The 71,929-nt window shown below is 49.5% G+C and overlaps 5 long non-coding RNA genes across 5 annotated transcripts in view; all 5 read right to left on the reverse strand.

Moving 5' to 3' along the window:
• Positions 1–545: 545 nt before the first annotated feature.
• LOC139828170 (uncharacterized) lies at positions 546–5,834 on the reverse strand. The gene is made up of 3 exons (XR_011739532.1): positions 5,602–5,834; positions 5,185–5,342; positions 546–1,063 (listed from the first exon to the last, which is right to left on the reverse strand). It is a non-coding gene; the product is annotated as an uncharacterized lncRNA (long non-coding RNA).
• Positions 5,835–25,839: 20,005 nt separating this feature from the next.
• Positions 25,840–27,553, reverse strand: LOC139828171 (uncharacterized). Its single transcript, XR_011739533.1, has 3 exons — positions 27,064–27,553; positions 26,850–26,978; positions 25,840–26,504 (listed from the first exon to the last, which is right to left on the reverse strand). It is a non-coding gene; the product is annotated as an uncharacterized lncRNA (long non-coding RNA).
• Positions 27,554–35,026: 7,473 nt separating this feature from the next.
• LOC139828172 (uncharacterized) lies at positions 35,027–40,250 on the reverse strand. Its single transcript, XR_011739534.1, has 3 exons — positions 40,018–40,250; positions 39,601–39,758; positions 35,027–35,479 (listed from the first exon to the last, which is right to left on the reverse strand). It is a non-coding gene; the product is annotated as an uncharacterized lncRNA (long non-coding RNA).
• A 19,998-nt stretch (positions 40,251–60,248) lies between these two features.
• On the reverse strand, positions 60,249–61,969 carry LOC139828173 (uncharacterized). Its single transcript, XR_011739535.1, has 3 exons — positions 61,480–61,969; positions 61,266–61,394; positions 60,249–60,920 (listed from the first exon to the last, which is right to left on the reverse strand). It is a non-coding gene; the product is annotated as an uncharacterized lncRNA (long non-coding RNA).
• Positions 61,970–69,377: 7,408 nt separating this feature from the next.
• LOC139828174 (uncharacterized) overlaps positions 69,378–71,929 on the reverse strand; it is a 5,289-nt gene continuing 2,737 nt past the window's right edge. Inside the window, exon 3 of the long non-coding RNA XR_011739536.1 lies at positions 69,378–69,895. This is a non-coding gene — a long non-coding RNA (uncharacterized lncRNA). The remainder of the gene's footprint in view (positions 69,896–71,929) is intronic.

Genomic DNA, 71,929 nt, shown 5'->3' on the forward strand with positions numbered 1-71,929 from the left:
ATCAGGATGCCACCCTGCATTCACCAAGGGACAATCCTGATCTAATGTTCTCTGTGTATTCTACACCAATATCTGTTCGTCAACAAACCTTTTACTGGTTTCAATTTCTTTCCCTGATTGTCCTTTTTCAAATACAATGCGTATGTAACATTTTGTATTGTGTAATATGCATTATATAATAGACAATATATGATTTAAAACATATATCTTACTATATATTACATGTAGTGCATTGCTATACTACACATCTCAAGGTATACCCACCCAGACCTGTGCAGCATATTAATATTCTTTACAGTGGCCACCATTAATTACAATATTCAATCAGATTCCCCCTGGTAGCTTTCCCCAGGGAGTCAAACGATCCTTTTCCAATGTCACAAAATACAGCCGGGGGGGACTTCTTTCGAATCCCTCCTGTCCCTTGTCCACTACCTATTTCACAATCACAATAACAAACAATTGGTTAACCGTAAGTATTGGACTATAAAATCACCCAAGACACAAGTAACAACAAATCACTAAAGACACAAACAATTATACAATTGCTAAGGCACAAACAGCAAAATCACTAAAGGTACCTTTATCAAATTACTGTTCCCTTGTTTTTCTCTTTTATTTATTGTTTTCTCATTTTCCTCTTTAGTTTTTTATTTCTTTTTAATTTACCCAATTTACCAAAATGCGCAGACCCAACGCGCTGGTGTTGCCCACGTCTCGCGCAGGCAGCCTGCAAACAAACCAGACTATGAAAGTGCCTTATCTCATTGATGGGGTTTTACCCACGTCTCGAGCTGGCCCGAGGATCCGTGATCCCTTCCGGGAATTCCCCGGTGCCGGCACAAGGTCCCAGAGATCCTGGGGTCCACGGGAGGTCAGGCAGATTATCCCATCCTCGTCGCCAGAAAACGATACCGAAAAGTCGGCAAACAGACTCTCTAACACTGTTTTGAAAGTGTTAAAAAGCAGGCACTTTTATTACGGCGCGCTGGGCACTCGGGGGATCGCTCCTCTAATCCAGCGTGCGTTCCGCTTTCCTCTGGTTTTACATATCCTGGAACTCCTGAAACAGCAAAACACGCCAACCACTGTTTACAGACGTCCCGTGCTCTTTCACCAGTGCGTGCAGCCGCAACGAGAAATCTGGAATGAGCGTCTACAGAAACACATACGTATTTACCCACTTCAGAACAACGCGTTACATCAGCTGGCCGTAATGTCAGTAATCCCTCCTGGATTAACACCCTCTTTGGATGGCACCGGTGCTGACTGTTGGCAATCAGGGCAGGACATAAGAACGCTCCTGGCCTGATCCGTTGTAATTTGAAATTGTCGTTTTAACGACTTTGCATTCTGGTGAAAGAGTTTATGTGATAATTTACCTTGCTCCAAGGCTTTAGGCACAGTAAGCGGCACAGCTCGTGCATCGGCCCTCCTATTGCCTTCCACAAGAGGTCCTGGAAGGGCAGCGCGAGAGCGGATGTGCGCTGCATAAAAACCATGACGTCTATGATTTATTAGGAACCATAGCATTCTCAATTCAGCCATCAAAAGAGGATTATCCTCTTCCTTCAGAAAAGAAGCTTCCAGGCGGTTAAGTATGCCAGCTGCATAATATGAGTCAGTTACAACATTCAAAGGCTCATTACAGAACACTCAAAAGCGATCCTAACAGCTGTCAGCTCAAGAACTTGTTTGACCCTTGGTCTCCTTTTTCTACCTTGTGTTTGGAACACTGGGTATCTGAGTTTAGCCACATAATTACAACTTTACGTGAGCGACCAAAGGCATCAGTAAATACAGTCTTGTCACTTACTGGTCGTTGCTGACAGCAGCATTTGCCCTACAACGGTAAATTACCAATTTCAGCCCACAGTTTATGTTGGGGGTAATAAACTGATATGTTCCCTGCATATGTTGCCAATGCAATCTGGAAATTCACATCTTCAGTTAATTACCATTGCAAATTCTCCTTTGTTGTAGGAATAAATATACATTCAAAGTCTGTCCCATACATAGCACATAAACATTCTCTGCCTTTAATTATTGGGTTTGCATACATTTCTTTTATTATCCAAACTGTTTTCATTGGTGTGTGAGCTAGAAAAACCCATTCCAACTCTTAAAGAATCACTTAATGACTTGTCCCATTGAAACGGTACTGCAAACGGTTGGACGGTATTGGCTATGAGTGCCAGCCAAACTGGCAGCTGCAAATTGCGTCCCCATCCCTATTTTTGTTCAACAGCATCGAATACTTTCTATATGGCCTGCTGAGCTTTGTCATCCAATACCTGAGTAGACAATAAATTCAGGTCTCCTTTCAAAAGTGTAAAAAGTAGACACAGTTCCTCTGTGGCAATGCCCAAAATAGGTCGGAGCCAATTTATGGCTCCTAGCAATTTTGTAAGTCATTTAAGGTCATGATATTATGGAATTTAAGAGGTACTGGCTAAGGAATGATTTCTTGTTCTGTTATTTGCCACCCCAAATATTTCCATGGAGCAGTTTTCTGAATTTTTTCTTGTGCAATTTGTAATCTAGCCTTTTGTATAGCGTTACATAGGACTTGCATTACTTGTTGTAGTTCCTGCTCTTATAACATGACAAGCAAGATATCATCCATATAACGACAGATACAAGCTGAGGGGTACAGCTTCCTCACAGGTTGTACAGCTGCTGCAACTACTGTCTTGCAAATGGTTGGACTATTTCTCATCCCTTGTGGTGATACCACCCAATGCTATCTCTTCATAGGCTCCTCTTGATTAAGTGAAGGAACACAAAATGCAAATCTGGGGGCATCCTCAGGATGTAGCAAGGTGGCACAGGTGTCCATGCCATAATTTTGATTTCACCTTGATAATCAGAGTCAATTACTCCAGGTAAAACAAACAAACCCAATTTGGTAGTAGATGATCAACCTATTAACAAAGCATGCACACTAGGCACTAAAGGCCCCCACACTCCTCTGGGAATAAGCAATACCACAGCAGTAATTAATTATCATCACTGACGGGCTGGCAGCCAAGTCCAGCCCTGCACTTCCAGCTGTTCCAGGGAAGAGATCTCGGGTCATGAGTTTAGACTTGAATTTATTTGATGGGGGTGGGGGAAGTCCTGTCCCCCACCTCCTGGGAAGGGTTAATTGGCTCCCCCTTTACATTAATCCTTGAATGATGTTCACTCACACAGTGCTTGCCCTTTCCCCATTTTGGACGATCTCTAGGAGGTACAGCCTTCGAAGTCTGGCGTGCATACTTTGTGTAATCTTTCTTTACACGACCCAGTGTCCCACAACAAAAACAATTCGATTTCAGTTCTGTTCCCAATACTTGTAACTGTGCTGCTAAAGCAGCAGCTAGAGAGCTGGTATAATGTTCAGTTGACTTATGTTTTGACACACTCTCATATCTGCTATAGTACACCTTTCCCTATTCCCCAAATCCTGCAACACACGCTGACAATCAGCATTAGCATTCTCAAAAGCCAATTATTTTAGTAACAACTCATGCGCTGTGTCATTATCAATTTGTCTCTCCAAAGCAGTTTGCAAGCGGTCTAAAAACAGCGCATAAGGTTCCTGTGATCCTTGCAAGATTTTTGAAAAGGACGTATTGGCATCTCTCCCAACCTCCAGTAACTTCCGAACCACTTTCATTGCTAGTTTTGCTATTACACCACATATATATCTCTCTGGGTTACGCAACTTGATTATCTGGCAAAGCGTGGGCACATTCCCCAGCTAAAGGACTGCAATCAATCCATCTCATCCGATATGCATTATCAACGGTCTCTATAGTACAGTTCTCCCAAAAATCAGATAACTACTAGTCAATATACTGTATGGTTAAGATCATTTTCAACAAAGAACGCCAGTCATGTGGAGTAAGTTCGTAAGAGGAGCTTAATGCTTCAAAAATGTATAACAAATGATAAAGTAACCCCATTTTCTTTAGCTAATGTTGGTAATTCCTTTACAACATCATATGGTAGCTGCTGAAAGCCTGGAGATTGCTGTTCACAACAGATCACTGGGCATGCCGTAACCACTTTCGAGTCTCCTGTTTTCAAAGCCTCTTCTCTACATTTATCCCACATGGTTTAATTAGTGCGCACTTTCAGTTGCAAAGTAACATCCGGGGGGAATAAATCAGGCTCTTACTCTGGGTCCGTCGGGCCAGGATCAAGGGGCTTGTCAGGCGACTCCCACAAACCATCATTTGCCAAAAGTGTTCACTGTAGTGTACATGCAGGGGCTTTGTTATCAGCCAATCCTTTATCCACTACTACATCTGTGGTCAGTGCATTTTTGCCTAATCTATCTACAGGATCCCCCTCCTTCCCTGGCAAGGGAGGAGCAGAAGGTTCACAATTAGTTGCAACCCGCGCAACTACTTCCTTCTGAGTCGCTATTAAAGCAGACATAATTTTTGCCCAAGTAGATAAATATTCACAAGCAGCTTTATCTCCAGTTGCTGCCTGTTCATATAATTCTCGTTCAACTTTCTGCCATGCCTCCAACTAAAATGTTCCAGTTGTAGGAAAGTCCAGCACATGATCAGCAAGCCTTTCTTATAAAGTCATTAATCGGACTACTGGTACATTGTGATTTTGCTTTCTTAATAAAAGTTGAAGGACATCTAGGGTTTGTTTGGTTCAAGGGATAACTTCCCTCCTATGGTTCCAAATTGCTCATCTTTTCTTGCTGATGGGTGCACGCTGTGGTTTCTGTTTCCTGGCTCTGTTTCCCTGTCCTTGTTCAATTGGGCTTTGCCACCAGAACGGCTGCTGCCTTTACAGCCGCACTCAAAGTCCCTGTTCGGGTGCCATTTGTAGTGAATGTGGCACCGACTCTCTTTTAAGGTGAGACAAGAGACATTTGTTACAAACTCAGGTTTGCATTTATACTCGCTATGATGCTTGCTCAAGCATTTGCTGATTTGGTAAGTTCGTCATAACATAAGTGATATATTGGTACTGCCATAAAAGCATCGTTGTCTATACCACAAGCTACCCCCGTCATCCCCCTTGATGTATCATTCCTGTACCAATCCCTCTGTCCTCGATGTATCACGTAGCATACAGTACATGCTTCTTGTGTTATTCCACTAATGATTGTTCTCACGCTGTCAACTCTCACAGTTTCTCATAGGCCCAATGTCAGAATACTGCCACAATCACCTTTCTCCTTCCTTGAGCTCTCCTGACCTGCGGTTCCACCACTGTTGTCTTCTTTCTTGATCCCTCTTGACTCACAGGTGCCCTCCAATCCTCTTTCTCGATCACTCTTCCTCACAGGTTCGCCTCCTTCCTTACTTTTCCTTTGCACGCTGCTCCACCTGAAGAGAAACACACAGAGGACTGAGCTACATCAGCCCCAGGGCACTACAGTCAGACGGGGGCTGAATCTGGGGGCTGACACCTCCCCACACCCCACAGCGTGCCCGCCTTGCCTTGGCCCCGGCCCCTCACACAGCCCTTCCCCTCAGCTCTGCCCCTCCGCTGCAGCACAGCTTCCGCACATGCCCTGCTCAGGCTGGACCCCAGTTTCATGGGTTAGAGATATCATAGCTCAGTACAAATCCCCACGGTCCTCACCTGCTGTTTGGTGCTTGTGGAGGGTCACACTCCCTGTGCCCCAGGACACTGGCCCTGCCCGGCCCTGCGGGAGTGTCTGGAGCTGCCGCTGGCTGGTTCTCCAGCTTTAGGGTCACCCGCAGAAGCCCGCTCTCCTCAGCTCTGCACACCCATCCAGTTGCGCCGCCCAGGCAAAGTCAGCTTCACCCTCTGCTCTACACCTCACCTGCAAACAACCAACTTTCAACTGACAACTGTCCAAAACCCACCGACAAACTCTCCAAATCTCAGCCTTTCGCTTGCAACTGCTGCCTCTAGTGCATCTCACAGACAAGCCTTCAAAATCCCCTCATCCTGCAATAATACTCCAGCACTGATCACCTGCGGGAACAACTACCACAATACCAGGCAAACACCAACCAGTTCTGGCACGGAAATATCACTTTCTCCTCAAGATTCCACCCTACACCAACTGCTGACAAACACACGCTGTCCTCACCAAAGCCAAACGCTGCAACAACCAGCGACAACTCAAATTTGCGTGGGCGGTGCAAAATTGCAGGGGTGAGCTAACGCAGAGCTGGGCTTGAAAGCTGCAGAGTGTGCACCCTGTGCTATAACGTGGCGAGCTACTGCCATTCTGCCTTCTCCCTGGGAGAAGCGCGTGAGCAGAGGCTGCTTCAAGGCACGATGGGAACGGTTTGGTTCTCCGGGTCTCTCAGGGCGAGAGCGATAAATGTGATCTGTGTCGTGGCGCAGGAACTTCCCGTACACTTGCTCCTCCATTCGGTCTCGGGTGCTGCAAGAGAGGGAGCGAGAGATTCAGGGCAAGATTGACAACCTCGGCGTCCCCGTCCCAGCCACGGGTCACCCAAACCTGCAGACATCCCGGGAGGCCCCCTAAGATTTACACTCCCCTATGCCCCACCCTTGAAGCCTGGACATCGCCAGAACCATAGAGCAAGTATTTCTTGAGGAGGCACCCAAAGGGTCCGTGTTCTCTTTCAGGCAGATGCTAGCGCAAGATTGCAAATCATCTCACAGCTACCAGGAAGGTAAAAAATAACGTCTTGAAATGGGAAAGGAACAGGTATTGTTTCTCTTCATCACCTCCCTCATTGCCACGTTATCAAGGTCTCCCGCAATGTTCCACAGGAAACTTGAAGCTTGGAATTCCTGGTATTCTGAACCTGGGCAAGAAAGGAAGAAAAGCATGAGACTGATCATAAAGAGGGTGGCTGCTCGTAACATGGAAAGAGCAGTAACAAGGTAAAAAGATATCACTTTTCCTTAGAGAGCTCTCAAAGCTGCCTGTTAAGGACAAGAAAAACAAACTTGTGACGGACCATTACTTAAAATCCAAGGCCCAGGAAGCGATCTAATGTACATTGAAACGCGGGCCACGAGACAGTGGAAGTGCCACGAGCTGAGACTGAAGGGACAGAGGATGAATTTCCAAAGAAGTTTAGGTTTCGATGTCAAAACGGAAAATTCTACGTCATTAAAATATAATGCAAAAGTCAGTGTAAAATCAAGTAAGGCAACGACTCCAAATGAACTCCCAGGCGCTTCAGTCACTCAGCAGATCAAAAATGCGGATCATTTCTCACCTGCCCACCTCCCAAACCCCAGCCTATGTCCCCTGCTTCCAGCTTACCTGAGCCCAGATTAAAGGAGGATTTCAGAGGCCATGCCAAGTTCTGCTGCTCCTCGTTCGGGTTGCCAGTCTTCCTCCTCGCTCTGGAATTGCAGGTCAACCGCCTTCCTGTTCTTCTTTGATTGACGCTGAGCTGCCGCGTTACCCGCTGCCGTCTGAGCGGATCTCGGGGAGCCTCTGGAACCGCCAGAGCGCTCCCCCCACCAACATTCTCTTGCCTTGTTTTCGGGGTTCCTCTTCACCAGCTGAGGCGCCCTCCCACCCCCCGCCGCCCTCTTACCTTTTTCTAGAGGTCTCTTGAGCCACCAGCAAGCTCCCCCGCACCTTCCCTCAGCGATCTTGGCCCGCCAGAGGCCTGCCCCTCGTCAGCCTCCTCCCCTTTTCCTGGGTGCTGCTTGAACCACTGGTGGGCTCCCCTCCACCATCCTCTCGTCCTTTGTAGGGGAGTCTCGTGACTCACCAGAGCGCTCTCCGCCGTTGCCTTGCTGGGGTTATTGACACCGCTTGACTTGCCAGAGTGCTCCCCCTCGCAGTTCTCTTGTTGGATTTCTTGGGACCTTTTGAACCATTGGAACAACGGGAATGCTCCCCCCCACTGTGACCTTGCCTTTCTTCAGTGCCATCTTGACGTGCTGGAGCACTTCCCCGCGCCGTCCTCTTGCCTTTTACTGGGGAGTCTCTTGAATATCCACAGCACTCCCCCCTGCCATCCTTTACCAGATTTTTTGACACTTCTTGACATCTCGGAGTGCTCTCACTCACCCTTGTCTTGCCTATTTTCAGGGCGCTCCTGTCCCGCTGGATGCTCCTCCCTGCTGTCCTATTGCCAGATTGAGAATTCTCGACCTGTCCCAGCGCTACCCCACCGTCCTTCTGCCTTCTAACTGGGAAGTCACTTGAAGAACTGGAGCACTCCCCCCTGCTGTCCTCTTGCCTTTCTTCACTGAGATTTTGGCCTGCCAGAGCACTCCTCCCTGTTGTCCTCTCACTGGATTTCTTGGGACCTCTTGACCCACTGGGTTTCTCCTCCTGCTGTCCTTTTGCCTTTCTTTAGTACAATCTCAGCCTGCTGGAGCGCTCCCCCTCGCCGTCCTCCTGCTGGATTTCTTGGAACCTCTTGACCCCTTAGGGCGTTCCCCCTGCCACCCTCTTGTGGTTTTTGGGGGAGTCTTGTGATCAACCAGGCCGTTTCCCCCCACCATCCTCTTCCCCTTTTCCTGGGTGCTTCTTGATCCACCAGAGTGCTCTCAAAGCTGCCTGTTACCATCCTCTAACCATTCTCTTGCCTTTTTTGGTGGAGTCTTGTGACTCACCGGAGCGTTCTCCACCATTGTCTTGCTGGATTTGTTGACATCGCTTGACCTGCCGGAGCGCTCCCCCTCACAGTTCTCTTCCTGGATATCTTGGGACATTTTGAACCACTGGGGGGCTCCCACCCGCCATCCTCTTACCGCATTTATTGAGACGTCCTGATCTGCCAGAGCGTTCCCCCTCGCCGTCCTCTTGCTGGATTTCTTGGGATGCCTTAAACAACTGTGGGGCTCCCACCCACCATCCTCTAACCGCATTTATCGAGATTTCCTGATCTGCTGGAGCGCTCCCCCTTGCCGTCCTCTTGCTGGATTTCTTGGGATCTCTTGGACCACTGGGGGGGCTCCCACCCCCCATCCTCTTACCGCATTTATTGAGACTTCCTGATCTGCTGGATTGCTCTCCCCCTGGCCTTCCTCTTGCACTTTTTTGGGGGAGTCTTCTTCACACATCCGAGCGCTCTCCCTCACCCTTGTCTTGCCTCTAGTCAGGGCGCTCTTCTCCCGCTGGAACGCTCCTCCCCGCCATCCTATTGCCAGACTGAGAATTCTTGACCTGCCGCAGTCCTGCCCCGCCATGCTCCTGCCTTCTGCCTGGGAAGTCACTTGAAGAACTGGAGCGCTCTCCCCCGCTGTCCTCTTGCCTTTCCTCAGTGGGATTTTGGCCTGCTAAAGAGCTCCTCCCTGTCGTCCTCTTGCTGGATTTCTTGGGACTTCTTGACCCATTAGGGCGTTCCCCCTGCCACCCTCTTGTGGTTTTTGGGGGAGTCTTGTGACCAACCAGGCCGTTTCCCCCCACCATCCTCTTCCCCTTTTCCTGGGTGCTTCTTGATCCACCAGAGTGCTCCCCTGCACCATTCTTTTGCCTTTTTTGGGAGAGTCTTGTGACTCGCCGGAGAGTTCTCCACCATTGTCTTGCTGGATTTCTTGACATCGCTTGACCTGCCGGAGCGCTCCCCCTCGCAGTTCTCTTGCTGGATTTCTTGGGACGTCTTAAACAACTGAGGGGCTCACACCCACCATCCTCTAACTGCATTTATCGAGATTTCCTGATCTGCCGGAGCGCTCGCCCCTGCTGTCCTCTTGCTGGGTTTCTTGGGACCTCTTGACCCACACGAGCTCTCCTCCCCACCGTCTTCTTGCCGGACTTATTGAGACTTCTTGACCCGCCAGAGTGTTCCCCCTCATCATCCTCCTGCCTTTTTCTGGGGATTCTCTTCAACAACTGAAGAGCTCCCCCGCACTGTCCTCTTCCCTTTTTTCTGGGTGATTCGTGAATCACCGGTGAGCTTCTCCTTACCACCCTCTTGGGCTTTTTTCAGAGCAACCTTGACCCATCAGAGCACCCCCTCACCGTCCTCTTGCCAGATGTACTGAGGGTTCTTCATCTGCCACAGCGCTCCCCCACGCCATCCTCTTGCTGGATTTCCTGGAACCTTGTGAACCACTGGGGGGCTCCCACCCACCATCCTTTTACCGCATTTATTGAGACGTCCTGATCTGCCAGAGCGCTCCCCCTTGCCGTCCTCTTGCTGGATTTCTTGGGATCTCTTGGACCACTGGGGGGGCTCCCACCCGCCATCCTCTTACCGCATTTATCGAGACTTCCTGATCTGCTGGAGCGCTCCCCCTCGCCGTCCTCTTGCTGGATTTCTTGGGTCCTCTTGACCCATTAGGGCGTTCCCCCTGCCACCCTCTTGTGTTTTCTGGGGGAGTCTTGTGACCAACCAGAGTGCTCCCCCCCACCATCTTCTTCCCCTTTTCCTGAGTGCTTCTTGATCCACCAGAGTGCTCCCCTGCACCATTCTCTTGCCTTTTTTGGGGGGAATCTTGTGATTCACCGGAGCGTTTTCCACCATTGTCTTGCTGGATTTCTTGACACCGCTTGACCTGTTGGAGCGCTCACCCTCACAGTTCTCTTGCTGGATATCTTGGGACCTCTTGAACCACTGGGGAGCTCCCACCTGCCACCTTCTTACCGCATTTATTGAGACTTCCTGATCTGCTGGATTGCTCTCCCCACCGGCCTTCCTCTTGCACTTTTTGGGGGAGTCTTCTTGACACGTCCGAGTGCTCTCCCTCACCCTCGTCTTGCCTCTAGTCAGGGCGCTCTTCTCCCGCTGGAACGCTCCTCCCCGCCATCCTATTGCCAGACTGAGAATTCTTGACCTGCCGCAGTCCTGCCCCGCCATGCTCCTGCCTTCTGCCTGGGAAGTCACTTGAAGAACTGGAGCGCTCTCCCCCGCTGTCCTCTTGCCTTTCCTCAGTGGGATTTTGGCCTGCTAAAGAGCTCCTCCCTGTCGTCCTCTTGCTGGATTTCTCGGTACCTCTTGACCCACTGGGTCTCTCCTCCTGCCGTCCTTTTGCCTTTCCTTAGTACATTCTTGGTCTGCTGGAGTGCTCCCCCCCACCATCCTCTTGCTGGATTTCTCGGGACCCCTTGTCCCATATAGGACATTCCCCGCCACCACCATCCTGGTGTGTTTTTTAGGAGAGTCTTGTGATCGACCAGAGCGCTCCCCCCTTGACATCCTCTTCCCCTTTTTCTGGGTGACTTTTGAACCACTGGTGAACTCTCCCCCATCATCCTCTTGCCACATATATTGAGACTTGTTGATCCGCCAGAGCGCTTCCCCCACTGTCCTCTTGCCAGATTTACTGATACCTCTTGTCCTGTCAGAGCGCTCCCTCTCGCAGTCCTCTTTGTTCAGTTTGTAGGGTAGGAGGGGGGATCTCTGATTACAGAAAGGTCCCTTTGTTCTAGGAGACATTCCCTTGCTCCATGCTTCAGGTTGCCCATCTTCCCTCTCATTTTCAATATGCACGTCCATCACCTTCCTCCTCTTCTTTCTTGATCCCTCGACTCCCGCATGAACTCAAATCCTCTTTCTTGATCACTCTTTCTCGTAAGTTCACAACCTTACTTTCCTTTCTTGCTTTCGCCTTTGTGAGCTGCTCCACCCAAACCGAAATGCCCTGAAGACAGAAATACACCCACCCCAAGCCCGTACAGTCACATAGGGGGTGAGTCCGCTCGCTGACGCATCCCCACATCCCACAGCAAGCCCACCTTGCCTTGGCCCCGGCCCCCCGCACAGGCCTTCCCACCAACCCAGCCCCTCCGTAGCAGCACAGTTTCCCAGCATGCACCCCACAAAGACTTTCTTTGCCAGTCACCCCTGGCACTTACAGCAACACACCACATCAGCATCAAGAGCCCTGGGAGTGGAGAGCTGGCCAGGCCCTCACCCCGGCAGGATCCTCTTCCCCCTCCTTTAGCTGATGGCAGACAGACAAGACACCTCCCAAGAGGTGTCCAGTCCTCTCTCTCAACCACTCATGAGTACAAAAGCCCAGCCTCTACTCACCCACCCCGCCTCCCAAAACCCCACCAGCAGCCCCTGGTCCCAGCTGAACAGCAGCCAGTGCTGAAGATCTGGCTCGTGTTGTCGGACACAACCTTCCCATGGATGTCTGGGCCCCTGAGCAGTTTCCAGGGGTGGGAGGGCGCAGTCCTGATTACAGGGAGGTCCCTGTCCCAAGGGGGACATTTTCTTCCTCCTCACTCCTGAGTCGCAGCTCCATCACCTTCCTCCTCTTCTTTCTTGATCCCTCCTGACTCGCAGCTCTACCACCGTCATCTTCTTTCTTGATCCCTGTTGACTTGCAGATGCACTCCAATCCTCTTTCTTGATCGCTCTTCCTCGTAGGTTCACCACCTTCCTCTTCTTTCTTGCTTTCGCCTTTGCGAGCTGCTCCACCCGAACAGAGATGCACAGAAAACAAAAGTATACCCACCCCAGGCCCGTACAGTCACACGAGGGGGCGAGTCCGGTCGCTGACGCATCCCCACACCCCACCACAAGGCCACCTTGCCTTGGCCCCGGCCCCCCGCACAGGCCTTCCCACCAACCCAGCCCCTCCGTAGCAGCACAGTTTCCCAGCATACACCCCACCACAAGTCCACCTTGCCTTGGCCCCGGCCCCCCGCACAGGCCTTCCCACCAACCCAGCCCCTCCGTAGCAGCACAGTTTCCCAGCATGCACCCCACAAAGACTTTCTTTGCCAGTCACCCCTGGCACTTACAGCAACACACCACACCAGCATCAAGAGCCCTGGGAGTGGAGAGCTGGCCAGGCCCTCACCCCGGCAGGATCCTCTTCCCCCTCCTTTACCTGCTGGCAGACAGACACCTCCCAAGGGATGACCACCCTGCTCCCTTAACTGCTCCCAAGTCCAAGAGCCCAGCCCCTGCTCACCACCCCCACCTCCCAAAACACAGCCAACAGCCCCTGCTCCCATTTTACCACTTTACCCCCGAGCACGGTTTCTAGGGGTGGGAGGGGGACGCACTAATCACAGATCGTTCCCTGTGCTTAAGGATACATTCTCCTTCTCGCTGGCTCAGCCTGCCCATCTTCCTCCTCACTCTTGACTCGTAGCTCCAATCCTCTTTCGTGATCGCTCTTCTGTGTCAGTACACGGAAGACCGGGCACATGAGAAACTGCAAGAGTCAACAGCATGAGAACAAGCATTAGTGGAAAAATACAAGAACAAAGGACTGTATGCTATGTGATACATCAAGGACAGAGGAGTTGATACAGGATTGATGCATCAAGGACAGAGGGACAGCTTGTGATAGACAAAAAAGGTGTTTATGGCAGTGACTTTGGTGGGAACACAAAACACATCACTTATGTAATGACTAACTTAGCTAATCAACAAATGCTTGAGCAAGCATCATAGCGAGTATAAACGCAAGCCTGATTTGTAATAAACATCTCTCATTGCACCTTAAAAGAGAGTCCGTACCGCATTCGCTACAAATGGCGCCCTGGAACAGGGACTTTCAGCGTGCCTATAAAGGCAGTAGCCGCTCTGGTAGCGAAGCCCAATCGAACCAGGAAACAGGACCGGGAACCAGGACAGTGCACGCCCACCACCAACGAAAGGTGAGCGATTGGGAACCATGGGAGGGAAGTTATCCCTTAAGCAAAGACAAACCCTGGATGTCCTTCAACATGCGCTACAAACGCAAAATCAGGATGTATCAGGGGTCTGATTGGTGAGTTTATTAGAATGGATTGCTAATCATGTGCTAGACTTTCCTACAACTGGTACATTTCAGTTGGAGACATGGCACAAAGATGAATGAGAATTATATGAACAGGTAACGACTGGAGATAAAGCTGCTTGCAAAATATTCATCTACTTGGGGAAAAATTATGACTACTAAGATACAGGATACAGGACTGATACATCAGGGACAGAGGGACAGCTTACTATAGAAAAAAATGCGTATATGGCAGTTACATCGCTCATGTCATGTCTAACTTAGCTAAAGAGCAAATGCTTGAGCAAGCATCATAGCGAGTATAAATGCAAACCTGAGTTTGTAATAAATGTCTCTCATGGCACCTTACCGTGAGTCCACGCCAGATTCGCTACACTCTTCCTCATAGGTTCACCACCTTCCTCTCCTTCCTTGCTTTTCCTTTGCACGCTGCTCCACCTGAAGAGAAACACACAGAGGACTGAGCTACACCAGCCCAAGGGCACTACAATCAGACAGGGGCTGAGTCCGGGGGCTGACACCTCCCCACACCCCACAACGAGCCCACCTTGCCTTGGCCCCGGCCCCTCGCACATGCCTTAGAGATATCATAGCTCAGTACAAATCCCCACAGTCCTCACCTGCTGTTTGGTGCTTGCGGAGGGTCACACTCCCTGTGCCCCAGGGCACTGGCCCTACACGGCCAAGCTCGGCAGCGGGACTGTCTGGAGCTGCCGCTGGCTGGTTCTCCAGCTTTAGGGTCACCCGCAGAAGCCCGCTCTCCTCAGCTCTGCACACCCATCCAGTTGCGCCGCCCAGGCAAAGTCAGCTTCACCCTCTGCTCTACACCTCACCTGCAAACAACCAACTCTTCAACTGACAACTGTCCAAAACCCACCGACAAACTCTCCACACCTCAGCCTTTCGTTTGCAACTGCTGCCTCTAGTGCATCTCACAGACAAGCCTTCAAAATCCCCTCATCCTGCAATAACACTCCAGCACTGATCACCTGCGGGAACAACTACCACAATACCATGCAAACACCAACCACTTCTGGCACGGAAATATCACTTTCTCCTCAAGATTCCACCCTACACCAACTGCTGACAAACACACGCTGTCCTCACCAAAGCCAAACGCTGCAACAACCAGCGACAACTCAAATTTGCGTGGGCGGTGCAAAATTGCAGGGGTGAGCTAATGCAGAGCTGGGCTTGAAAGCTGCAGAGTGTACACCCTGTTGTTTAACGTGGCGAGTCACTCCCATTCTGCCTTCTCCCTGGGAGAAGCGCATGAGCAGAGGTTGCTTCAAGGCACGATGAGAACGGTTCGGTTCTCCGGGTCTCGGAGGCGAGAGTAATAAATGTGGTCTGTGTCGTGGCGCAGGAACTTCCCATCCACTTGCTTCTCCATTCAGTCTGGTGCTGCAAGAGAGGGAGAGAAAGAAAAAGTTAGGACCGAGTTAACAACCTCATCATCCCTGACCCCTAACCTGCAGGAATCCTAGGAGGCCTGATATAAGTTTTGCTCATCTCCCTGTCTTTGCTGGAATACTTTACTGTATAAATTTCTGTCATCAACATTCTCTTAACCGATCTGATGTGTTCATAGTTCCTAGCCCAGCATCCTTTCCTCAAAGTACCTCAGCATTTCCCTTTGAAACCACACCTTAGTGCCATCCCGTCCCAGAGCTACCTCAGCATTTCCCACTGCAGCCTCTGCGATGCCATCTCCTCCCTGAGGTACCTCAGCCTTTACCACCAAAACCTCTCTCCCTTCCGTCCTCTCCTTTAAGTCCCTCACCCTTTCCCGCCAAAGCCTCCCCCGATGTCATCACCTCCCTGAGGTACCTCAGCCTTTCTCGTCAAAGCCTCCCCCAATATCATCCCCTCCCTGAGGTACCTCAGCCATTCCCGTCAAAGCCTCCCCCGATATCATCCCCTTCCCGAGGTAGCTCAGCCTTTCCTGTCAAAACCTCCCCCGATATCATCCCCACCCCGAGGTACCTCAGCCTTTCCTGTCAAAGCCTCCCCCGATATCATCCCCACCCCGAGGTACCTCAGCCTTTCCTGTCAAAGCCTCCCCCGATATCATCCCCTCCCCGAGGTACCTCAGCCTTTCCTGTCAAAACCTCCCCCGATATCATCCCCTTCCCGAGGTACCTCAGCCTTTCCTGTCAAAGCCTCCCCCGATATCATCCCCACCCCGAGGTACCTCAGCCTTTCCTGTCAAAGCCTCCCCCGATATCATCCCCTCCCCGAGGTACCTCAGCTTTTCCCACCTAAGCTCCTCCCGCGCCGTCCCGCCCTCAGGTTCCTCCGCCGCTCCCTCCGTTCCCGGCCCCCCCCGCCCCTCGCGCCCCCCCTTGGCGCTCCCGACCCGCCGCTGCCCCCTCCCGCTCGCTTTCCTCCCTCTGTCCTGTGTCACTACGGGGGCTCCCCCCTCCGCCCCACGGCCCCGCCCGAGCCCCGCGCAGCGCTCAGCGCGGGGCTCCCTTCCCTCACAGCCGCCCGCGTGTTTCCCCCTCGCCCCGGCCTGGGGCCGCGCTGTTGCGGCTGGCTGCCCCTCGCCTTCCTCCTTCCGAAACCAGCCCGTCTGTCACCCTCCAGCCTCGCCCCTCAGCCGGTCCCGGGCCGTCCCCGTCCAGTCTCCCCACTGTCCGCCCGCCCCTCGCTCACCGCCGGCCCCGCCATTCCTCCCGCGCTGCTCCAGCCGCCGCACCGCCGGCACGCGCTCCGCGGCCCGCGCACTTACGCAGCGTGTCCCCGCCCATCCCGCGCAGGAGCCAATCCCGTCCGCGTCCGCCACCGGGCTGCGCCCCCCCCCCCCGCCTCCGCGCCCGGCACTGGCCCCCCCTGCCCCTCGCCTCCCTTCCGGAGCCACCGGCGGCCGCAGAGCGGCGCTGTCCGCCCGCAGGGCGGGGCCGGGAGCTTTCAGGCTGCGTCTGCCCGGGACCGAGGGCTCTGCCGCCTGCCCGGGACAGCCCGGGACCGAGGGCTCCGCCGCTGCAGCCCGTTTCGTGCCGTTTGCACCCCTCAGGTTACACGGCTGCAGCCTTCCTGCTGGTTTAGCTCACACACCTTTCTTCTTTCTAACTGCACAGCAGTTCACACTCACAAAAGTTCGTGCTGGTTGGCATAAGAGTATCTGCATAAGAATTTACAAACATTACAAAGATATACCACAGACCACAGCTCTCTAAGCTTTCAAGTTAAAGTTCCATGTTTAAATAAAACAGACAATACCAGTAGAGCTGTGTACCTCTGTCGTCTTTGTTCAGAAAGAAGTGACAACACCAGAAAACACATTGACAGCCAGTGCTTTGAACAGTGAAGGTGGGATCTACAAAAGTCTGATTAAACTAAACAGCCTCAGGTCTTTATCAAGCTGCAGATCTGCCAGGAATGCTGAAATGCAAGAGTTTACTCCTGCAATATTCCACGATGGAACAGCCACTTCATATCAAATATAATCTCAAAGTTCCAAACCAGTACATTAAAAAGCTACCAGTAAGTATTAGAAGACCACTGCAAGATCTTATTGCTTTTTGAGTTAAATAATAATTTTTCAATAAACCAAAACCCAAACAGGTTCTCAAATCTGTTGCTTATCATCCTGTTCATTCATTAGCACTGCAGCAATCAGTTTTTATACAATGTGTCAACAGAGGCGTCTAAAAAACCCCAAACAAAACTTATTCAAGTCCACGGACACCCCCGCCCTCCTTGCCCCCCCTCACCCTGAGCCCCACGATCACCACTTGGTGCGGGAGAGGAGCACAACTCGACAGACAGAACCAGAAATCCGACTGCGGTAAGAAGGAAACATCGAGGTAGTTACAGCTTCCTTAAACATTCAAAATCTGATGTCTTCCAAAACAAAGCACATCATCCTCATCATTTAAAAAGCAAAGTTGCTTTGTACGTCTCTGATCCTCACACCAGCTGAGTGGTTCTCAAGTCCGCTGAGCTCCACTGTGCAGCCACCCCCACGTCTGTGTCGCCTTGTCTGGAGTCCCCAGTCGCGGGACAGTGAGTGGGGTTGGACTCCAGTGATAAAGAAAAACACAAAGAGTCAAATTGGAAAAGTAATTAAAACAGAAGATCTGAAAGCCAGTTTAATTTTAATAACTTATTTGTACACTGCTATAAGCATATGAAGTATGGGGGTCACGAACTCTTGCTACCACATATGTGCCTTATTACAATAAGCACAGGAAACAAGGAAGTAGCATTCCTTCTATTTTTGATGTAATTATGAGCTAATACATCTCCTGAGATGGCTTCCAGACCTGATTTAGTATCTACACTGTGTTGTACTGCAGATAAATACCTCAGGTCAGCATTAATTGAAGACAATGTGCAGAATGAGCAATATGCAGGTAAGCACAAGATCCTGGATTCCTTACAAGAGTCTACTTTTAAAATTGTCTGAAAATGCTGCAGAAATTGTAGCAGATAAACAACAGTAGCCACATTTTGTCCTATGGCATTTACATAATGTTGATCCACCTGTATTAACTTGTGCCCTTTCGGAACAGAGCTGTAAACTCAGAGTGTCCAAAGACTTCTTTCTTTTGAATAGAATACGCTTAAACTGGCTGTCTTGAACAGACTGGCTGTGCAGACTTGCAGCAGTTGAATGGAGGATGTGATTCCAGTGAATGGAGACAGAAAGAAGATCAGCACAAAAGCAGCAATGACAGACCAGAGACACCCACCTAGAGCCTACGGAGACCAAAAAAAGTCGTCGCGTGGGCTTAGCAGTTGGGGAACCAGACCAAACAGCCTGGTTATTCTCCACCAGGAGGGTCTTTATCTGGCCATGATCATGTCATCAATGGAGAAACTCACCATCATCAGACAGAGTGCAGGCGTGGGCAATGAGAGCAGCAAATCCAGCACCGACACGGTGTCAGAGTTTGTACAGACAATGAACACGCTCACGGGTCTTGTTCAATACTTTACACACTATTCTGAAAAGAGACACTGATTTAACTGTTGCACAGCACATACTGTCACTTTACACAACTTGGAGAAACAAAGCAAGCTCATAAAGTTCATACTCCATACATCAGGATAGGAGGTTACTCATAAAATGCAATCATCTCTGCCAGATACAGGCAAATGCACATATTTATTTGAAGCAAATTCCAAGTTTATACCGTCATCTCAGGTCAAATTCTGCTATCAGACACAGGACACACAGCTCAAATGCCAACAGCTCATAGGAAAGCTTCACAAGAGAATGAACTAAACATACAGCTATGGAATCAAGTGTGTTTTATCAATACGTCAAATGCAACTCTAATTCCCCTAGGCCCTCACGTTAATAGAAACCCCACAGAGTTTCTAGAAAGAATGTCCATAAAATTGACATGCGACATTACCCTCAGTGAGTCTCCTGAACCAGACGGCAGAGCAACCGACCCGCAGCAAGGACAACACAGAACAGACAGTTCTGCTGGAAACGCAAGGAACGGACTAAAAGTAACCATTCTGCATTACAGAATTAATGCATTGTGTCACTTTGTGTAGATAATTCACCCATAAAAATCAGTAAATTTGAAGGCCACCCTTACTGATAAATGCCTATATGTTTGTAGTCATGTTTAATAAAACACACTTTGTGAGGGTTTTTTGACTCAAGAAGGACACTGGATCAGTGTGCTTTGGATTATTTCTGTAAGGAGCCATAACTCAACAGAAAGATAGCTTTAAGAAAGCGTGCAATTAGCTATTAATTGGACAAAATAAGTGTAGTTAGCACATAATAAATAGTTTTAAATGGTCTCACAAGTAGTTCATGTGATACATTTCCCTCAGGGTCTCCTGATATCTCCCATTCATTTCTATTAAACCTGCTGAAATGAAGCTGTGTGTGTTTCATTTCAGTGATCTACAGGGAATTCAAACCAACAATAACAACTTGCCGTATTATCAGAAACAGTTTCTGAAGAGCAAACACAACAATATGGGAGGGGGGAGTGGAAGAAACACCACCTGGATTCATTTTCCCATATCAATTCTTATGAAAATACCCACAATAGGATGCACTTATCAGCAAGGTATACAACTGCACATCTACACACAACATAACTGCATGTAATCGCACATTTTTGACCATATTAACTACAAATTGGGCAGCTATAAAATACGTCAGTTATACCTTCATTTACTTCCAGAAATCTCCACTGAAATTATTTTGTTGCTTAAATTACTGTATAATGTGCACTTTATTAATGTATTATACATTAAGTATACAAACATGTTATGAAAAAACAAATCTAGTCCCAATACCTTTTTGAGTTTTAAAGGACGCCGGTGGGTAACGGTGAACAATCAACAGTCATCCGGGTAAAACACCCATGGGCAGAACTGAAACTTGTTTTCATTGGTAGGTTGTGTTTTTCTGCAAGTTGTGTTATCATACCTACATACAGCAAATAAAGATTTGACCCAAATTACATACCTTTATGTGCATACACACACGCACATGTTTGTGTTGTACAAAGATGCACACTGTTACTGAGATGTATAGGCATTGAATGTGTCAGGTAAGTAACATGACAAGAGGCTTGAGAGGTGGGTCTGCAGGGAATTATGTAAGTAACATATTAATGCAACAAATCTGGTGGCATAAAGCTACGGGGGAAAAAAATCCAGCGGAGAATCAGATAAATTCACGTGTTCTTTAAAGACAGCTCATGCATTCAACCAACTCCCAGGTGGGCCTGACTGTGGAAAGGAAAGTTTGCTTGAGCACTTAGCGCCAGTGTCTGATGAGCAGACAAAACACCAACTGCAGACCGGGGACCCCCAGTTCTCAACCAGTTCATGGCTCTGAGCATCTTCTTTCCACACACTGCGGGTAACGCTTTACATCTGCAATCCCCTCCCTAAACCCATCTTGTTCCTGGCTGAGAAGATACCAGATGTGGGAACTATTGCATGATAGAAGAATTTGTGCTGTTAAATCACAGGATTCTGAGCACTGCAGATGATCACAGTGCGGTGCTGCCCTGAGAAGAAAGGACGAGTGACTCTTGGTGTTCCCTGCTGCTCACTGCCCTGATCCTGCCCACCCTCATGTTCCAGCCACTCAGACCCCGGCCAGAATGACTGAGACAGGAGGGTCTCTTAAGGATGTTTTGTTTTGTCCAGATACCTTTAATTTGCTTATATACACAGATTTCATAAGAGGAAGCACTTGATTTCACCGATGACACGATTTCTCCGTTAACGCATCTCACCAAGATTGCCAGTTGACAGTCCCCCTTAGGATGAGAGAACGTTCATGTTGAACAAATCATGAACACTTGCAGTGATTGAAACTGGGGGTTTTTCAGACAAGCACCATCTGCCTCCTGCGCCAGAGACTCAACAGAATTATGTCTCAGACATTATGGCAACAACAGCTCATCCCGCAGCGATGGGTCACTCAGAGCGAAAACAATCCCGTATGGACACCGTGTCCAGCAGCAGATGGGGCACTCAGGAGAAGGTGAATCGCGATTTACATCCCAACACCAGCCGAGGCCCGCAGACAAAGGCCGCGGGCTGACAGGGGAGGGGACGGGCCTTTCGTTCTCCTTCTTTGCTTCTCTTTTCCTTTCCTACACCCTTATTTCATCTCCTCTCCCTCTATGAGCAGTATAACCTAAGGCTTAGAGCCACAAAACTCCTTTGTGTAAACCCTTTGGCTGTTAAACTGTTCACCAATTTGGCTTAAGTAGCGTAAATCTTCCTGCTAATTGGGCCAAGCTGCAAAATAAAAGGTGTTGGGGTTTTTTTGTTTATGGTCCTTGAGTACCCCATATACTCTTTTCTAACTAAGGGGACCTGAATCGGAGTCACCTCCCCACACACGGACAGCTGGGGACGTTCTGCAATGAAAACTTGTATGGAGAGGGGAACACACTGAATAGGTCAATCCAGCATTTAATAAAAGCAACAGAGTTAGCTCTTGAATTAACATTGATAACATGCTCTGCTATATTGTGGCCAGTTGCGATTGGAAACAGCGCAGTTACAAGTTCGGTGTGCATGGTCCTCTGTATACACGAAGACATCCAGCCAGCTTTAGTCACGCACCTGATCTTTCCTTCGTGTTACAGATCTCTGCAATGAAAGCTGGGAGCAACAAACATTCAGCTTTCTGATGTGTCATTAAAGAGATTTTTCTGCATTTACTACAACCTTGACCGAGCCTGTACCTGATTGCTTTAACTGGCATTAGATAAGTCATTGAGGAAGCAGTCAAGTCAGCCCGCGAGAAGACACGGAGAGGTGACAAAGTTGTAAGTCCCTAGGATGCTGGCACACCAGCACGAACACAGGCAAGCAGAAGCCTCCAACGCATTGGCAGAAATATCCTACTCAGGTACAGCAGACAAATGCAACTTATAATGGAACGGTTACAATATGCTTGGTAGAAAAAAGCTGAGGTTCCGCTGCCTCAGGCGCACAGCGGTTACTGCTGTGTCTGGTCTAACCCAGATCCAGTAGTGAGCTACACGTGTTTATCTTGGTTTGATATTTGTAGTGCACGTGTTAACGTACAGATCAATATACAAGTCAAGGTCTGATGAACAAAATCTCTCTCTGAAAGATCCTGAAGTGATCACTGGAGTGATTTTCAAGGCAAAGATTCTGTCTGTCTCCAGCTCCCAGAAGACTTCAGAGGTGAAATTCTCTATAAATCCTGAGGGGGAAAGAGGGGGTTGTAAGGAACATGAACCTGAAGAACATTCAGTAGCTCTCCCGGGCGCTCTGTGACGGAGCCTCCCCTGTTCACCAGCTCCTGAGGCTCCAGGGGCTGCAACACGGGGCACAACGCGCTCACAGACTGAACCTGCGCTGAGGGAGAAAATGCCTTCCTGATGAAGCTTTAACATCAACACACCAACTATTGCTTGTCCTTCAAGGAAACTATCTTGTTATAAGCATTTATAGCTCTATTGTCTATTTATGCTTTTAGCAATAAGCGCTTTTATCCACATTTCATTTTGGTGCACCTGGTAAGACATGTGATTGAAGGTGACAGATAAGAGCAGGGCACTCTTTTAATCCCTAAGACAGGACCCTGGGAAAACTTCACAGGAATCAGTTCTTCACTACATTGCTGCTCCTTGCATTCACAGGCCAGCAGAAAAGCACGGGCCGAGGTGAGAACCGCCCGCAGAAGGGGCTGCCAGACACTGTTCTGGCTGATGCTCTGCCAGGACGTGCTTCGTTTTCTGTCCGGTGCTGTGCGGGGGGAACACGGAACATCTGCACGAAAAACCTGCGCTTGGCTCGTGCAGCATCTGTGTCACGGGAACCGAGAGCCACGTCTCATCGCTGACCTCGCGTGTTCACACAGCTGACTCAGTGATCGATACAGGTTTATCTGCATTACAAGCACAGCCGAGCCAGGTCAAGAGTGCTTCTTAAGAACCATTTTCAAAATGATCTTTCTAGACAATAAAGACTGATTTATCTTAATTTGTCTTACCTAAAAGCTAAGAAAGTATTTAATTTCTAGTAAGAAAGATGCCTAATTTTCTTTTGGCTATTAAAAATTGTATTAACCTCCAAAAATAAGAGAGTAAATGTCTGTTAACACTTTTTCCTTTTATGCTGATGTGAAGAAAATTCCTCTCTCATCCTGGTACTGTCAAACAGGATGAACATTTACAGAGAATGAGAGTGGGGAGTGACGAAAAAGTCAACAGCTTTTGCAGTCAGTTTATATAAATTAAGATAAACGTGATATTGAAGCAAACCCAAATGTTTCTAACGTTCTCCTATAGAATCTCCTGCTGCTGTACAATAAGATATACTCTCAGACTATGACAACATTAGTCCGTGTCTTTGTAAGGCGCAGTCTTTTTCCTACCATATCATGCATAGGTGCCACACTTTTATATAGCCAGGTAACTGCTCATCTAAGGTGCATTTTGAAACATACCTTATCCTGCTTTGGAACCTGTGCCGAAATGGAAAGTAGTTGCTCTGTATCCAGGAATTTTGAGATAACTGTAAAACAAAAGTAAACAGATCAGAAATTGAATGGAAATCATAACAAAATCTATTTTTTTTTTTTTATGAACACAATTATTTAGTGAAACTTTTGTTAATCTTTTTCTTCCATTCTATCTTCACAAATTATTTACCAGGGAAAAAACAGGTTAAAAATTGCTGCTATCTAAATTATGTTGTCATAACTACACAGACTGTACCGAAGCATGTAGCAATTATTTTACAGGTGGACATATATCAATTTGGTAATATTCTTTTAGTGTGATTGAATCACACGTCTCTTGTGATAAAGATCAAGATGACACGATCCAGCTCCAGGTGCACTGACTCATACTCTGCTGTTGTGTTCTGTTTAGTTTGTCTGGACCACTATGAAGCAACAGGAAAAAACACCCATACACAACAACAGAACATCAGTGATGCCTTTATTTGTTTTTAATGTATACATTATGTACACCCGAATACTTCCAACTAGTCACAGAGGTAGAGACAAACTCACATTCTTTGAAAAAGGTATTGGCTGACTTCTACCCATTTAATCTGAGAAATTCGCTTTTCTTAGCAAAATCCTTGAGAAAAACATCACTATCATAATAAAGATTATTTCCACTACGTGTCACCTGGCCAATAATTACAATTCAAACATATTGAGTCACGTTGCATACTTTCACAGATTAGAAAGAAAGTGTTTTAACATAAATTGAATATGATGCATTAAAAATAAACTACTACTTAGTTGAATACACTCAGAAAACCAAAGACGGTAAATGTCAAATGAGGGTTCCAGGTAAGAGTACCCTACAGATTTGAAGCGCGCTTTGGGGACACCCAGCGCCTCCTGTTCACTGTACATTATGTGAACTGCAGCAGCTGAGACCCTGGGATGTGTGACCTGCAAAAACCATGAACATTAAAGTAACGTTTATAAATCACAAACATGTTATTTGGCTTCCTTATGGACTGAAAGTGACAGGAGTGAAGCATCTAAACGTGATCTGTCCCACATTCATTCTTCACCAGCCTGCAGCGGTTCTAGCAGGAGCTTCACACGTTTTCCCCCATTTAAGAGTTTAGATGCCAAAATATCCCAATAAGAACCATAATGCTTGTTTACATCTAGAATTGTCTTAAATATACGTCCTCCTATGCATGTTACAGAACACTGTAACCCTGCTTTGTATATTAACATGTAATACATGCCACTAAAACCGCATCAATTAACTGACTAGACAAAGTTTTCCTCTGGAATTTAACACGTGCATTAAAACTCCTCCAAACCGAAGCCCAGCTCTACTAGGCCGTCCCACAAGCGCAGGGCTTGAGCTCTGGTTTGAGCCCGATGCCGCACTCCCCGCGCCGGGCTGCAGTACCGCGCTGTGGCCACCGGGCGGCAGCACCAGCGACACCCGGCGGGCGGTGCACCGCGGGAGCACCGGGGCGCCACCGCGCATGCGCGGAACCGGGGCTGAACGTCCGCGTGCGTGCGGGGGTGACCTGCACCGGGGTGACCACCCGGGATCACCCACAGCAAACGAGTCACCCGGGACAACGCGGAACAGAGAATCCGCTCTAGAGAACCACCCCACCCAGAGAACCCTCCTCGGCGGAACCTCCCGGCGGCCCGTTCGAGCTCTCTAGTGCCCTATTTGCGTAGCCACGCCTCTGATTTGCATTTCTCCGCCCCATCCTCGCCCCGCCTGCCGTTCCCATGCGCCCCGCCCCTGCTCTTATCTCTCGCAATCTGATTTGCAGGCTTCGAATCTCAATTTGCATTCTCCCCGCCTACTCACCTCCCTGCCCAAGCCCCGAGGAGATTTGCATATCCGGCACGACGCTCTGCTCTGTTCTGTTTCTATTCGACCCCATCTATTTCTATTATTTCTACTTCTATTAATTCTCGTTCTATTTCTTTTCCTGTTTTCTGTTTCTTTCCCTGCGAAGTACAAACCACACCTGATCTCACAGATGTCCAGTGTAACCTGTAGCTGCTTTTGGTAAATATGAGCAGAACTTTACAGCACACGGTTTTCCCAGCAACATGAAGCAGAGAGCGTATTCAAAAAAAAAAAAAAAACAAACCACAAACACAAAGACGACACACAGCCTTGTAAGTCGGGTGATTAATTCTATTCAGTACGCTTTTACTTAAGTTAGATTACAAGAAAACTAAATGGGGCTCGCCCAGTGCCCTGTGAGTAGTAAAAACCATCACCACACAGTCAGTCATTCAGCAGAGAGCTCGCAGCAGCTCCCCGGCTGCCGCAGTTATGGAACGAAGCGTCTGGCTCGCACACAGAGCCCCCCAGCCCCTGCTCCCACCGCTGACCAGGTGCGGGTGCCGTTCTGCTCCCTGGGGGCAGCTCAGGCCTTTCCCTCAAGTGCACCCGCCAGAGACATTTCCGGGTAAGGATGAGTTTTTTAATCCTTTCTATAAACAGAATTTCTTTGCATTTTAAAAACCTTGTACATCACTGACATTGACTCCTATGTCTCTTTTTACACATACGTATGTATTTAGGGAATATATTTGATTCATATATATCATCTATTTCCACTGTAATGTATATCTACTTAGACATCTACACACTTGCGTATGCATTTACATGTATATATCTGCTTAAACTTATACAGAATATCTGTTTATGCTTATATATATCACCACTTATTATCTAGAATATCCATTTATACTTACGCACCTGTTTAGCCTTCTCTTTGGACACAAATATCTTTCTAGACTTGCAGATGTTGGCATATTGTTACAATCATATTATTACATTTATGTATATTTAGACAGAGCTATCGATTCACACTTGGCGTGTGGCACGATGAGCAGGGACACGTGGCCAGCTGCACGGCTCAAGCACGAGGGACACCCCGACCTGCCAGGGAAAAGCGCCACTGAGAGCCAGACAGAAACAAAGTACGTCAGAGCACGCTGTCAGATATTGGGGAAACACTCATAGCATCCAGTTGCCTCTCTTTTTCAGTTTTTAGAACAAATACCCATCTGCTTAAGTACACCTAATAAATTATATGCTGCACCTACTCAACAATTACTCTTAACTATGGAAGTCAACATGTAAATTAGACCATTTTATTTGCTTTAAGTTTCATTGATAGGAAAATCAGTGAGATAGAAGACATGGGTTTACTTTAAAAAATAAATAAATATCCCCATTCCTGCAGTGCAGCATAAGGCTACGAAAAAGGAGCGTCAGACTCACGAACACTTTTGGCTGCACTGCAGCACACAGGGGAACACGTTTCTGTGACCGTGACAGCTCGACTGTCGCAACCGGGAACCCGAAGCCCAGCGGTGCCACCAACCTTTGCCAGGCCTGCTGTGCTGGGCTCTGCGGAAGGAAATGGACTTTGGTTGGTTGTTTCAAAGAAAATGAACAGTCCTGTTGTTGATGAGGCCACTGCCCACTACATCACCTGGGAAGATCCACTCGGAGGGCAGGTTCATAAAATGCAGCTTCTTGGAATGAGGAATGCTGCCGTTTTGGAAGATTTCTTACCAACTGAAGTCAGAACTACACACTGTAGGTTAAGAGAAAAAAGTCACTATTGAAACAATAACTCATCCAAATCACACATGGACTCACCGCCACCAGTTACGAGGCTGAAAGTGCTTCTTGGGAACACCTGGCAAACACGCAGAACAAAACCGATTTGCCCAGGTGCTTGTATCTCTGTCAGCTTTTTGAGTACTATTCTAAGATATTTTAAAAACCTATTGAGTGAAAAAGAACAAAGCATTTGTCATTGAATCAGGTTGTTTCTTCTGGACATCTGAACTCTTACAAACACCTCCTTTCCTCTTTTAGTACAAAATCATTTCCATAGTATCATTCAATAGTAAGCCCACAGAAACAGAAGATTACGCTTTCAGGAAGAGAAAATAACCAGAGGGAGGTGAGCTCTGCACAGGTGTACCGTGCTCCAGAACAGACCTTATTTTTAGTACTCCTGGTAAAATATTTCGTATTAAAAATATAGAAGGAGAGTCGGTGCATTCTTAATGTTAACTTTAAAGTCCACTCTACAAGTACCTGAGGAAAAGTGCAGACACGCGTCCTAGCCGTACCTTGTACGGGCAGACCGCTCTGGATTCCTTCTGTCTGTCTGGTACTTCTGTAGCAGAAGACGGGGCAACCGCGGTGAAACGGTGGCAGCAGACATCCAGCTGAAAGAGGAAAAGCCCTTCAGAACAAAGCTGGAGAGGAACCTGACACTTCCTTTTTTCTTGTGAAGGCTACAGTTGAGTGGAGAAAAAAGTATTTTGCACCATCTTCAGTACAGCTGTTGATACGGCCACTGGAGCGTTTGCGTTTTTTGGATAACCAGGCCATTTTTGACTCATTGGCAGTCTGAGTTCCCTAGAACACATTTTCCCAGATACACACAGAACACAGACACAGATATCACCCAAGTATAGCCAAGATTTCCTTCCTCGCCCTGGATGCTGTCATTGAAGAGCCCAGCAGCCCATCCGTCCTCGTGAACCGCCCCACTGGAAAAAAACAAAAATTATCTTTTCCAGGCTGTTTCTTCAAAGGGTAAAGATATTTTAAATTGCAGTTATCTTTTCCAACAAAGTGATTTTGTGATTCCTTTGAAAAGGAGGGTAAGCTTGCCAGAGAAAGATAGGGACAGGGAGCAAGACAAGGTGACACAGAGAGAGGGGCAAAAGGGCCAGGGAGCAGGGCAAAGGGAAGAAGAGGCCAAAATGAGAGACAAGGAGCAGGAGACAGAGACGGTGGGAAAAATCCTAGAATGGGCAGTGGGAGAGACAGACAAAGGAGAAGTGGGCGCCGGGCTGCGGGACAGAGACAGGAAGGAGGAAACGCAGTGACAGGGAGCAGGGCAGAGCGACAGAGAAACAAAAACAAAGAGGGAAGAAGACAGAGAAACCAGGAGTAAGACAAGAAGAAGGGCAGAGAAACAGGAACCGGGGTGGGTAGGGAGCAGGACCAAGAGATGGGGCGAGGATGGAGATGGAGGAAGAAACCTGGGATGGCCAACAGGACAGGGAAGAATATGACTGTGGGTAGGGAGCAGGACACAGGGATACAGCGAGAAACAATGGGACAGGGAGCAGCATTAAAGGTCAGAAAGAATAAGAGATGAACAGGAAGGAGGAATGGAACGCTGAGATGCTGAACAAGAAACGCCAGCAACAGTGAGCAAGACAAACGAATAGAGAGAGAAGGGCAAGGCAGGAAGAAGAGAGATAGGAAGGTGGGAGATAAGAGCTGCACGTACAGGTACTGAGAAGAAAAGAACAGCAGGGAACAGGCCAGAGAAACTGTGGGGAAAAAAAGAGACTGATGCAGATCAAGACAAAGATATGGAAAAGGGAAAAACAGCTATAGAAGATGGAGCAGGACACAAAAATAGAGAGAAAAGGAGAGGTATAGGGAAGCAAAATTTTAAAATAATAATAATAAACCAAAACCACCACCAAGGAGGGGCAGGGAGGCACCAGGACACACAAGCCGGGGACGAGGCCCCGAGGGCCAGGGACTCACAGCGGCTCTCGCTTTCGGTGGCTGCCAGGAGGCTTCTAACAGCTCAGACGCTCCCGTCTCCTTCTCTCCTCCCTTCCTCTCCGGTAACTCGGGGCGCTCGGCCGTCCTCAGCCTAGGAGAACACGGTGGGGTGTCAGGGCTCCTACGAGACGAGGCTTCGGGGACATGGAGCCTCGCTGGCTCGCTCGCCAGGCAGCCGTCCCGCTCCAGGATACGCGCACGGACCCTGCCGCGCACGTTGGCCCCCGGCCCGCCGCACGCCGCGCAGAGGGAGCCTTCGCCACCCGGAGAGAGGGGCTCGCTCTCTCGCCCGCTGCAGGAAGCGGACATTGGGCCGACGGCCCCGCATTTCTTCCTCTTTACCTCTCCCCAACCTCTCTGGCTCCAGCAGCAGCAGCCCCCGTCCACGCACGGGACGTGCTCCCCTGTCCCTTCTCCCGCCACGCTGCCAGACGAGCCTCGCCAGCCCGAGGCGGGCGCAGCCAACGGCATCCCCTGGGCTGGGAGTGAACGGCCACATCCTCAGCGCGGCCTCTGGGAGAGGGAGAGAAGAAGCAGCGGCCGTTAGCACCGTAGCTCACCCCTGCCCCAGCCTGCTCCTTCCGCAGGGGCCACCGGAGAGGTGCCGAGGGCCGGCTTGCTGCCTTCACAACGGGGCTTGGGAGCGGCCCAGGAACACGGGACGGGTTCGCAGGAGCTGCCGGAGCTGGGGGCGGCTGCACGGGGCGAGCGGGGCCGCGGGAGGAGGCTCGGCGGGAGCTCTGGCGAGCTGGGGACGCACCCGGCGTCTGCCCCCGGCCGGCTGTCGCCTCCTGCTCCTCTGCCGCACGCTGGGGACGGAGGACGGCGCCGCGTCTCCCACCTGGGCGCTGCTCCCCAGGTTCCATTCCCCGCCTGGGCTGGGGGGTCTGCTGAGCATCGGGCGTTCACAGCTCCCCCTCAGAAACACAGAAATTCCAAATTAGAGTTCAGCCTCTGAAAAAAGTAGAGCAGGAGAAAGCAGAGGAATTAGTCAGAAGAAGGGACAGGAGAGCAGCTGAGCTAACGGAGGATTCGAGGGAAACGGGCCACCTCAAAACACAAGGCATCCTCAAAAAACCAGAGCAACTGCAGCAACGCCAGACAGCATTAAGACAAACTGACACCGTTTAGGACACGCTCAGCATAAAAGCAAACACATCCACCGGTGCAGGAAAGCATCTCGCCCCTTCCCCACAGCACCGCCACAGGACACAGCCCTGTGAGGCCACGGGATGGGCTCGTACTGAGACGGAGAAATAAGTTTGACAGCAGAGTCAATTACACCGTTAAGCAGGCAATGTTTCTTTCATCTGCACTGGGGAGCTCTGGGGGTCGTCCTCTGTAAGTGCTCCCACGACTGGATACTCTTGCATTGCTTATAGTCACACAGCTGCTACATATTAATTACAATTGTTTTAAATTTTGAACATACAATATATCTAGCCTAAGAAATAATTGATGAAGTTACTTATAAATGTTTAGTTTCTCACTCACAACACATCTATTAGTTAAATATAAACTAAGCTCTCAGCTTCTAAACAATGTGTTATTAAATCTTCTGTCTCCCTCTTGTCGTGCAGAAGGATCTAAAACGTGAAAAACATCCCCTCATCGTGCAGGCGGTCAGAAAGCATTTACCCCACGTGAACCGGTTAATGAAGGGTACATCTTCTATAACTTCATCGCAATATACATTAACTTGGTAGCTTCTCTTGAATTCCCCCCTTTTCAATATACTTGCAAACTCTTTGGCAGTATAAATCTACGAAATATTATCATCTCGCGTTGTGGTACAGCACAATTATTTGTTACCCACTAGCAGTACCAAACAGAACACTGTAGCGTAATGTAAGTAAAAACGACTAGCATCAAAATCAGAGTCCTAAGATCAATGCTGACAGAACTGCGAAGCCGCAGCTCCTGCCGGTTCTGGCGTTGGTTTCTGGCACTTCTGACCGCTTCGGGTCAAACGGCGCCTCTTCCCCCGGCCGTGGGCTGCAGTACCCGAGTTTCGCCACAGGGCGGCAGCACTGAGACCGCCGCGGCAGTCCCGGGCGAGCGGTCGTGCCGCGTTTCGCGGGAACCCCGCAAAATAAACCCCAGAAAACAAACGCGACAAAACAAAAAAGCACACAGAGAGCCGCGGAACGAAAGCCGCACGTACAGGACACAGAACCCGCCGGGCCTCGCCCCGAGCTCCCGGCGAAGCGGCGCCCGACCCGCCACGCCACCGAGCCTGCAACCGCGCCTTCGCTCCCACCAGCTTCGCCAGCTCGGCCGTAAGGGCAGCGGGGAAACCGAACCGAACGCCTCCTCACCGCGCCGGCCCATCCCACTCCCCCCGTTCCAACGGCACGGTCACCCTCGCCGCGGACGCAGTCACCTGCCGCCTCTTTCGCCGCTCCGTTCCCCTCGCACTCTCCCACCGTCCCGCGGCGGGAGGCTCCCGGCTGTCGCCTCCTTCCCCTCTGCCTTTCTGCCGCCTCCGGGGACCTCACGAAGGGCTGCCCTGAGCCGCCTACCTCCAGGTCCCCGGGCGCCGGTTGCAGCAACCGCTCCGCAACCGCCCCGACCCCCGTTCCCGTTAATTCCCGGTACCCACCCCGAGACACCACGGACCCGCTCGCCAGGACCCGCGCTGATTGGCTGCTTTCCACCCCCCCACACTGTCCCTCTATTGGATGCTCCGCCCCTCCGGCAAAATGATAGCCTGCCTAGGCACGTCAATCACCATTTTCTCCGCCTATCAGCGCTCGCAGTTTGGGCATGCACAGTAGGGAGGCAGCAGCACCCGCTCCCTTCCGCAACACGATTGGCTGCCGAGAACCAGTCAATCACCATTCTCTCGGCCCATCAGTACTCGCAGTTTGCTCATGCGCAGTACGGAGCCTCCGACACCCGCCCCTCCGGCAATCTGAGTGGCGGACAGAATGGCAATTGACGTGCCTTGGCAGCCTATCAGCGATCCGCCCCCCCCCCCCAGCCTTCCCGCGCCATCTGATTGGCCCGCTCTGCACCCTCACCCGTCTGCTCTCCGCCCTGCCGGGACCCCCACGCCCTTTGCCCGCGCGGCTTCCAGCAGCCGCGTTTGAAAGGAAACAACAAACCGCGCTCCTTTGCTTTATGCTGACAAGGGGGGCGGGTGGTCACCTACCCTTAAATTCATTGTGAACAGAGAGAGCCCTAAGGAGCTCCGGCTGGCAGGTTTCTCTCCCCTGTGCCCGGGACCGAGGAGACGCCGCCGCCTCCTGCCGCCGCCTCGCCCGTTCCCCTCGCAGCGGGGCCTCCCCGGGAGAGCCGGGGGCCTCGTTTTTTCCCGGCTGCTCGTCCGACCGCTGCCCCCCCCTTTCTGACGGGCACGACGCCGCCCGCAGTGGCAGAGTCCCCCTCTTACCCGCGGCACGGGCACCGGGCGCCGCTCCCCAGCTGCAGTTCCGGGCGGTGGCCACCAGACGGCAGCACCGAGCGCGGTCACGCAGCGCCCCCCGGGCCCCGCAGCGCGGGCGCTTTTTCTTGACCCGTGGGCAGCCTGAGCTCCCCGAACGCGCTTTCCCAGAGCCGCGCACATGGCAGACACACTGATAAAAGATAATAGCCCGACATTGCTAAAATGTGTTTTTTTCCTAAAGATGCCTTCTGTCCTAATAAAATACATTGCCTCTCCCTGTGCCCCGTGTCTTGTCTGCAGCAGTAACTCGGCTCGCCCGCAGCTGTGGCAGCTCTGCTGCTGCTACAGGGTCAGTTCCAGCCCTTACCCTCGGCTGAGCAGCAGCCGGGCAGGCGCTGCTGCTCTGGGCGCTGCGCATCCTTCAGGAACGGTTCTCAAACGATCCTGTGCAACGATGTCCAGAGCCAGGACCCCCGCGGCGGGGGACAGGAGCACACGGCCGGGCCCGTCCCGGCTCGGGGCTGTTTCCGCAGTCGCTGTGAGCTGATCCGTGAGCTGGAACCAACCTCCCCATGCCCCGGCCCGGCCCTTTGTCCCCGGCTTTCCCAGGGCAGCGCAGCGGGCTGGGTCACACCAACTGTTCTCTGCTGGCACCACCCAGCCGGGTCACCTGTGTCTGCGGTTGTGGGGACACCCCACGGGCTCCCTGGAAACGGACATCACAGCACTGAGAGGGGGCGTTCAGGAGCCTCTGCGCTTTTGGGTTGGTTTGTTTGGGGTTTTTTTCCTTTTGTTGTTTTGATCGTTAGCTTCTTGTTGTCGGTTGGTTTGTTTTTAAGCTGTTACTCTATATAGCTCATCCATGGTGCTTATAGAGCATGGGTAAATCTACCCTGCTTCCTCACAGGAGACAACCATCTCGCTTTACAACAGGTGATTGAATCTGCTATAGAAAAGTTCAACCACCTCCTGTACAGCAAAGGATAAAAGAAAGTATGGATTTTTGTTGCATCTAATCCCCAATGCAAGTACCCATTAACAATACATTAGCAGTGGGTTCCTTCAAATATTCACAGTGAAGGTAGTTCCTGGCACGATTGTATTAGCGTTCTTACTATTTTACGGGAGAAACACAGGGCACAGCTGATTTTGCCCACGTGCAGCGCAGTGATCACACGGGTGCGGTGAACCGGGTGGAAGGCCCTAGAAAAGGAAAATCAGCCTCCGTGTGCAGGGCCAAAACAGAAATCCTTTTCAAACTGTGCCATTTTAAAAAGCTACCAGGGGTATAAAGCAGAAAAAAGAGCAGTGAATGTGTATAATGACACAATTAGATGGTTCTCCAGTTCCATGATGTGCTCTTTTACTGACAGTGTCTGCTGGAGTGGATACCCTGGACACCAACAAGCGGGTCCTGGTGCTGTGCCCATGGTGATTCATCCACTGTGGCCGTGGGTGTTAGGCCCTGATACAATAGACACAAAACCTTGGGAGGGAGGTGATCACAGTAGAACGCTTAAAGATAATGAGCTAGCAGACTTGATTTAATCTTTATTTAAAAATACACATGGCTGCTGTCTTTTCTACAGTTTAGGTAGGACGGGCTCCAATATCTCTATGAATTACAATACATGACAAAAATTAAAGGGGGAAAGCTCTATTTTTACAATGGTAAATACAGTCTAAATCAATTTGGGAAACAGGTAAAGGGGTGTAGCAAATGAGGCACAGACGATCCTGTTTTATCTCAGAAGGCTTTGGCGTATTTACAGCTTTAGGCACAGCGTGTCCAATCCCGTATAAAATGCACTGTCCATACCAATTCAGCCTGTCCCCCGATATAAGGACATCAGGATGCCACCCTGCATTCACCAAGGGACAATCCTGATCTAATGTTCTCTGTGTATTCTACACCAATATCTGTTCATCAACAAACCTTTTACTGGTTTCAATTTCTTTCCCTGATTGTCCTTTTTCAAATACAATGCGTATGTAACATTTTGTATTGTGTAATATGCATTATATAATAGACAATATATGATTTAAAACATATATCTTACTATATATTACATGTAGTGCATTGCTATACTACACATCTCAAGGTATACCCACCCAGACCTGTGCAGCATATTAATATTCTTTACAGTGGCCACCATTAATTACAATATTCAATCAGATTCCCCCTGGTAGCTTTCCCCAGGGAGTCAAACGATCCTTTTCCAATGTCACAAAATACAGCCGGGGGGGACTTCTTTCGAATCCCTCCTGTCCCTTGTCCACTACCTATTTCACAATCACAATAACAAACAATTGGTTAACCGTAAGTATTGGACTATAAAATCACCCAAGACACAAGTAACAACAAATCACTAAAGACACAAACAATTATACAATTGCTAAGGCACAAACAGCAAAATCACTAAAGGTACCTTTATCAAATTACTGTTCCCTTGTTTTTCTCTTTTATTTATTGTTTTCTCATTTTCCTCTTTAGTTTTTTATTTCTTTTTAATTTACCCAATTTACCAAAATGCGCAGACCCAACGCGCTGGTGTTGCCCACGTCTCGCGCAGGCAGCCTGCAAACAAACCAGACTATGAAAGTGCCTTATCTCATTGATGGGGTTTTACCCACGTCTCGAGCTGGCCCGAGGATCCGTGATCCCTTCCGGGAATTCCCCGGTGCCGGCACAAGGTCCCAGAGATCCTGGGGTCCACGGGAGGTCAGGCAGATTATCCCATCCTCGTCGCCAGAAAACGATACCGAAAAGTCGGCAAACAGACTCTCTAACACTGTTTTGAAAGTGTTAAAAAGCAGGCACTTTTATTACGGCGCGCTGGGCACTCGGGGGATCGCTCCTCTAATCCAGCGTGCGTTCCGCTTTCCTCTGGTTTTACATATCCTGGAACTCCTGAAACAGCAAAACACGCCAACCACTGTTTACAGACGTCCCGTGCTCTTTCACCAGTGCGTGCAGCCGCAACGAGAAATCTGGAATGAGCGTCTACAGAAACACATACGTATTTACCCACTTCAGAACAACGCGTTACATCAGCTGGCCGTAATGTCAGTAATCCCTCCTGGATTAACACCCTCTTTGGATGGCACCGGTGCTGACTGTTGGCAATCAGGGCAGGACATAAGAACGCTCCTGGCCTGATCCGTTGTAATTTGAAATTGTCGTTTTAACGACTTTGCATTCTGGTGAAAGAGTTTATGTGATAATTTACCTTGCTCCAAGGCTTTAGGCACAGTAAGCGGCACAGCTCGTGCATCGGCCCTCCTATTGCCTTCCACAAGAGGTCCTGGAAGGGCAGCGCGAGAGCGGATGTGCGCTGCATAAAAACCATGACGTCTATGATTTATTAGGAACCATAGCATTCTCAATTCAGCCATCAAAAGAGGATTATCCTCTTCCTTCAGAAAAGAAGCTTCCAGGCGGTTAAGTATGCCAGCTGCATAATATGAGTCAGTTACAACATTCAAAGGCTCATTACAGAACACTCAAAAGCGATCCTAACAGCTGTCAGCTCAAGAACTTGTTTGACCCTTGGTCTCCTTTTTCTACCTTGTGTTTGGAACACTGGGTATCTGAGTTTAGCCACATAATTACAACTTTACGTGAGCGACCAAAGGCATCAGTAAATACAGTCTTGTCACTTACTGGTCGTTGCTGACAGCAGCATTTGCCCTACAACGGTAAATTACCAATTTCAGCCCACAGTTTATGTTGGGGGTAATAAACTGATATGTTCCCTGCATATGTTGCCAATGCAATCTGGAAATTCACATCTTCAGTTAATTACCATTGCAAATTCTCCTTTGTTGTAGGAATAAATATACATTCAAAGTCTGTCCCATACATAGCACATAAACATTCTCTGCCTTTAATTATTGGGTTTGCATACATTTCTTTTATTATCCAAACTGTTTTCATTGGTGTGTGAGCTAGAAAAACCCATTCCAACTCTTAAAGAATCACTTAATGACTTGTCCCATTGAAACGGTACTGCAAACGGTTGGACGGTATTGGCTATGAGTGCCAGCCAAACTGGCAGCTGCAAATTGCGTCCCCATCCCTATTTTTGTTCAACAGCATCGAATACTTTCTATATGGCCTGCTGAGCTTTGTCATCCAATACCTGAGTAGACAATAAATTCAGGTCTCCTTTCAAAAGTGTAAAAAGTAGACACAGTTCCTCTGTGGCAATGCCCAAAATAGGTCGGAGCCAATTTATGGCTCCTAGCAATTTTGTAAGTCATTTAAGGTCATGATATTATGGAATTTAAGAGGTACTGGCTAAGGAATGATTTCTTGTTCTGTTATTTGCCACCCCAAATATTTCCATGGAGCAGTTTTCTGAATTTTTTCTTGTGCAATTTGTAATCTAGCCTTTTGTATAGCGTTACATAGGACTTGCATTACTTGTTGTAGTTCCTGCTCTTATAACATGACAAGCAAGATATCATCCATATAACGACAGATACAAGCTGAGGGGTACAGCTTCCTCACAGGTTGTACAGCTGCTGCAACTACTGTCTTGCAAATGGTTGGACTATTTCTCATCCCTTGTGGTGATACCACCCAATGCTATCTCTTCATAGGCTCCTCTTGATTAAGTGAAGGAACACAAAATGCAAATCTGGGGGCATCCTCAGGATGTAGCAAGGTGGCACAGGTGTCCATGCCATAATTTTGATTTCACCTTGATAATCAGAGTCAATTACTCCAGGTAAAACAAACAAACCCAATTTGGTAGTAGATGATCAACCTATTAACAAAGCATGCACACTAGGCACTAAAGGCCCCCACACTCCTCTGGGAATAAGCAATACCACAGCAGTAATTAATTATCATCACTGACGGGCTGGCAGCCAAGTCCAGCCCTGCACTTCCAGCTGTTCCAGGGAAGAGATCTCGGGTCATGAGTTTAGACTTGAATTTATTTGATGGGGGTGGGGGAAGTCCTGTCCCCCACCTCCTGGGAAGGGTTAATTGGCTCCCCCTTTACATTAATCCTTGAATGATGTTCACTCACACAGTGCTTGCCCTTTCCCCATTTTGGACGATCTCTAGGAGGTACAGCCTTCGAAGTCTGGCGTGCATACTTTGTGTAATCTTTCTTTACACGACCCAGTGTCCCACAACAAAAACAATTCGATTTCAGTTCTGTTCCCAATACTTGTAACTGTGCTGCTAAAGCAGCAGCTAGAGAGCTGGTATAATGTTCAGTTGACTTATGTTTTGACACACTCTCATATCTGCTATAGTACACCTTTCCCTATTCCCCAAATCCTGCAACACACGCTGACAATCAGCATTAGCATTCTCAAAAGCCAATTATTTTAGTAACAACTCATGCGCTGTGTCATTATCAATTTGTCTCTCCAAAGCAGTTTGCAAGCGGTCTAAAAACAGCGCATAAGGTTCCTGTGATCCTTGCAAGATTTTTGAAAAGGACGTATTGGCATCTCTCCCAACCTCCAGTAACTTCCGAACCACTTTCATTGCTAGTTTTGCTATTACACCACATATATATCTCTCTGGGTTACGCAACTTGATTATCTGGCAAAGCGTGGGCACATTCCCCAGCTAAAGGACTGCAATCAATCCATCTCATCCGATATGCATTATCAACGGTCTCTATAGTACAGTTCTCCCAAAAATCAGATAACTACTAGTCAATATACTGTATGGTTAAGATCATTTTCAACAAAGAACGCCAGTCATGTGGAGTAAGTTCGTAAGAGGAGCTTAATGCTTCAAAAATGTATAACAAATGATAAAGTAACCCCATTTTCTTTAGCTAATGTTGGTAATTCCTTTACAACATCATATGGTAGCTGCTGAAAGCCTGGAGATTGCTGTTCACAACAGATCACTGGGCATGCCGTAACCACTTTCGAGTCTCCTGTTTTCAAAGCCTCTTCTCTACATTTATCCCACATGGTTTAATTAGTGCGCACTTTCAGTTGCAAAGTAACATCCGGGGGGAATAAATCAGGCTCTTACTCTGGGTCCGTCGGGCCAGGATCAAGGGGCTTGTCAGGCGACTCCCACAAACCATCATTTGCCAAAAGTGTTCACTGTAGTGTACATGCAGGGGCTTTGTTATCAGCCAATCCTTTATCCACTACTACATCTGTGGTCAGTGCATTTTTGCCTAATCTATCTACAGGATCCCCCTCCTTCCCTGGCAAGGGAGGAGCAGAAGGTTCACAATTAGTTGCAACCCGCGCAACTACTTCCTTCTGAGTCGCTATTAAAGCAGACATAATTTTTGCCCAAGTAGATAAATATTCACAAGCAGCTTTATCTCCAGTTGCTGCCTGTTCATATAATTCTCGTTCAACTTTCTGCCATGCCTCCAACTAAAATGTTCCAGTTGTAGGAAAGTCCAGCACATGATCAGCAAGCCTTTCTTATAAAGTCATTAATCGGACTACTGGTACATTGTGATTTTGCTTTCTTAATAAAAGTTGAAGGACATCTAGGGTTTGTTTGGTTCAAGGGATAACTTCCCTCCTATGGTTCCAAATTGCTCATCTTTTCTTGCTGATGGGTGCACGCTGTGGTTTCTGTTTCCTGGCTCTGTTTCCCTGTCCTTGTTCAATTGGGCTTTGCCACCAGAACGGCTGCTGCCTTTACAGCCGCACTCAAAGTCCCTGTTCGGGTGCCATTTGTAGTGAATGTGGCACCGACTCTCTTTTAAGGTGAGACAAGAGACATTTGTTACAAACTCAGGTTTGCATTTATACTCGCTATGATGCTTGCTCAAGCATTTGCTGATTTGGTAAGTTCGTCATAACATAAGTGATATATTGGTACTGCCATAAAAGCATCGTTGTCTATACCACAAGCTACCCCCGTCATCCCCCTTGATGTATCATTCCTGTACCAATCCCTCTGTCCTCGATGTATCACGTAGCATACAGTACATGCTTCTTGTGTTATTCCACTAATGATTGTTCTCACGCTGTCAACTCTCACAGTTTCTCATAGGCCCAATGTCAGAATACTGCCACAATCACCTTTCTCCTTCCTTGAGCTCTCCTGACCTGCGGTTCCACCACTGTTGTCTTCTTTCTTGATCCCTCTTGACTCACAGGTGCCCTCCAATCCTCTTTCTCGATCACTCTTCCTCACAGGTTCGCCTCCTTCCTTACTTTTCCTTTGCACGCTGCTCCACCTGAAGAGAAACACACAGAGGACTGAGCTACATCAGCCCCAGGGCACTACAGTCAGACGGGGGCTGAATCTGGGGGCTGACACCTCCCCACACCCCACAGCGTGCCCGCCTTGCCTTGGCCCCGGCCCCTCACACAGCCCTTCCCCTCAGCTCTGCCCCTCCGCTGCAGCACAGCTTCCGCACATGCCCTGCTCAGGCTGGACCCCAGTTTCATGGGTTAGAGATATCATAGCTCAGTACAAATCCCCACGGTCCTCACCTGCTGTTTGGTGCTTGTGGAGGGTCACACTCCCTGTGCCCCAGGACACTGGCCCTGCCCGGCCCTGCGGGAGTGTCTGGAGCTGCCGCTGGCTGGTTCTCCAGCTTTAGGGTCACCCGCAGAAGCCCGCTCTCCTCAGCTCTGCACACCCATCCAGTTGCGCCGCCCAGGCAAAGTCAGCTTCACCCTCTGCTCTACACCTCACCTGCAAACAACCAACTTTCAACTGACAACTGTCCAAAACCCACCGACAAACTCTCCAAATCTCAGCCTTTCGCTTGCAACTGCTGCCTCTAGTGCATCTCACAGACAAGCCTTCAAAATCCCCTCATCCTGCAATAATACTCCAGCACTGATCACCTGCGGGAACAACTACCACAATACCAGGCAAACACCAACCAGTTCTGGCACGGAAATATCACTTTCTCCTCAAGATTCCACCCTACACCAACTGCTGACAAACACACGCTGTCCTCACCAAAGCCAAACGCTGCAACAACCAGCGACAACTCAAATTTGCGTGGGCGGTGCAAAATTGCAGGGGTGAGCTAACGCAGAGCTGGGCTTGAAAGCTGCAGAGTGTGCACCCTGTGCTATAACGTGGCGAGCTACTGCCATTCTGCCTTCTCCCTGGGAGAAGCGCGTGAGCAGAGGCTGCTTCAAGGCACGATGGGAACGGTTTGGTTCTCCGGGTCTCTCAGGGCGAGAGCGATAAATGTGATCTGTGGCGTGGCGCAGGAACTTCCCGTACACTTGCTCCTCCATTCGGTCTCGGGTGCTGCAAGAGAGGGAGCGAGAGATTCAGGGCAAGATTGACAACCTCGGCGTCCCCGTCCCAGCCACGGGTCACCCAAACCTGCAGACATCCCGGGAGGCCCCCTAAGATTTACACTCCCCTATGCCCCACCCTTGAAGCCTGGACATCGCCAGAACCATAGAGCAAGTATTTCTTGAGGAGGCACCCAAAGGGTCCGTGTTCTCTTTCAGGCAGATGCTAGCGCAAGATTGCAAATCATCTCACAGCTACCAGGAAGGTAAAAAATAACGTCTTGAAATGGGAAAGGAACAGGTATTGTTTCTCTTCATCACCTCCCTCATTGCCACGTTATCAAGGTCTCCCGCAATGTTCCACAGGAAACTTGAAGCTTGGAATTCCTGGTATTCTGAACCTGGGCAAGAAAGGAAGAAAAGCATGAGACTGATCATAAAGAGGGTGGCTGCTCGTAACATGGAAAGAGCAGTAACAAGGTAAAAAGATATCACTTTTCCTTAGAGAGCTCTCAAAGCTGCCTGTTAAGGACAAGAAAAACAAACTTGTGACGGACCATTACTTAAAATCCAAGGCCCAGGAAGCGATCTAATGTACATTGAAACGCGGGCCACGAGACAGTGGAAGTGCCACGAGCTGAGACTGAAGGGACAGAGGATGAATTTCCAAAGAAGTTTAGGTTTCGATGTCAAAACGGAAAATTCTACGTCATTAAAATATAATGCAAAAGTCAGTGTAAAATCAAGTAAGGCAACGACTCCAAATGAACTCCCAGGCGCTTCAGTCACTCAGCAGATCAAAAATGCGGATCATTTCTCACCTGCCCACCTCCCAAACCCCAGCCTATGTCCCCTGCTTCCAGCTTACCTGAGCCCAGATTAAAGGAGGATTTCAGAGGCCATGCCAAGTTCTGCTGCTCCTCGTTCGGGTTGCCAGTCTTCCTCCTCGCTCTGGAATTGCAGGTCAACCGCCTTCCTGTTCTTCTTTGATTGACGCTGAGCTGCCGCGTTACCCGCTGCCGTCTGAGCGGATCTCGGGGAGCCTCTGGAACCGCCAGAGCGCTCCCCCCACCAACATTCTCTTGCCTTGTTTTCGGGGTTCCTCTTCACCAGCTGAGGCGCCCTCCCACCCCCCGCCGCCCTCTTACCTTTTTCTAGAGGTCTCTTGAGCCACCAGCAAGCTCCCCCGCACCTTCCCTCAGCGATCTTGGCCCGCCAGAGGCCTGCCCCTCGTCAGCCTCCTCCCCTTTTCCTGGGTGCTGCTTGAACCACTGGTGGGCTCCCCTCCACCATCCTCTCGTCCTTTGTAGGGGAGTCTCGTGACTCACCAGAGCGCTCTCCGCCGTTGCCTTGCTGGGGTTATTGACACCGCTTGACTTGCCAGAGCGCTCCCCCTCGCAGTTCTCTTGTTGGATTTCTTGGGACCTTTTGAACCATTGGAACAACGGGAATGCTCCCCCCCACTGTGACCTTGCCTTTCTTCAGTGCCATCTTGACGTGCTGGAGCACTTCCCCGCGCCGTCCTCTTGCCTTTTACTGGGGAGTCTCTTGAATATCCACAGCACTCCCCCCTGCCATCCTTTACCAGATTTTTTGACACTTCTTGACATCTCGGAGTGCTCTCACTCACCCTTGTCTTGCCTATTTTCAGGGCGCTCCTGTCCCGCTGGATGCTCCTCCCTGCTGTCCTATTGCCAGATTGAGAATTCTCGACCTGTCCCAGCGCTACCCCACCGTCCTTCTGCCTTCTAACTGGGAAGTCACTTGAAGAACTGGAGCACTCCCCCCTGCTGTCCTCTTGCCTTTCTTCACTGAGATTTTGGCCTGCCAGAGCACTCCTCCCTGTTGTCCTCTCACTGGATTTCTTGGGACCTCTTGACCCACTGGGTTTCTCCTCCTGCTGTCCTTTTGCCTTTCTTTAGTACAATCTCAGCCTGCTGGAGCGCTCCCCCTCGCCGTCCTCCTGCTGGATTTCTTGGAACCTCTTGACCCCTTAGGGCGTTCCCCCTGCCACCCTCTTGTGGTTTTTGGGGGAGTCTTGTGATCAACCAGGCCGTTTCCCCCCACCATCCTCTTCCCCTTTTCCTGGGTGCTTCTTGATCCACCAGAGTGCTCTCAAAGCTGCCTGTTACCATCCTCTAACCATTCTCTTGCCTTTTTTGGTGGAGTCTTGTGACTCACCGGAGCGTTCTCCACCATTGTCTTGCTGGATTTGTTGACATCGCTTGACCTGCCGGAGCGCTCCCCCTCACAGTTCTCTTCCTGGATATCTTGGGACATTTTGAACCACTGGGGGGCTCCCACCCGCCATCCTCTTACCGCATTTATTGAGACGTCCTGATCTGCCAGAGCGTTCCCCCTCGCCGTCCTCTTGCTGGATTTCTTGGGATGCCTTAAACAACTGTGGGGCTCCCACCCACCATCCTCTAACCGCATTTATCGAGATTTCCTGATCTGCTGGAGCGCTCCCCCTTGCCGTCCTCTTGCTGGATTTCTTGGGATCTCTTGGACCACTGGGGGGGCTCCCACCCCCCATCCTCTTACCGCATTTATTGAGACTTCCTGATCTGCTGGATTGCTCTCCCCCTGGCCTTCCTCTTGCACTTTTTTGGGGGAGTCTTCTTCACACATCCGAGCGCTCTCCCTCACCCTTGTCTTGCCTCTAGTCAGGGCGCTCTTCTCCCGCTGGAACGCTCCTCCCCGCCATCCTATTGCCAGACTGAGAATTCTTGACCTGCCGCAGTCCTGCCCCGCCATGCTCCTGCCTTCTGCCTGGGAAGTCACTTGAAGAACTGGAGCGCTCTCCCCCGCTGTCCTCTTGCCTTTCCTCAGTGGGATTTTGGCCTGCTAAAGAGCTCCTCCCTGTCGTCCTCTTGCTGGATTTCTTGGGACTTCTTGACCCATTAGGGCGTTCCCCCTGCCACCCTCTTGTGGTTTTTGGGGGAGTCTTGTGACCAACCAGGCCGTTTCCCCCCACCATCCTCTTCCCCTTTTCCTGGGTGCTTCTTGATCCACCAGAGTGCTCCCCTGCACCATTCTTTTGCCTTTTTTGGGAGAGTCTTGTGACTCGCCGGAGAGTTCTCCACCATTGTCTTGCTGGATTTCTTGACATCGCTTGACCTGCCGGAGCGCTCCCCCTCGCAGTTCTCTTGCTGGATTTCTTGGGACGTCTTAAACAACTGAGGGGCTCACACCCACCATCCTCTAACTGCATTTATCGAGATTTCCTGATCTGCCGGAGCGCTCGCCCCTGCTGTCCTCTTGCTGGGTTTCTTGGGACCTCTTGACCCACACGAGCTCTCCTCCCCACCGTCTTCTTGCCGGACTTATTGAGACTTCTTGACCCGCCAGAGTGTTCCCCCTCATCATCCTCCTGCCTTTTTCTGGGGATTCTCTTCAACAACTGAAGAGCTCCCCCGCACTGTCCTCTTCCCTTTTTTCTGGGTGATTCGTGAATCACCGGTGAGCTTCTCCTTACCACCCTCTTGGGCTTTTTTCAGAGCAACCTTGACCCATCAGAGCACCCCCTCACCGTCCTCTTGCCAGATGTACTGAGGGTTCTTCATCTGCCACAGCGCTCCCCCACGCCATCCTCTTGCTGGATTTCCTGGAACCTTGTGAACCACTGGGGGGCTCCCACCCACCATCCTTTTACCGCATTTATTGAGACGTCCTGATCTGCCAGAGCGCTCCCCCTTGCCGTCCTCTTGCTGGATTTCTTGGGATCTCTTGGACCACTGGGGGGGCTCCCACCCGCCATCCTCTTACCGCATTTATCGAGACTTCCTGATCTGCTGGAGCGCTCCCCCTCGCCGTCCTCTTGCTGGATTTCTTGGGTCCTCTTGACCCATTAGGGCGTTCCCCCTGCCACCCTCTTGTGTTTTCTGGGGGAGTCTTGTGACCAACCAGAGTGCTCCCCCCCACCATCTTCTTCCCCTTTTCCTGAGTGCTTCTTGATCCACCAGAGTGCTCCCCTGCACCATTCTCTTGCCTTTTTTGGGGGGAATCTTGTGATTCACCGGAGCGTTTTCCACCATTGTCTTGCTGGATTTCTTGACACCGCTTGACCTGTTGGAGCGCTCACCCTCACAGTTCTCTTGCTGGATATCTTGGGACCTCTTGAACCACTGGGGAGCTCCCACCTGCCACCTTCTTACCGCATTTATTGAGACTTCCTGATCTGCTGGATTGCTCTCCCCACCGGCCTTCCTCTTGCACTTTTTGGGGGAGTCTTCTTGACACGTCCGAGTGCTCTCCCTCACCCTCGTCTTGCCTCTAGTCAGGGCGCTCTTCTCCCGCTGGAACGCTCCTCCCCGCCATCCTATTGCCAGACTGAGAATTCTTGACCTGCCGCAGTCCTGCCCCGCCATGCTCCTGCCTTCTGCCTGGGAAGTCACTTGAAGAACTGGAGCGCTCTCCCCCGCTGTCCTCTTGCCTTTCCTCAGTGGGATTTTGGCCTGCTAAAGAGCTCCTCCCTGTCGTCCTCTTGCTGGATTTCTCGGTACCTCTTGACCCACTGGGTCTCTCCTCCTGCCGTCCTTTTGCCTTTCCTTAGTACATTCTTGGTCTGCTGGAGTGCTCCCCCCCACCATCCTCTTGCTGGATTTCTCGGGACCCCTTGTCCCATATAGGACATTCCCCGCCACCACCATCCTGGTGTGTTTTTTAGGAGAGTCTTGTGATCGACCAGAGCGCTCCCCCCTTGACATCCTCTTCCCCTTTTTCTGGGTGACTTTTGAACCACTGGTGAACTCTCCCCCATCATCCTCTTGCCACATATATTGAGACTTGTTGATCCGCCAGAGCGCTTCCCCCACTGTCCTCTTGCCAGATTTACTGATACCTCTTGTCCTGTCAGAGCGCTCCCTCTCGCAGTCCTCTTTGTTCAGTTTGTAGGGTAGGAGGGGGGATCTCTGATTACAGAAAGGTCCCTTTGTTCTAGGAGACATTCCCTTGCTCCATGCTTCAGGTTGCCCATCTTCCCTCTCATTTTCAATATGCACGTCCATCACCTTCCTCCTCTTCTTTCTTGATCCCTCGACTCCCGCATGAACTCAAATCCTCTTTCTTGATCACTCTTTCTCGTAAGTTCACAACCTTACTTTCCTTTCTTGCTTTCGCCTTTGTGAGCTGCTCCACCCAAACCGAAATGCCCTGAAGACAGAAATACACCCACCCCAAGCCCGTACAGTCACATAGGGGGTGAGTCCGCTCGCTGACGCATCCCCACATCCCACAGCAAGCCCACCTTGCCTTGGCCCCGGCCCCCCGCACAGGCCTTCCCACCAACCCAGCCCCTCCGTAGCAGCACAGTTTCCCAGCATGCACCCCACAAAGACTTTCTTTGCCAGTCACCCCTGGCACTTACAGCAACACACCACATCAGCATCAAGAGCCCTGGGAGTGGAGAGCTGGCCAGGCCCTCACCCCGGCAGGATCCTCTTCCCCCTCCTTTAGCTGATGGCAGACAGACAAGACACCTCCCAAGAGGTGTCCAGTCCTCTCTCTCAACCACTCATGAGTACAAAAGCCCAGCCTCTACTCACCCACCCCGCCTCCCAAAACCCCACCAGCAGCCCCTGGTCCCAGCTGAACAGCAGCCAGTGCTGAAGATCTGGCTCGTGTTGTCGGACACAACCTTCCCATGGATGTCTGGGCCCCTGAGCAGTTTCCAGGGGTGGGAGGGCGCAGTCCTGATTACAGGGAGGTCCCTGTCCCAAGGGGGACATTTTCTTCCTCCTCACTCCTGAGTCGCAGCTCCATCACCTTCCTCCTCTTCTTTCTTGATCCCTCCTGACTCGCAGCTCTACCACCGTCATCTTCTTTCTTGATCCCTGTTGACTTGCAGATGCACTCCAATCCTCTTTCTTGATCGCTCTTCCTCGTAGGTTCACCACCTTCCTCTTCTTTCTTGCTTTCGCCTTTGCGAGCTGCTCCACCCGAACAGAGATGCACAGAAAACAAAAGTATACCCACCCCAGGCCCGTACAGTCACACGAGGGGGCGAGTCCGGTCGCTGACGCATCCCCACACCCCACCACAAGGCCACCTTGCCTTGGCCCCGGCCCCCCGCACAGGCCTTCCCACCAACCCAGCCCCTCCGTAGCAGCACAGTTTCCCAGCATACACCCCACCACAAGTCCACCTTGCCTTGGCCCCGGCCCCCCGCACAGGCCTTCCCACCAACCCAGCCCCTCCGTAGCAGCACAGTTTCCCAGCATGCACCCCACAAAGACTTTCTTTGCCAGTCACCCCTGGCACTTACAGCAACACACCACACCAGCATCAAGAGCCCTGGGAGTGGAGAGCTGGCCAGGCCCTCACCCCGGCAGGATCCTCTTCCCCCTCCTTTACCTGCTGGCAGACAGACACCTCCCAAGGGATGACCACCCTGCTCCCTTAACTGCTCCCAAGTCCAAGAGCCCAGCCCCTGCTCACCACCCCCACCTCCCAAAACACAGCCAACAGCCCCTGCTCCCATTTTACCACTTTACCCCCGAGCACGGTTTCTAGGGGTGGGAGGGGGACGCACTAATCACAGATCGTTCCCTGTGCTTAAGGATACATTCTCCTTCTCGCTGGCTCAGCCTGCCCATCTTCCTCCTCACTCTTGACTCGTAGCTCCAATCCTCTTTCGTGATCGCTCTTCTGTGTCAGTACACGGAAGACCGGGCACATGAGAAACTGCAAGAGTCAACAGCATGAGAACAAGCATTAGTGGAAAAATACAAGAACAAAGGACTGTATGCTATGTGATACATCAAGGACAGAGGAGTTGATACAGGATTGATGCATCAAGGACAGAGGGACAGCTTGTGATAGACAAAAAAGGTGTTTATGGCAGTGACTTTGGTGGGAACACAAAACACATCACTTATGTAATGACTAACTTAGCTAATCAACAAATGCTTGAGCAAGCATCATAGCGAGTATAAACGCAAGCCTGATTTGTAATAAACATCTCTCATTGCACCTTAAAAGAGAGTCCGTACCGCATTCGCTACAAATGGCGCCCTGGAACAGGGACTTTCAGCGTGCCTATAAAGGCAGTAGCCGCTCTGGTAGCGAAGCCCAATCGAACCAGGAAACAGGACCGGGAACCAGGACAGTGCACGCCCACCACCAACGAAAGGTGAGCGATTGGGAACCATGGGAGGGAAGTTATCCCTTAAGCAAAGACAAACCCTGGATGTCCTTCAACATGCGCTACAAACGCAAAATCAGGATGTATCAGGGGTCTGATTGGTGAGTTTATTAGAATGGATTGCTAATCATGTGCTAGACTTTCCTACAACTGGTACATTTCAGTTGGAGACATGGCACAAAGATGAATGAGAATTATATGAACAGGTAACGACTGGAGATAAAGCTGCTTGCAAAATATTCATCTACTTGGGGAAAAATTATGACTACTAAGATACAGGATACAGGACTGATACATCAGGGACAGAGGGACAGCTTACTATAGAAAAAAATGCGTATATGGCAGTTACATCGCTCATGTCATGTCTAACTTAGCTAAAGAGCAAATGCTTGAGCAAGCATCATAGCGAGTATAAATGCAAACCTGAGTTTGTAATAAATGTCTCTCATGGCACCTTACCGTGAGTCCACGCCAGATTCGCTACACTCTTCCTCATAGGTTCACCACCTTCCTCTCCTTCCTTGCTTTTCCTTTGCACGCTGCTCCACCTGAAGAGAAACACACAGAGGACTGAGCTACACCAGCCCAAGGGCACTACAATCAGACAGGGGCTGAGTCCGGGGGCTGACACCTCCCCACACCCCACAACGAGCCCACCTTGCCTTGGCCCCGGCCCCTCGCACATGCCTTAGAGATATCATAGCTCAGTACAAATCCCCACAGTCCTCACCTGCTGTTTGGTGCTTGCGGAGGGTCACACTCCCTGTGCCCCAGGGCACTGGCCCTACACGGCCAAGCTCGGCAGCGGGACTGTCTGGAGCTGCCGCTGGCTGGTTCTCCAGCTTTAGGGTCACCCGCAGAAGCCCGCTCTCCTCAGCTCTGCACACCCATCCAGTTGCGCCGCCCAGGCAAAGTCAGCTTCACCCTCTGCTCTACACCTCACCTGCAAACAACCAACTCTTCAACTGACAACTGTCCAAAACCCACCGACAAACTCTCCACACCTCAGCCTTTCGTTTGCAACTGCTGCCTCTAGTGCATCTCACAGACAAGCCTTCAAAATCCCCTCATCCTGCAATAACACTCCAGCACTGATCACCTGCGGGAACAACTACCACAATACCATGCAAACACCAACCACTTCTGGCACGGAAATATCACTTTCTCCTCAAGATTCCACCCTACACCAACTGCTGACAAACACACGCTGTCCTCACCAAAGCCAAACGCTGCAACAACCAGCGACAACTCAAATTTGCGTGGGCGGTGCAAAATTGCAGGGGTGAGCTAATGCAGAGCTGGGCTTGAAAGCTGCAGAGTGTACACCCTGTTGTTTAACGTGGCGAGTCACTCCCATTCTGCCTTCTCCCTGGGAGAAGCGCATGAGCAGAGGTTGCTTCAAGGCACGATGAGAACGGTTCGGTTCTCCGGGTCTCGGAGGCGAGAGTAATAAATGTGGTCTGTGTCGTGGCGCAGGAACTTCCCATCCACTTGCTTCTCCATTCAGTCTGGTGCTGCAAGAGAGGGAGAGAAAGAAAAAGTTAGGACCGAGTTAACAACCTCATCATCCCTGACCCCTAACCTGCAGGAATCCTAGGAGGCCTGATATAAGTTTTGCTCATCTCCCTGTCTTTGCTGGAATACTTTACTGTATAAATTTCTGTCATCAACATTCTCTTAACCGATCTGATGTGTTCATAGTTCCTAGCCCAGCATCCTTTCCTCAAAGTACCTCAGCATTTCCCTTTGAAACCACACCTTAGTGCCATCCCGTCCCAGAGCTACCTCAGCATTTCCCACTGCAGCCTCTGCGATGCCATCTCCTCCCTGAGGTACCTCAGCCTTTACCACCAAAACCTCTCTCCCTTCCGTCCTCTCCTTTAAGTCCCTCACCCTTTCCCGCCAAAGCCTCCCCCGATGTCATCACCTCCCTGAGGTACCTCAGCCTTTCTCGTCAAAGCCTCCCCCAATATCATCCCCTCCCTGAGGTACCTCAGCCATTCCCGTCAAAGCCTCCCCCGATATCATCCCCTTCCCGAGGTAGCTCAGCCTTTCCTGTCAAAACCTCCCCCGATATCATCCCCACCCCGAGGTACCTCAGCCTTTCCTGTCAAAGCCTCCCCCGATATCATCCCCACCCCGAGGTACCTCAGCCTTTCCTGTCAAAGCCTCCCCCGATATCATCCCCTCCCCGAGGTACCTCAGCCTTTCCTGTCAAAACCTCCCCCGATATCATCCCCTTCCCGAGGTACCTCAGCCTTTCCTGTCAAAGCCTCCCCCGATATCATCCCCACCCCGAGGTACCTCAGCCTTTCCTGTCAAAGCCTCCCCCGATATCATCCCCTCCCCGAGGTACCTCAGCTTTTCCCACCTAAGCTCCTCCCGCGCCGTCCCGCCCTCAGGTTCCTCCGCCGCTCCCTCCGTTCCCGGCCCCCCCCGCCCCTCGCGCCCCCCCTTGGCGCTCCCGACCCGCCGCTGCCCCCTCCCGCTCGCTTTCCTCCCTCTGTCCTGTGTCACTACGGGGGCTCCCCCCTCCGCCCCACGGCCCCGCCCGAGCCCCGCGCAGCGCTCAGCGCGGGGCTCCCTTCCCTCACAGCCGCCCGCGTGTTTCCCCCTCGCCCCGGCCTGGGGCCGCGCTGTTGCGGCTGGCTGCCCCTCGCCTTCCTCCTTCCGAAACCAGCCCGTCTGTCACCCTCCAGCCTCGCCCCTCAGCCGGTCCCGGGCCGTCCCCGTCCAGTCTCCCCACTGTCCGCCCGCCCCTCGCTCACCGCCGGCCCCGCCATTCCTCCCGCGCTGCTCCAGCCGCCGCACCGCCGGCACGCGCTCCGCGGCCCGCGCACTTACGCAGCGTGTCCCCGCCCATCCCGCGCAGGAGCCAATCCCGTCCGCGTCCGCCACCGGGCTGCGCCCCCCCCCCCCGCCTCCGCGCCCGGCACTGGCCCCCCCTGCCCCTCGCCTCCCTTCCGGAGCCACCGGCGGCCGCAGAGCGGCGCTGTCCGCCCGCAGGGCGGGGCCGGGAGCTTTCAGGCTGCGTCTGCCCGGGACCGAGGGCTCTGCCGCCTGCCCGGGACAGCCCGGGACCGAGGGCTCCGCCGCTGCAGCCCGTTTCGTGCCGTTTGCACCCCTCAGGTTACACGGCTGCAGCCTTCCTGCTGGTTTAGCTCACACACCTTTCTTCTTTCTAACTGCACAGCAGTTCACACTCACAAAAGTTCGTGCTGGTTGGCATAAGAGTATCTGCATAAGAATTTACAAACATTACAAAGATATACCACAGACCACAGCTCTCTAAGCTTTCAAGTTAAAGTTCCATGTTTAAATAAAACAGACAATACCAGTAGAGCTGTGTACCTCTGTCGTCTTTGTTCAGAAAGAAGTGACAACACCAGAAAACACATTGACAGCCAGTGCTTTGAACAGTGAAGGTGGGATCTACAAAAGTCTGATTAAACTAAACAGCCTCAGGTCTTTATCAAGCTGCAGATCTGCCAGGAATGCTGAAATGCAAGAGTTTACTCCTGCAATATTCCACGATGGAACAGCCACTTCATATCAAATATAATCTCAAAGTTCCAAACCAGTACATTAAAAAGCTACCAGTAAGTATTAGAAGACCACTGCAAGATCTTATTGCTTTTTGAGTTAAATAATAATTTTTCAATAAACCAAAACCCAAACAGGTTCTCAAATCTGTTGCTTATCATCCTGTTCATTCATTAGCACTGCAGCAATCAGTTTTTATACAATGTGTCAACAGAGGCGTCTAAAAAACCCCAAACAAAACTTATTCAAGTCCACGGACACCCCCGCCCTCCTTGCCCCCCCTCACCCTGAGCCCCACGATCACCACTTGGTGCGGGAGAGGAGCACAACTCGACAGACAGAACCAGAAATCCGACTGCGGTAAGAAGGAAACATCGAGGTAGTTACAGCTTCCTTAAACATTCAAAATCTGATGTCTTCCAAAACAAAGCACATCATCCTCATCATTTAAAAAGCAAAGTTGCTTTGTACGTCTCTGATCCTCACACCAGCTGAGTGGTTCTCAAGTCCGCTGAGCTCCACTGTGCAGCCACCCCCACGTCTGTGTCGCCTTGTCTGGAGTCCCCAGTCGCGGGACAGTGAGTGGGGTTGGACTCCAGTGATAAAGAAAAACACAAAGAGTCAAATTGGAAAAGTAATTAAAACAGAAGATCTGAAAGCCAGTTTAATTTTAATAACTTATTTGTACACTGCTATAAGCATATGAAGTATGGGGGTCACGAACTCTTGCTACCACATATGTGCCTTATTACAATAAGCACAGGAAACAAGGAAGTAGCATTCCTTCTATTTTTGATGTAATTATGAGCTAATACATCTCCTGAGATGGCTTCCAGACCTGATTTAGTATCTACACTGTGTTGTACTGCAGATAAATACCTCAGGTCAGCATTAATTGAAGACAATGTGCAGAATGAGCAATATGCAGGTAAGCACAAGATCCTGGATTCCTTACAAGAGTCTACTTTTAAAATTGTCTGAAAATGCTGCAGAAATTGTAGCAGATAAACAACAGTAGCCACATTTTGTCCTATGGCATTTACATAATGTTGATCCACCTGTATTAACTTGTGCCCTTTCGGAACAGAGCTGTAAACTCAGAGTGTCCAAAGACTTCTTTCTTTTGAATAGAATACGCTTAAACTGGCTGTCTTGAACAGACTGGCTGTGCAGACTTGCAGCAGTTGAATGGAGGATGTGATTCCAGTGAATGGAGACAGAAAGAAGATCAGCACAAAAGCAGCAATGACAGACCAGAGACACCCACCTAGAGCCTACGGAGACCAAAAAAAGTCGTCGCGTGGGCTTAGCAGTTGGGGAACCAGACCAAACAGCCTGGTTATTCTCCACCAGGAGGGTCTTTATCTGGCCATGATCATGTCATCAATGGAGAAACTCACCATCATCAGACAGAGTGCAGGCGTGGGCAATGAGAGCAGCAAATCCAGCACCGACACGGTGTCAGAGTTTGTACAGACAATGAACACGCTCACGGGTCTTGTTCAATACTTTACACACTATTCTGAAAAGAGACACTGATTTAACTGTTGCACAGCACATACTGTCACTTTACACAACTTGGAGAAACAAAGCAAGCTCATAAAGTTCATACTCCATACATCAGGATAGGAGGTTACTCATAAAATGCAATCATCTCTGCCAGATACAGGCAAATGCACATATTTATTTGAAGCAAATTCCAAGTTTATACCGTCATCTCAGGTCAAATTCTGCTATCAGACACAGGACACACAGCTCAAATGCCAACAGCTCATAGGAAAGCTTCACAAGAGAATGAACTAAACATACAGCTATGGAATCAAGTGTGTTTTATCAATACGTCAAATGCAACTCTAATTCCCCTAGGCCCTCACGTTAATAGAAACCCCACAGAGTTTCTAGAAAGAATGTCCATAAAATTGACATGCGACATTACCCTCAGTGAGTCTCCTGAACCAGACGGCAGAGCAACCGACCCGCAGCAAGGACAACACAGAACAGACAGTTCTGCTGGAAACGCAAGGAACGGACTAAAAGTAACCATTCTGCATTACAGAATTAATGCATTGTGTCACTTTGTGTAGATAATTCACCCATAAAAATCAGTAAATTTGAAGGCCACCCTTACTGATAAATGCCTATATGTTTGTAGTCATGTTTAATAAAACACACTTTGTGAGGGTTTTTTGACTCAAGAAGGACACTGGATCAGTGTGCTTTGGATTATTTCTGTAAGGAGCCATAACTCAACAGAAAGATAGCTTTAAGAAAGCGTGCAATTAGCTATTAATTGGACAAAATAAGTGTAGTTAGCACATAATAAATAGTTTTAAATGGTCTCACAAGTAGTTCATGTGATACATTTCCCTCAGGGTCTCCTGATATCTCCCATTCATTTCTATTAAACCTGCTGAAATGAAGCTGTGTGTGTTTCATTTCAGTGATCTACAGGGAATTCAAACCAACAATAACAACTTGCCGTATTATCAGAAACAGTTTCTGAAGAGCAAACACAACAATATGGGAGGGGGGAGTGGAAGAAACACCACCTGGATTCATTTTCCCATATCAATTCTTATGAAAATACCCACAATAGGATGCACTTATCAGCAAGGTATACAACTGCACATCTACACACAACATAACTGCATGTAATCGCACATTTTTGACCATATTAACTACAAATTGGGCAGCTATAAAATACGTCAGTTATACCTTCATTTACTTCCAGAAATCTCCACTGAAATTATTTTGTTGCTTAAATTACTGTATAATGTGCACTTTATTAATGTATTATACATTAAGTATACAAACATGTTATGAAAAAACAAATCTAGTCCCAATACCTTTTTGAGTTTTAAAGGACGCCGGTGGGTAACGGTGAACAATCAACAGTCATCCGGGTAAAACACCCATGGGCAGAACTGAAACTTGTTTTCATTGGTAGGTTGTGTTTTTCTGCAAGTTGTGTTATCATACCTACATACAGCAAATAAAGATTTGACCCAAATTACATACCTTTATGTGCATACACACACGCACATGTTTGTGTTGTACAAAGATGCACACTGTTACTGAGATGTATAGGCATTGAATGTGTCAGGTAAGTAACATGACAAGAGGCTTGAGAGGTGGGTCTGCAGGGAATTATGTAAGTAACATATTAATGCAACAAATCTGGTGGCATAAAGCTACGGGGGAAAAAAATCCAGCGGAGAATCAGATAAATTCACGTGTTCTTTAAAGACAGCTCATGCATTCAACCAACTCCCAGGTGGGCCTGACTGTGGAAAGGAAAGTTTGCTTGAGCACTTAGCGCCAGTGTCTGATGAGCAGACAAAACACCAACTGCAGACCGGGGACCCCCAGTTCTCAACCAGTTCATGGCTCTGAGCATCTTCTTTCCACACACTGCGGGTAACGCTTTACATCTGCAATCCCCTCCCTAAACCCATCTTGTTCCTGGCTGAGAAGATACCAGATGTGGGAACTATTGCATGATAGAAGAATTTGTGCTGTTAAATCACAGGATTCTGAGCACTGCAGATGATCACAGTGCGGTGCTGCCCTGAGAAGAAAGGACGAGTGACTCTTGGTGTTCCCTGCTGCTCACTGCCCTGATCCTGCCCACCCTCATGTTCCAGCCACTCAGACCCCGGCCAGAATGACTGAGACAGGAGGGTCTCTTAAGGATGTTTTGTTTTGTCCAGATACCTTTAATTTGCTTATATACACAGATTTCATAAGAGGAAGCACTTGATTTCACCGATGACACGATTTCTCCGTTAACGCATCTCACCAAGATTGCCAGTTGACAGTCCCCCTTAGGATGAGAGAACGTTCATGTTGAACAAATCATGAACACTTGCAGTGATTGAAACTGGGGGTTTTTCAGACAAGCACCATCTGCCTCCTGCGCCAGAGACTCAACAGAATTATGTCTCAGACATTATGGCAACAACAGCTCATCCCGCAGCGATGGGTCACTCAGAGCGAAAACAATCCCGTATGGACACCGTGTCCAGCAGCAGATGGGGCACTCAGGAGAAGGTGAATCGCGATTTACATCCCAACACCAGCCGAGGCCCGCAGACAAAGGCCGCGGGCTGACAGGGGAGGGGACGGGCCTTTCGTTCTCCTTCTTTGCTTCTCTTTTCCTTTCCTACACCCTTATTTCATCTCCTCTCCCTCTATGAGCAGTATAACCTAAGGCTTAGAGCCACAAAACTCCTTTGTGTAAACCCTTTGGCTGTTAAACTGTTCACCAATTTGGCTTAAGTAGCGTAAATCTTCCTGCTAATTGGGCCAAGCTGCAAAATAAAAGGTGTTGGGGTTTTTTTGTTTATGGTCCTTGAGTACCCCATATACTCTTTTCTAACTAAGGGGACCTGAATCGGAGTCACCTCCCCACACACGGACAGCTGGGGACGTTCTGCAATGAAAACTTGTATGGAGAGGGGAACACACTGAATAGGTCAATCCAGCATTTAATAAAAGCAACAGAGTTAGCTCTTGAATTAACATTGATAACATGCTCTGCTATATTGTGGCCAGTTGCGATTGGAAACAGCGCAGTTACAAGTTCGGTGTGCATGGTCCTCTGTATACACGAAGACATCCAGCCAGCTTTAGTCACGCACCTGATCTTTCCTTCGTGTTACAGATCTCTGCAATGAAAGCTGGGAGCAACAAACATTCAGCTTTCTGATGTGTCATTAAAGAGATTTTTCTGCATTTACTACAACCTTGACCGAGCCTGTACCTGATTGCTTTAACTGGCATTAGATAAGTCATTGAGGAAGCAGTCAAGTCAGCCCGCGAGAAGACACGGAGAGGTGACAAAGTTGTAAGTCCCTAGGATGCTGGCACACCAGCACGAACACAGGCAAGCAGAAGCCTCCAACGCATTGGCAGAAATATCCTACTCAGGTACAGCAGACAAATGCAACTTATAATGGAACGGTTACAATATGCTTGGTAGAAAAAAGCTGAGGTTCCGCTGCCTCAGGCGCACAGCGGTTACTGCTGTGTCTGGTCTAACCCAGATCCAGTAGTGAGCTACACGTGTTTATCTTGGTTTGATATTTGTAGTGCACGTGTTAACGTACAGATCAATATACAAGTCAAGGTCTGATGAACAAAATCTCTCTCTGAAAGATCCTGAAGTGATCACTGGAGTGATTTTCAAGGCAAAGATTCTGTCTGTCTCCAGCTCCCAGAAGACTTCAGAGGTGAAATTCTCTATAAATCCTGAGGGGGAAAGAGGGGGTTGTAAGGAACATGAACCTGAAGAACATTCAGTAGCTCTCCCGGGCGCTCTGTGACGGAGCCTCCCCTGTTCACCAGCTCCTGAGGCTCCAGGGGCTGCAACACGGGGCACAACGCGCTCACAGACTGAACCTGCGCTGAGGGAGAAAATGCCTTCCTGATGAAGCTTTAACATCAACACACCAACTATTGCTTGTCCTTCAAGGAAACTATCTTGTTATAAGCATTTATAGCTCTATTGTCTATTTATGCTTTTAGCAATAAGCGCTTTTATCCACATTTCATTTTGGTGCACCTGGTAAGACATGTGATTGAAGGTGACAGATAAGAGCAGGGCACTCTTTTAATCCCTAAGACAGGACCCTGGGAAAACTTCACAGGAATCAGTTCTTCACTACATTGCTGCTCCTTGCATTCACAGGCCAGCAGAAAAGCACGGGCCGAGGTGAGAACCGCCCGCAGAAGGGGCTGCCAGACACTGTTCTGGCTGATGCTCTGCCAGGACGTGCTTCGTTTTCTGTCCGGTGCTGTGCGGGGGGAACACGGAACATCTGCACGAAAAACCTGCGCTTGGCTCGTGCAGCATCTGTGTCACGGGAACCGAGAGCCACGTCTCATCGCTGACCTCGCGTGTTCACACAGCTGACTCAGTGATCGATACAGGTTTATCTGCATTACAAGCACAGCCGAGCCAGGTCAAGAGTGCTTCTTAAGAACCATTTTCAAAATGATCTTTCTAGACAATAAAGACTGATTTATCTTAATTTGTCTTACCTAAAAGCTAAGAAAGTATTTAATTTCTAGTAAGAAAGATGCCTAATTTTCTTTTGGCTATTAAAAATTGTATTAACCTCCAAAAATAAGAGAGTAAATGTCTGTTAACACTTTTTCCTTTTATGCTGATGTGAAGAAAATTCCTCTCTCATCCTGGTACTGTCAAACAGGATGAACATTTACAGAGAATGAGAGTGGGGAGTGACGAAAAAGTCAACAGCTTTTGCAGTCAGTTTATATAAATTAAGATAAACGTGATATTGAAGCAAACCCAAATGTTTCTAACGTTCTCCTATAGAATCTCCTGCTGCTGTACAATAAGATATACTCTCAGACTATGACAACATTAGTCCGTGTCTTTGTAAGGCGCAGTCTTTTTCCTACCATATCATGCATAGGTGCCACACTTTTATATAGCCAGGTAACTGCTCATCTAAGGTGCATTTTGAAACATACCTTATCCTGCTTTGGAACCTGTGCCGAAATGGAAAGTAGTTGCTCTGTATCCAGGAATTTTGAGATAACTGTAAAACAAAAGTAAACAGATCAGAAATTGAATGGAAATCATAACAAAATCTATTTTTTTTTTTTTATGAACACAATTATTTAGTGAAACTTTTGTTAATCTTTTTCTTCCATTCTATCTTCACAAATTATTTACCAGGGAAAAAACAGGTTAAAAATTGCTGCTATCTAAATTATGTTGTCATAACTACACAGACTGTACCGAAGCATGTAGCAATTATTTTACAGGTGGACATATATCAATTTGGTAATATTCTTTTAGTGTGATTGAATCACACGTCTCTTGTGATAAAGATCAAGATGACACGATCCAGCTCCAGGTGCACTGACTCATACTCTGCTGTTGTGTTCTGTTTAGTTTGTCTGGACCACTATGAAGCAACAGGAAAAAACACCCATACACAACAACAGAACATCAGTGATGCCTTTATTTGTTTTTAATGTATACATTATGTACACCCGAATACTTCCAACTAGTCACAGAGGTAGAGACAAACTCACATTCTTTGAAAAAGGTATTGGCTGACTTCTACCCATTTAATCTGAGAAATTCGCTTTTCTTAGCAAAATCCTTGAGAAAAACATCACTATCATAATAAAGATTATTTCCACTACGTGTCACCTGGCCAATAATTACAATTCAAACATATTGAGTCACGTTGCATACTTTCACAGATTAGAAAGAAAGTGTTTTAACATAAATTGAATATGATGCATTAAAAATAAACTACTACTTAGTTGAATACACTCAGAAAACCAAAGACGGTAAATGTCAAATGAGGGTTCCAGGTAAGAGTACCCTACAGATTTGAAGCGCGCTTTGGGGACACCCAGCGCCTCCTGTTCACTGTACATTATGTGAACTGCAGCAGCTGAGACCCTGGGATGTGTGACCTGCAAAAACCATGAACATTAAAGTAACGTTTATAAATCACAAACATGTTATTTGGCTTCCTTATGGACTGAAAGTGACAGGAGTGAAGCATCTAAACGTGATCTGTCCCACATTCATTCTTCACCAGCCTGCAGCGGTTCTAGCAGGAGCTTCACACGTTTTCCCCCATTTAAGAGTTTAGATGCCAAAATATCCCAATAAGAACCATAATGCTTGTTTACATCTAGAATTGTCTTAAATATACGTCCTCCTATGCATGTTACAGAACACTGTAACCCTGCTTTGTATATTAACATGTAATACATGCCACTAAAACCGCATCAATTAACTGACTAGACAAAGTTTTCCTCTGGAATTTAACACGTGCATTAAAACTCCTCCAAACCGAAGCCCAGCTCTACTAGGCCGTCCCACAAGCGCAGGGCTTGAGCTCTGGTTTGAGCCCGATGCCGCACTCCCCGCGCCGGGCTGCAGTACCGCGCTGTGGCCACCGGGCGGCAGCACCAGCGACACCCGGCGGGCGGTGCACCGCGGGAGCACCGGGGCGCCACCGCGCATGCGCGGAACCGGGGCTGAACGTCCGCGTGCGTGCGGGGGTGACCTGCACCGGGGTGACCACCCGGGATCACCCACAGCAAACGAGTCACCCGGGACAACGCGGAACAGAGAATCCGCTCTAGAGAACCACCCCACCCAGAGAACCCTCCTCGGCGGAACCTCCCGGCGGCCCGTTCGAGCTCTCTAGTGCCCTATTTGCGTAGCCACGCCTCTGATTTGCATTTCTCCGCCCCATCCTCGCCCCGCCTGCCGTTCCCATGCGCCCCGCCCCTGCTCTTATCTCTCGCAATCTGATTTGCAGGCTTCGAATCTCAATTTGCATTCTCCCCGCCTACTCACCTCCCTGCCCAAGCCCCGAGGAGATTTGCATATCCGGCACGACGCTCTGCTCTGTTCTGTTTCTATTCGACCCCATCTATTTCTATTATTTCTACTTCTATTAATTCTCGTTCTATTTCTTTTCCTGTTTTCTGTTTCTTTCCCTGCGAAGTACAAACCACACCTGATCTCACAGATGTCCAGTGTAACCTGTAGCTGCTTTTGGTAAATATGAGCAGAACTTTACAGCACACGGTTTTCCCAGCAACATGAAGCAGAGAGCGTATTCAAAAAAAAAAAAAAAACAAACCACAAACACAAAGACGACACACAGCCTTGTAAGTCGGGTGATTAATTCTATTCAGTACGCTTTTACTTAAGTTAGATTACAAGAAAACTAAATGGGGCTCGCCCAGTGCCCTGTGAGTAGTAAAAACCATCACCACACAGTCAGTCATTCAGCAGAGAGCTCGCAGCAGCTCCCCGGCTGCCGCAGTTATGGAACGAAGCGTCTGGCTCGCACACAGAGCCCCCCAGCCCCTGCTCCCACCGCTGACCAGGTGCGGGTGCCGTTCTGCTCCCTGGGGGCAGCTCAGGCCTTTCCCTCAAGTGCACCCGCCAGAGACATTTCCGGGTAAGGATGAGTTTTTTAATCCTTTCTATAAACAGAATTTCTTTGCATTTTAAAAACCTTGTACATCACTGACATTGACTCCTATGTCTCTTTTTACACATACGTATGTATTTAGGGAATATATTTGATTCATATATATCATCTATTTCCACTGTAATGTATATCTACTTAGACATCTACACACTTGCGTATGCATTTACATGTATATATCTGCTTAAACTTATACAGAATATCTGTTTATGCTTATATATATCACCACTTATTATCTAGAATATCCATTTATACTTACGCACCTGTTTAGCCTTCTCTTTGGACACAAATATCTTTCTAGACTTGCAGATGTTGGCATATTGTTACAATCATATTATTACATTTATGTATATTTAGACAGAGCTATCGATTCACACTTGGCGTGTGGCACGATGAGCAGGGACACGTGGCCAGCTGCACGGCTCAAGCACGAGGGACACCCCGACCTGCCAGGGAAAAGCGCCACTGAGAGCCAGACAGAAACAAAGTACGTCAGAGCACGCTGTCAGATATTGGGGAAACACTCATAGCATCCAGTTGCCTCTCTTTTTCAGTTTTTAGAACAAATACCCATCTGCTTAAGTACACCTAATAAATTATATGCTGCACCTACTCAACAATTACTCTTAACTATGGAAGTCAACATGTAAATTAGACCATTTTATTTGCTTTAAGTTTCATTGATAGGAAAATCAGTGAGATAGAAGACATGGGTTTACTTTAAAAAATAAATAAATATCCCCATTCCTGCAGTGCAGCATAAGGCTACGAAAAAGGAGCGTCAGACTCACGAACACTTTTGGCTGCACTGCAGCACACAGGGGAACACGTTTCTGTGACCGTGACAGCTCGACTGTCGCAACCGGGAACCCGAAGCCCAGCGGTGCCACCAACCTTTGCCAGGCCTGCTGTGCTGGGCTCTGCGGAAGGAAATGGACTTTGGTTGGTTGTTTCAAAGAAAATGAACAGTCCTGTTGTTGATGAGGCCACTGCCCACTACATCACCTGGGAAGATCCACTCGGAGGGCAGGTTCATAAAATGCAGCTTCTTGGAATGAGGAATGCTGCCGTTTTGGAAGATTTCTTACCAACTGAAGTCAGAACTACACACTGTAGGTTAAGAGAAAAAAGTCACTATTGAAACAATAACTCATCCAAATCACACATGGACTCACCGCCACCAGTTACGAGGCTGAAAGTGCTTCTTGGGAACACCTGGCAAACACGCAGAACAAAACCGATTTGCCCAGGTGCTTGTATCTCTGTCAGCTTTTTGAGTACTATTCTAAGATATTTTAAAAACCTATTGAGTGAAAAAGAACAAAGCATTTGTCATTGAATCAGGTTGTTTCTTCTGGACATCTGAACTCTTACAAACACCTCCTTTCCTCTTTTAGTACAAAATCATTTCCATAGTATCATTCAATAGTAAGCCCACAGAAACAGAAGATTACGCTTTCAGGAAGAGAAAATAACCAGAGGGAGGTGAGCTCTGCACAGGTGTACCGTGCTCCAGAACAGACCTTATTTTTAGTACTCCTGGTAAAATATTTCGTATTAAAAATATAGAAGGAGAGTCGGTGCATTCTTAATGTTAACTTTAAAGTCCACTCTACAAGTACCTGAGGAAAAGTGCAGACACGCGTCCTAGCCGTACCTTGTACGGGCAGACCGCTCTGGATTCCTTCTGTCTGTCTGGTACTTCTGTAGCAGAAGACGGGGCAACCGCGGTGAAACGGTGGCAGCAGACATCCAGCTGAAAGAGGAAAAGCCCTTCAGAACAAAGCTGGAGAGGAACCTGACACTTCCTTTTTTCTTGTGAAGGCTACAGTTGAGTGGAGAAAAAAGTATTTTGCACCATCTTCAGTACAGCTGTTGATACGGCCACTGGAGCGTTTGCGTTTTTTGGATAACCAGGCCATTTTTGACTCATTGGCAGTCTGAGTTCCCTAGAACACATTTTCCCAGATACACACAGAACACAGACACAGATATCACCCAAGTATAGCCAAGATTTCCTTCCTCGCCCTGGATGCTGTCATTGAAGAGCCCAGCAGCCCATCCGTCCTCGTGAACCGCCCCACTGGAAAAAAACAAAAATTATCTTTTCCAGGCTGTTTCTTCAAAGGGTAAAGATATTTTAAATTGCAGTTATCTTTTCCAACAAAGTGATTTTGTGATTCCTTTGAAAAGGAGGGTAAGCTTGCCAGAGAAAGATAGGGACAGGGAGCAAGACAAGGTGACACAGAGAGAGGGGCAAAAGGGCCAGGGAGCAGGGCAAAGGGAAGAAGAGGCCAAAATGAGAGACAAGGAGCAGGAGACAGAGACGGTGGGAAAAATCCTAGAATGGGCAGTGGGAGAGACAGACAAAGGAGAAGTGGGCGCCGGGCTGCGGGACAGAGACAGGAAGGAGGAAACGCAGTGACAGGGAGCAGGGCAGAGCGACAGAGAAACAAAAACAAAGAGGGAAGAAGACAGAGAAACCAGGAGTAAGACAAGAAGAAGGGCAGAGAAACAGGAACCGGGGTGGGTAGGGAGCAGGACCAAGAGATGGGGCGAGGATGGAGATGGAGGAAGAAACCTGGGATGGCCAACAGGACAGGGAAGAATATGACTGTGGGTAGGGAGCAGGACACAGGGATACAGCGAGAAACAATGGGACAGGGAGCAGCATTAAAGGTCAGAAAGAATAAGAGATGAACAGGAAGGAGGAATGGAACGCTGAGATGCTGAACAAGAAACGCCAGCAACAGTGAGCAAGACAAACGAATAGAGAGAGAAGGGCAAGGCAGGAAGAAGAGAGATAGGAAGGTGGGAGATAAGAGCTGCACGTACAGGTACTGAGAAGAAAAGAACAGCAGGGAACAGGCCAGAGAAACTGTGGGGAAAAAAAGAGACTGATGCAGATCAAGACAAAGATATGGAAAAGGGAAAAACAGCTATAGAAGATGGAGCAGGACACAAAAATAGAGAGAAAAGGAGAGGTATAGGGAAGCAAAATTTTAAAATAATAATAATAAACCAAAACCACCACCAAGGAGGGGCAGGGAGGCACCAGGACACACAAGCCGGGGACGAGGCCCCGAGGGCCAGGGACTCACAGCGGCTCTCGCTTTCGGTGGCTGCCAGGAGGCTTCTAACAGCTCAGACGCTCCCGTCTCCTTCTCTCCTCCCTTCCTCTCCGGTAACTCGGGGCGCTCGGCCGTCCTCAGCCTAGGAGAACACGGTGGGGTGTCAGGGCTCCTACGAGACGAGGCTTCGGGGACATGGAGCCTCGCTGGCTCGCTCGCCAGGCAGCCGTCCCGCTCCAGGATACGCGCACGGACCCTGCCGCGCACGTTGGCCCCCGGCCCGCCGCACGCCGCGCAGAGGGAGCCTTCGCCACCCGGAGAGAGGGGCTCGCTCTCTCGCCCGCTGCAGGAAGCGGACATTGGGCCGACGGCCCCGCATTTCTTCCTCTTTACCTCTCCCCAACCTCTCTGGCTCCAGCAGCAGCAGCCCCCGTCCACGCACGGGACGTGCTCCCCTGTCCCTTCTCCCGCCACGCTGCCAGACGAGCCTCGCCAGCCCGAGGCGGGCGCAGCCAACGGCATCCCCTGGGCTGGGAGTGAACGGCCACATCCTCAGCGCGGCCTCTGGGAGAGGGAGAGAAGAAGCAGCGGCCGTTAGCACCGTAGCTCACCCCTGCCCCAGCCTGCTCCTTCCGCAGGGGCCACCGGAGAGGTGCCGAGGGCCGGCTTGCTGCCTTCACAACGGGGCTTGGGAGCGGCCCAGGAACACGGGACGGGTTCGCAGGAGCTGCCGGAGCTGGGGGCGGCTGCACGGGGCGAGCGGGGCCGCGGGAGGAGGCTCGGCGGGAGCTCTGGCGAGCTGGGGACGCACCCGGCGTCTGCCCCCGGCCGGCTGTCGCCTCCTGCTCCTCTGCCGCACGCTGGGGACGGAGGACGGCGCCGCGTCTCCCACCTGGGCGCTGCTCCCCAGGTTCCATTCCCCGCCTGGGCTGGGGGGTCTGCTGAGCATCGGGCGTTCACAGCTCCCCCTCAGAAACACAGAAATTCCAAATTAGAGTTCAGCCTCTGAAAAAAGTAGAGCAGGAGAAAGCAGAGGAATTAGTCAGAAGAAGGGACAGGAGAGCAGCTGAGCTAACGGAGGATTCGAGGGAAACGGGCCACCTCAAAACACAAGGCATCCTCAAAAAACCAGAGCAACTGCAGCAACGCCAGACAGCATTAAGACAAACTGACACCGTTTAGGACACGCTCAGCATAAAAGCAAACACATCCACCGGTGCAGGAAAGCATCTCGCCCCTTCCCCACAGCACCGCCACAGGACACAGCCCTGTGAGGCCACGGGATGGGCTCGTACTGAAACGGAGAAATAAGTTTGACAGCAGAGTCAATTACACCGTTAAGCAGGCAATGTTTCTTTCATCTGCACTGGGGAGCTCTGGGGGTCGTCCTCTGTAAGTGCTCCCACGACTGGATACTCTTGCATTGCTTATAGTCACACAGCTGCTACATATTAATTACAATTGTTTTAAATTTTGAACATACAATATATCTAGCCTAAGAAATAATTGATGAAGTTACTTATAAATGTTTAGTTTCTCACTCACAACACATCTATTAGTTAAATATAAACTAAGCTCTCAGCTTCTAAACAATGTGTTATTAAATCTTCTGTCTCCCTCTTGTCGTGCAGAAGGATCTAAAACGTGAAAAACATCCCCTCATCGTGCAGGCGGTCAGAAAGCATTTACCCCACGTGAACCGGTTAATGAAGGGTACATCTTCTATAACTTCATCGCAATATACATTAACTTGGTAGCTTCTCTTGAATTCCCCCCTTTTCAATATACTTGCAAACTCTTTGGCAGTATAAATCTACGAAATATTATCATCTCGCGTTGTGGTACAGCACAATTATTTGTTACCCACTAGCAGTACCAAACAGAACACTGTAGCGTAATGTAAGTAAAAACGACTAGCATCAAAATCAGAGTCCTAAGATCAATGCTGACAGAACTGCGAAGCCGCAGCTCCTGCCGGTTCTGGCGTTGGTTTCTGGCACTTCTGACCGCTTCGGGTCAAACGGCGCCTCTTCCCCCGGCCGTGGGCTGCAGTACCCGAGTTTCGCCACAGGGCGGCAGCACTGAGACCGCCGCGGCAGTCCCGGGCGAGCGGTCGTGCCGCGTTTCGCGGGAACCCCGCAAAATAAACCCCAGAAAACAAACGCGACAAAACAAAAAAGCACACAGAGAGCCGCGGAACGAAAGCCGCACGTACAGGACACAGAACCCGCCGGGCCTCGCCCCGAGCTCCCGGCGAAGCGGCGCCCGACCCGCCACGCCACCGAGCCTGCAACCGCGCCTTCGCTCCCACCAGCTTCGCCAGCTCGGCCGTAAGGGCAGCGGGGAAACCGAACCGAACGCCTCCTCACCGCGCCGGCCCATCCCACTCCCCCCGTTCCAACGGCACGGTCACCCTCGCCGCGGACGCAGTCACCTGCCGCCTCTTTCGCCGCTCCGTTCCCCTCGCACTCTCCCACCGTCCCGCGGCGGGAGGCTCCCGGCTGTCGCCTCCTTCCCCTCTGCCTTTCTGCCGCCTCCGGGGACCTCACGAAGGGCTGCCCTGAGCCGCCTACCTCCAGGTCCCCGGGCGCCGGTTGCAGCAACCGCTCCGCAACCGCCCCGACCCCCGTTCCCGTTAATTCCCGGTACCCACCCCGAGACACCACGGACCCGCTCGCCAGGACCCGCGCTGATTGGCTGCTTTCCACCCCCCCACACTGTCCCTCTATTGGATGCTCCGCCCCTCCGGCAAAATGATAGCCTGCCTAGGCACGTCAATCACCATTTTCTCCGCCTATCAGCGCTCGCAGTTTGGGCATGCACAGTAGGGAGGCAGCAGCACCCGCTCCCTTCCGCAACACGATTGGCTGCCGAGAACCAGTCAATCACCATTCTCTCGGCCCATCAGTACTCGCAGTTTGCTCATGCGCAGTACGGAGCCTCCGACACCCGCCCCTCCGGCAATCTGAGTGGCGGACAGAATGGCAATTGACGTGCCTTGGCAGCCTATCAGCGATCCGCCCCCCCCCCCCAGCCTTCCCGCGCCATCTGATTGGCCCGCTCTGCACCCTCACCCGTCTGCTCTCCGCCCTGCCGGGACCCCCACGCCCTTTGCCCGCGCGGCTTCCAGCAGCCGCGTTTGAAAGGAAACAACAAACCGCGCTCCTTTGCTTTATGCTGACAAGGGGGGCGGGTGGTCACCTACCCTTAAATTCATTGTGAACAGAGAGAGCCCTAAGGAGCTCCGGCTGGCAGGTTTCTCTCCCCTGTGCCCGGGACCGAGGAGACGCCGCCGCCTCCTGCCGCCGCCTCGCCCGTTCCCCTCGCAGCGGGGCCTCCCCGGGAGAGCCGGGGGCCTCGTTTTTTCCCGGCTGCTCGTCCGACCGCTGCCCCCCCCTTTCTGACGGGCACGACGCCGCCCGCAGTGGCAGAGTCCCCCTCTTACCCGCGGCACGGGCACCGGGCGCCGCTCCCCAGCTGCAGTTCCGGGCGGTGGCCACCAGACGGCAGCACCGAGCGCGGTCACGCAGCGCCCCCCGGGCCCCGCAGCGCGGGCGCTTTTTCTTGACCCGTGGGCAGCCTGAGCTCCCCGAACGCGCTTTCCCAGAGCCGCGCACATGGCAGACACACTGATAAAAGATAATAGCCCGACATTGCTAAAATGTGTTTTTTTCCTAAAGATGCCTTCTGTCCTAATAAAATACATTGCCTCTCCCTGTGCCCCGTGTCTTGTCTGCAGCAGTAACTCGGCTCGCCCGCAGCTGTGGCAGCTCTGCTGCTGCTACAGGGTCAGTTCCAGCCCTTACCCTCGGCTGAGCAGCAGCCGGGCAGGCGCTGCTGCTCTGGGCGCTGCGCATCCTTCAGGAACGGTTCTCAAACGATCCTGTGCAACGATGTCCAGAGCCAGGACCCCCGCGGCGGGGGACAGGAGCACACGGCCGGGCCCGTCCCGGCTCGGGGCTGTTTCCGCAGTCGCTGTGAGCTGATCCGTGAGCTGGAACCAACCTCCCCATGCCCCGGCCCGGCCCTTTGTCCCCGGCTTTCCCAGGGCAGCGCAGCGGGCTGGGTCACACCAACTGTTCTCTGCTGGCACCACCCAGCCGGGTCACCTGTGTCTGCGGTTGTGGGGACACCCCACGGGCTCCCTGGAAACGGACATCACAGCACTGAGAGGGGGCGTTCAGGAGCCTCTGCGCTTTTGGGTTGGTTTGTTTGGGGTTTTTTTCCTTTTGTTGTTTTGATCGTTAGCTTCTTGTTGTCGGTTGGTTTGTTTTTAAGCTGTTACTCTATATAGCTCATCCATGGTGCTTATAGAGCATGGGTAAATCTACCCTGCTTCCTCACAGGAGACAACCATCTCGCTTTACAACAGGTGATTGAATCTGCTATAGAAAAGTTCAACCACCTCCTGTACAGCAAAGGATAAAAGAAAGTATGGATTTTTGTTGCATCTAATCCCCAATGCAAGTACCCATTAACAATACATTAGCAGTGGGTTCCTTCAAATATTCACAGTGAAGGTAGTTCCTGGCACGATTGTATTAGCGTTCTTACTATTTTACGGGAGAAACACAGGGCACAGCTGATTTTGCCCACGTGCAGCGCAGTGATCACACGGGTGCGGTGAACCGGGTGGAAGGCCCTAGAAAAGGAAAATCAGCCTCCGTGTGCAGGGCCAAAACAGAAATCCTTTTCAAACTGTGCCATTTTAAAAAGCTACCAGGGGTATAAAGCAGAAAAAAGAGCAGTGAATGTGTATAATGACACAATTAGATGGTTCTCCAGTTCCATGATGTGCTCTTTTACTGACAGTGTCTGCTGGAGTGGATACCCTGGACACCAACAAGCGGGTCCTGGTGCTGTGCCCATGGTGATTCATCCACTGTGGCCGTGGGTGTTAGGCCCTGATACAATAGACACAAAACCTTGGGAGGGAGGTGATCACAGTAGAACGCTTAAAGATAATGAGCTAGCAGACTTGATTTAATCTTTATTTAAAAATACACATGGCTGCTGTCTTTTCTACAGTTTAGGTAGGACGGGCTCCAATATCTCTATGAATTACAATACATGACAAAAATTAAAGGGGGAAAGCTCTATTTTTACAATGGTAAATACAGTCTAAATCAATTTGGGAAACAGGTAAAGGGGTGTAGCAAATGAGGCACAGACGATCCTGTTTTATCTCAGAAGGCTTTGGCGTATTTACAGCTTTAGGCACAGCGTGTCCAATCCCGTATAAAATGCACTGTCCATACCAATTCAGCCTGTCCCCCGATATAAGGACATCAGGATGCCACCCTGCATTCACCAAGGGACAATCCTGATCTAATGTTCTCTGTGTATTCTACACCAATATCTGTTCGTCAACAAACCTTTTACTGGTTTCAATTTCTTTCCCTGATTGTCCTTTTTCAAATACAATGCGTATGTAACATTTTGTATTGTGTAATATGCATTATATAATAGACAATATATGATTTAAAACATATATCTTACTATATATTACATGTAGTGCATTGCTATACTACACATCTCAAGGTATACCCACCCAGACCTGTGCAGCATATTAATATTCTTTACAGTGGCCACCATTAATTACAATATTCAATCAGATTCCCCCTGGTAGCTTTCCCCAGGGAGTCAAACGATCCTTTTCCAATGTCACAAAATACAGCCGGGGGGGACTTCTTTCGAATCCCTCCTGTCCCTTGTCCACTACCTATTTCACAATCACAATAACAAACAATTGGTTAACCGTAAGTATTGGACTATAAAATCACCCAAGACACAAGTAACAACAAATCACTAAAGACACAAACAATTATACAATTGCTAAGGCACAAACAGCAAAATCACTAAAGGTACCTTTATCAAATTACTGTTCCCTTGTTTTTCTCTTTTATTTATTGTTTTCTCATTTTCCTCTTTAGTTTTTTATTTCTTTTTAATTTACCCAATTTACCAAAATGCGCAGACCCAACGCGCTGGTGTTGCCCACGTCTCGCGCAGGCAGCCTGCAAACAAACCAGACTATGAAAGTGCCTTATCTCATTGATGGGGTTTTACCCACGTCTCGAGCTGGCCCGAGGATCCGTGATCCCTTCCGGGAATTCCCCGGTGCCGGCACAAGGTCCCAGAGATCCTGGGGTCCACGGGAGGTCAGGCAGATTATCCCATCCTCGTCGCCAGAAAACGATACCGAAAAGTCGGCAAACAGACTCTCTAACACTGTTTTGAAAGTGTTAAAAAGCAGGCACTTTTATTACGGCGCGCTGGGCACTCGGGGGATCGCTCCTCTAATCCAGCGTGCGTTCCGCTTTCCTCTGGTTTTACATATCCTGGAACTCCTGAAACAGCAAAACACGCCAACCACTGTTTACAGACGTCCCGTGCTCTTTCACCAGTGCGTGCAGCCGCAACGAGAAATCTGGAATGAGCGTCTACAGAAACACATACGTATTTACCCACTTCAGAACAACGCGTTACATCAGCTGGCCGTAATGTCAGTAATCCCTCCTGGATTAACACCCTCTTTGGATGGCACCGGTGCTGACTGTTGGCAATCAGGGCAGGACATAAGAACGCTCCTGGCCTGATCCGTTGTAATTTGAAATTGTCGTTTTAACGACTTTGCATTCTGGTGAAAGAGTTTATGTGATAATTTACCTTGCTCCAAGGCTTTAGGCACAGTAAGCGGCACAGCTCGTGCATCGGCCCTCCTATTGCCTTCCACAAGAGGTCCTGGAAGGGCAGCGCGAGAGCGGATGTGCGCTGCATAAAAACCATGACGTCTATGATTTATTAGGAACCATAGCATTCTCAATTCAGCCATCAAAAGAGGATTATCCTCTTCCTTCAGAAAAGAAGCTTCCAGGCGGTTAAGTATGCCAGCTGCATAATATGAGTCAGTTACAACATTCAAAGGCTCATTACAGAACACTCAAAAGCGATCCTAACAGCTGTCAGCTCAAGAACTTGTTTGACCCTTGGTCTCCTTTTTCTACCTTGTGTTTGGAACACTGGGTATCTGAGTTTAGCCACATAATTACAACTTTACGTGAGCGACCAAAGGCATCAGTAAATACAGTCTTGTCACTTACTGGTCGTTGCTGACAGCAGCATTTGCCCTACAACGGTAAATTACCAATTTCAGCCCACAGTTTATGTTGGGGGTAATAAACTGATATGTTCCCTGCATATGTTGCCAATGCAATCTGGAAATTCACATCTTCAGTTAATTACCATTGCAAATTCTCCTTTGTTGTAGGAATAAATATACATTCAAAGTCTGTCCCATACATAGCACATAAACATTCTCTGCCTTTAATTATTGGGTTTGCATACATTTCTTTTATTATCCAAACTGTTTTCATTGGTGTGTGAGCTAGAAAAACCCATTCCAACTCTTAAAGAATCACTTAATGACTTGTCCCATTGAAACGGTACTGCAAACGGTTGGACGGTATTGGCTATGAGTGCCAGCCAAACTGGCAGCTGCAAATTGCGTCCCCATCCCTATTTTTGTTCAACAGCATCGAATACTTTCTATATGGCCTGCTGAGCTTTGTCATCCAATACCTGAGTAGACAATAAATTCAGGTCTCCTTTCAAAAGTGTAAAAAGTAGACACAGTTCCTCTGTGGCAATGCCCAAAATAGGTCGGAGCCAATTTATGGCTCCTAGCAATTTTGTAAGTCATTTAAGGTCATGATATTATGGAATTTAAGAGGTACTGGCTAAGGAATGATTTCTTGTTCTGTTATTTGCCACCCCAAATATTTCCATGGAGCAGTTTTCTGAATTTTTTCTTGTGCAATTTGTAATCTAGCCTTTTGTATAGCGTTACATAGGACTTGCATTACTTGTTGTAGTTCCTGCTCTTATAACATGACAAGCAAGATATCATCCATATAACGACAGATACAAGCTGAGGGGTACAGCTTCCTCACAGGTTGTACAGCTGCTGCAACTACTGTCTTGCAAATGGTTGGACTATTTCTCATCCCTTGTGGTGATACCACCCAATGCTATCTCTTCATAGGCTCCTCTTGATTAAGTGAAGGAACACAAAATGCAAATCTGGGGGCATCCTCAGGATGTAGCAAGGTGGCACAGGTGTCCATGCCATAATTTTGATTTCACCTTGATAATCAGAGTCAATTACTCCAGGTAAAACAAACAAACCCAATTTGGTAGTAGATGATCAACCTATTAACAAAGCATGCACACTAGGCACTAAAGGCCCCCACACTCCTCTGGGAATAAGCAATACCACAGCAGTAATTAATTATCATCACTGACGGGCTGGCAGCCAAGTCCAGCCCTGCACTTCCAGCTGTTCCAGGGAAGAGATCTCGGGTCATGAGTTTAGACTTGAATTT

The sequence above is a fragment of the Patagioenas fasciata genome, chromosome 6 (assembly GCF_037038585.1).
Source record: "Patagioenas fasciata isolate bPatFas1 chromosome 6, bPatFas1.hap1, whole genome shotgun sequence".
In the NCBI taxonomy this organism is placed as follows: Eukaryota; Metazoa; Chordata; class Aves; order Columbiformes; family Columbidae; genus Patagioenas; species Patagioenas fasciata.